We start from the raw sequence: 72,089 nt of genomic DNA on the forward strand, positions 1-72,089 counted from the left end.
TAGTATCTAGAAAAGTGTAAAGCTGTGTTATACATTAGTATTGCTTGTGTAGTTCCTATCTATTCCTTCCTATTTGTAGTTTATAGGAAGCGGGACATTTCCAGCTGGACATTTCCAGCTGCTCACACATAATTGTGTCTTTATACAATGGCCCATTTATCCAAAGCACGCCGGCCGCTTTCCACTTTGTTCGCATTTAACTATAATAGAGGCAAAAACACGAAACAGCCAGGTAGGGTCAGCTTACTTTCAAACGCAGTGACATGTTGTAGTTGTACAGCACTGACACGCCCACTGTTTTGATTTGAGAACGGACCAAACCAAAGCCGTAGTCTTTTGCTGTATTCTACATAGAAATTAATTTTAAAAAGTCAACCATTTAATACTTTTATATCCACTTTTTGTGTCACGGTATAATCGTACATACTGGTTCATATCATGTGTTACAACGACAGAAAAGTCTGTCACTCTTAAACTCCCACCTATATCCTGATGAGAATGGTTTAGCCCAGGTTCAAACTTGACCGTTGATGTTGGTGAGACTTTAAAACGGCGGATAGTAACAGTTAGGTACGGTTTGTGTACGTTAACGTTATTAATTCAATTGTTAACCTCTTGAAACTTTCAGTAACAATTCACCGAAATACCAATTACAGGTAAGTTAGTGTCTAAAAGCTGTATTGTTGTCTTTGCCATCTAATTGTACGCTGTTTTAAAGATATTTTGTTTTCATCATATTGTGACGTATTTTTAATAGATTAAGCTAATTGACTTAAACAAGTTGGGTTAACGTTAAGTTTCTGTTAGACCTTTGTTTGTTTATTCAGCGGTGGAAAATTATAGTTAATGAGTAACGTTATCAATAGCCTACAAATTTTTGTCCAGAATCTTTTTTTTTCTTTACTTTATTGAAAATGTACAACATAGATATGGATTAAAAATGGATTACAAAGGAGTACTTTTAGTAATACATTCTAAACATATTTATAATATCATTAGAAAAAAGGAAATATATATTTTACATACAGGGGGAAAAACAGTTTCATTTCAGTAAGTTGACAGTGGGGAAGTGTTTTACAATATACATTTTCTGTTATTTTCCTGCATTTACCAATTTTAAAAACTCAACATATATTTTAAATTCATTTTTTTTTAAATTGGGGGGGATTTCAGTATTATATTTTTGTGGATGAAAATTTGTGCCAGACATAGAATTACATTACACAAATTATAGTTATGAGGTACTTGAGTAAGAGTAAGATAGCTGATGTTACTTTAAAGGGTACTTCTAGCTACTGAGGCGAATGTAACTTACTCCACTAACAACATTTATTTGACAACTGTAAAATTTGTTACTTGTTACAGATTCCGATAAAACAATAAAATATGATCAGCAAATCAAGTCTGAAGTATAAATAGGTTAAGATGCGACTTTATCGCTGGGGGAAAATCATATGCTACCCAGCAGTGTTAAAGTAATTCAAATTAGCCCCATCTTTACACAAGAATGCATCGATAATTATAATCCAAAACCATAATGTACATTATTCTGACGTGGGCCTCTGCAGAATGAGCATTGATCAATTTTTCAGTGACTTAGACGTACTTCTTTCCCCACTGTTTTCTCTCAGCTAAATATCACATTAACTGCCATTATCATAATAGCACATTAGATTCGTTGTTTTTGCATGGTAACTTACAATTATTTTCAATGTCAATTACTTTAGTCCGAAGATAGGTTTCTCATTAATAGTTTTGTCTTTTATCACAAAAAAGTAAAAAATAATCAAATCAAATAAAAAAAATACTTTCCCACTGCCCAAGGAGATGTTATCAGATTTCCTGATTTATTTGACCAAAAGTCCAAACCCCAAACCCCATGTTAAAAAAAAAATTGGCTGAACTAGCCAATGTTTGGCATTTATGCGGGTAAAAAAAACAAAAACATAAATTAATTATTAAAATAGTTGCAGATAAATGTTCTGTTTGTTGAGTAATTGATCGAGCTATTAATAATTGCAGCTCTTTATATGTTTGTTGTACAAACCAATTTCACTGGGCTCTATTGAGGTTATTTACTGAGTCATTTGAATTTCTAGAGACTGTTGCCGAGATGCCAAATCAAAGAGATGAGGCCACGGGTGAACCCCCCGCTGACCTCCCCCATCTAGAAAAACTTGACTCTCCCACAGGTATGAAGCTTTATTATGGCAGTAATTGTTTTCAGGCACGTTTAGGGACCATTAGTAATTTAATTATTACTACAGTGACAGTTTCAATTTTCTGAGGGTGTGTGTGTGTCCTTTCTGTGGTGTCAGGGAGCCCACCCACCACCTCATTATCCAGTCTGATGGAGCTGGAAAATTGTGTTTCCAACCTGAACCTTGCTCATGAGATAGTGCTGAACAGAGACTTCTGCTTTAAACCCACGAGCCCTCCTACTGACAGGCAAGAAAAACACTCCATCACAGCTAAACTGACCTTGGGATGTTGTTATTTCTAAAAAATAAATTGAGAGTTTCGTCTCTTTTGAGCTGTTTTGTTAAACCGTTTCTCCCTCTGTAGCCTGGAGGGCAGAGTGACAGAGATCGTTCACCGGGCGTTTTGGGACAGTCTTCAAGAGCAGCTGAACAATGATCCTCCAAACTACAGCCATGCTGTCATTCTGCTCCAGGAAGTCAAGACTGTAAGTGTGTACGGCATCAAATCATTAGTAGCAGAGGATGAGGGTCTACTGAGACCTCAGACTCCATTCCCATGCTTTGAAGATCAAAACCAGAGTAGTCACAGTATGGACAGATGACACAACATCACAGGCATATTAGACTGACTGACTCTCGCCAGATGACTTTCGTTCCGCCTTGCTTCCGTCTTGACTCCGCCTAGCTCCACTCAACCATCTGGATTCGCTCCATAGGGAAGTGATCTCAGGGTCTGTAAAAAATGGTCAGGCCAATCAGGACCGCCAGGCGGAGTTTTATAGATGTGACGTAGCAGAGAAACGACTGCGGATGCTCGCATCGAGGAAGCGGGCGTAGACATGGATGCTGCTATTTCATCCGTGTCCAATCTAGAGAATATTTCTTCTTTAGAAGAACACCAGAGAACGCGTCTGAAGGCTTTTGTTGGTGTTTTTCCCTGCGTCGCTCTCATCAGCGTCACAGGTTGGTTTCCATGTGAGTGGTGGAAGTAGCACGTCAATAAAGATGACGGACAAGTGGTTTATCCAATCATATGCAAGGATTTTTGATAAGGCCCAGCCTCCTGAAATCACTTTGCTATGCAGCGATCCCAGATATATGAGTGAAGCAAGGAGGAATGAAATTCATCTGGCGAGAGTCAGGTTATATTAGAGCTACCTTGAAATCAAAATAAATACAACATATGAAACAACTAAATATTTACCAGCTGCGACAATGACGCTGCTATTTTCACCTTGATTGTTATTTGTGTGTGTGTGTCATCATGGCAACAAAACTCAAATGGTATCAATCTTTTCATCTAACGGTCGGGAAAGTGAGTATATAAGTTTACATAAAACACTAAAGGCCACCTCATATTTAATTTTTAGATGCTTCAGTCTCTGATGCTGCCCGGTCACGTCAGACTGAGATCTCAGCTGGACGAGGTGCTGGACATGGAGCTGATCCAGCAGGAGGTCGATCACGGAGCTCTGGATCTCCACAGACTGGCAGGATACATCATCAGCACCATGGCATCTTTATGTGCACCTGTGAGAGACCCAGCAGTGAGAGCTCTGGGGGAGCTCAGGGACCCTGTGGAGCTCCTGAGGTGAGGCTTGTATCTGGAAATATGGCAGCGAGGTTATAAGTAAATACAGTATAAAAGACAATATAGACAGCACATCAGTTTCTTTGCATTTGCAAATTTTTCAGTAAAACATCTCCAATGTGGTTTAACTCACTAATTCCCCTGCTCCCCCCTCAGGGAGATCTTCAGTGTCTTGGGCCTGATGAAGACGGACATGGTGAACTTCACCATCCAGAGCCTGAGGCCACACCTCCTGCAGAAGGCCGTGCAGTATGAGAGGGCCAAGTTCCAACAGATCCTGGACAAACAGCCGGGTGAGGAAGGGTGTTTACATCTCTCACTTGACTGCTGCAGTGTGTGAGTGATGGATGATAAAGGTGACTGTGATATTTATGGTCATTGGATATTTCACTTTTTAATTAAACTGATTCTGACCCTTGTCACTCAGAGGCATAAGCACCATCAGGCCATTTTTTTTTCATTGTAGCTTCTCAGAGATTAAGTGGAGCTAAGAGCTGTACAGCTAATCAGCGTCCTCTGGCTCAGATATTGTGTCTAAGTTCAGCTGGCTAATCAGTGTTGCTACAGAATGAGATGTATTGGATAGCCTTCTATACCTGCAATATTTTCGTTTTTATAGCAGGTGTCCCTTTTTTCCAAAGGAAATTCCCTCATCTTCGTACAGATGCTGTGAGAGTGAAGCAAATGTGCCGTAAACATAATTTATTCCTTGAATAGACACCTAATCCTACACTACTACTGTTGAGGAAACATAAATGCATCCCTGTCCATGTGAACCCTCTGGTAGTTCAGTGTCATTGCCCTAGATCTTAATAACTGTTGTCTTTGTCATAGCTTCTCTGGACGATACCACTGCTTGGCTTCAGGCGGCAGTGTCAGAAGAGGTGACGGCCGTCAGAGCTCGGTCTGAGTCTCCCAGTCCTGACAGCCGAAGTTCTGTCAGTGCCACCGCTGTCCTCAACAGAGCCTACATGTGTCTGCTACGCTGGGACCCGCAAGACCAGAAATATCCTGAGGTCAGCTGCAAACATTACATCACACTACACTTTGCCTTTCATTTAAATGATATTTTTCTTAATTATCAGTAATTATTGAGTGTCCCCTGCATGCTAAAGCATGTGACAACCCATTAGAGCTCAAGCAGGACATTTTCAGTCACACAGCCCTGTCAGATGAACTCAAGTACTCCATCAACAGCACCCATCGTGTTCCAAAACAGATTAAACTCAATGTAATATAAAGGTAGATATCATTGGCCTACAATAATGTCTTCAGATAATTAAACCGTCAGTGCATAAATGATTTGATCAAGTTTACATTTGGTCGTCCTACAAAAAGCCATCATCCCTTCAGCACTCTATTACCTTTAGTAAACTCGTACCTAGTTAAGTCGTAATTATAGTCATTATATTTCATATTATATATATTTTTTTATCAAATTGTAATTTTATTGTATTTTCCACAATTAGTACGGCTACTCTACAATCTTTCCACGCACCTCAGGCAAACGTTTTCCCTCTGGTCCAAGTACGCTATGATTGGGAATCACGATTGTAGAATAGAAAAGTGAAACCCAGAATGTTGTCATCTAGTTGTAGCTGTTGGTTGTTGTTTAAGCTACTCATCCCCTGTGAATAATCATCTGACACATGACCCTGACCTCCAGACTGTGCTGATGGACCGAGCCCGCCTGGGTGCCCTGGGCCAGCGGCTCCAGATGCTTGTCCTGGAGGCATCGGTGCTGCTCTTGACCAATGCTCAGTGTGGGGGCGCTGTTTTCTCCCTGCAGGGGTTTGTAGGTAAACTCAGGCAGTCCGTCACTGTCCTGCTGGAGGGCAGTCACACCAGGTAAGAGGAAGATTTGGTGATGCATGTACTGGCTGTCACGGAGAACAGGTATTGTATGAGGAGGAAACCAATGGAGGTGACAGGAGGCAACTAGGTTGTCAGAACGGATCCAGCTAACCTCATTCTTTCTGTTTAAGAGAAGCCCCGTCATGATTAGTGGATAAATGTGGAACAGCAGCTTGTGATATGCAAGGCCTTCTCACACTCCCAGGATGCAATAAAATGTAGATCATGCTACTTCTCTCTTAATCACCGTTATTAATATATCACTTTATTTCATCTAAACCTGAGAGACATAGATGTTATTAAAGACCCTTATTTATTGACTTCCATGAGTCCCAGGACTCTTTGCTAAACACTCCTTATAAATGGAGAAATTCGTAGGCCTGTGGCACATCTAATGAACCCTGCTGGTAATTTGTCTGATGCTGTTTTCTGATGCTACAGGGAAGCTGATTTGAAGGGGGCGCTACTTGGACTCGGGGAGACGGTGCTGCAGTTGGTGACCGAAGCTGTGACCGGCCAGGGAGGAAGATCGCTGCCTCAGGAGAAGAATCTGCTGAAAGGACAAATATCTGAGCTGTGGAAGCACAACAATCCTGTCCGCACACTCATAGGTCAGAGCTTCATCAACGATTAATTAAAGCACAAGTGGGGCAGGGGGGAATGTTATAAATCTGCATATTAGAGTATTTATTGCCGGATATTTGTGGTTGTTGTTTTTACTTCATTTAAGGTGCAGTTTAGACAATTTAGGCTGATAAAACAATCCCTTCAAAGCTATATGAAATATATTTTGACAATTTATTATAGTTTAGTTAGTAAAAAAGCCGACAGTTTGGGAAGGCACTATTTATACTCAACAGGAGAGATGTTCACCTCAGATTTATTTTTGTTATTTTCTTCATTGACCTTTATGGTGACATCCTTGCATCAGATTGTTTTCTCCAACCAACAATCCAAAATCCGAAGAAATATTTAGTTTGCTATCATATATGAGGAAAGCAGCAGATCTTCACATTTGAGGAACCAGATAATTAATTGAGTAAATTATTGATTATCAAAATAGTCACAAAATAATGCAGTATACGGTAATATATTTTAATCTGTAGGAGACAACATGCGTTATAATGTCATTTAGTTCGGGTTATCACATGTCCACATGGATGTTTTTAAACTTGAATGTGTGCTGCTGCAAAAAGCTGACTTCTGTCCTTCTCTCTCCTTCCTCTCCCTCATCCCTCTCTCGATCAAACACAGGAGAAAGGGTACAGGGCTTCCTCCAGGCCATGCTGCAGGGTGGTCCCGGTAAAAGGAGTCCAGAGCTGCCTGCTTCCCTCAGGCTGGTGAGCGCTGAGCTAGCCGAGCTGGGGACAGCCTTTGGGCGAATCGTCCATTTCAACAGAACGGTTTTTGGTCCCTTCTACGCACCCATCCTCAGGAAACTGCTGTTTCCAACAGGAGAGGCTGAGACCGGGGAGGACTCACGCTAGGGTGAGGATGACCAAGACAACCGCAATGAACGTGTCGCTATGGAGTGTAAATACTGTGAACAAGCATATTTAAGGGAAAGACTTTTAAAGTGTGGAGGGAAAAAAAGTGTAATGTTCTTAGTGTATATATTTTTTCAGGTGTTTTAACAAAAAAAAAAGTGCAACTAAAAGCATGATCACATGATCTAAACCACACATTGATTGCACAAAAAATTAGGAAAACAAAATGAGTAATAGTTTTCACTTCGACAAGAGTAACAGATAGTTTGTGTTGTGTTGATGAAGAGAGACATAACAAGAGACTGATTGTGATTCAGAAAAAATTGTTAAAAGATGAAGGGCCTGAAAAAACACATTTGTTGGTTTTCAGTTCTCAGTTTACTTCATCTCAAGTTAAACAACCTCAAGAAACATTGAAGCTGGGGTAGGCAGTTTTTGGCCATAATACATTTTCATCATATAACATTCAAGTTCATGTTTATGTAACTTGTTAGCGCCTCAAATCACAATCTGTCATCTCAAAGAGATTTACCGGCCCAAAGAAAACAGGATCTCAATATAGATCTGGTTGACTGAAATGAATGACTAGTACTTGTACAGATTAATGTACGAAGCGTGTGCATATGGCCGCACGTGTGTGGTGGGAGGGGCTTAGGACAAAGCAGAGGGCTGTATTTTCAAATTCTGGTGTTTTTGTTTGTTTGTTTTGTCTTTTCCAGAAAACCGCATGCCCCAGCTTTAAGTACCAAAAATTATACTAATACTTTGTAAATAATACCATATTAATTACACAAACTTTTTGTTGATGGTTTCTCTTTTTATCATGTTGACAGACGTTTATGTATAGCTTACCAAAGACATTGTGCACCTTTTTTTTCTGAATTCAGTTTTTTCCCCCACTTTTTATTATAAAGCAAACGTATACTCAATGTTTCCCCTACAGTTGACAGTATTAGTGGGAGGTGGTGTACCAAAAATAAATACAGGTAATAGTCTGAGGAATCACATGAATTTTAAACAATATTGTGGGAAAACAATTACTTGATACTCAAATAACGTGCTTTACACAAAAGCAAAAAACTAAAATCTTAATCTGAGTGCTACAGATTACTCTCTTGAAAACATGTAGTTTGTGGGGGTTTGTTTTTTTTATTACTCAAGCGAGTTTCAAGAGTCAGCTAGCATATTTTCATGTTGTACAAAAATAAATACACCAATGATACCATCGGTTATAGCCAAAGTACAAATATTTTCATGAGCTTTGGGATTTGTATAAAATGAGTTTAAACATGCAAAACCACTGGTTTGGTCCTTTAACAGCTCCGAACAGAACAGATGACAAAAGTCACAGAGGTAAACATTTTCTGAAAGATAAAATCTTGAAAATGCACAAGGTCTTTTAACAACACTCCCTGCTGTTTTAAAGGTATTTCCAGAATAATCAAACATTCCTTACGCATGTGAATTAAATAATATTTAGTCAGCTGTACCATAAAATAGATTTTTAACCAGTTTGAAAGTTGATTTACAAATCCAGATAGCCAGAAATATCTCCTTGCACATATGGTACGCACAAGAATACACCAACATGTTACTGTATATAAAATATAATATGTAAAGTGACACTATTATAAACAAATGTATTTTTTATATATATTCATAGTAGTACAAGTCAAGCAAGGACCTATGGACCATATTTCCTACTACTACTTCTTGTTTGATTTAGGAGATTCATAACTTGGGAAAAAAGTTGAACTTTTTGTTTTTATACCAAGTCTTTATTTTTTTTAATCTAACTGGTCAGAAATGTTTTTTGAGGATTCTGCATATACCTTTACCTTGCACTGTAGCCATTTTATCACATGATAATTGCGATATCACAAAAAACATTTGACGCGTCATGTTAGGTAAACGATAACTACTGTAGAGGTGACTTCCGCCAAGGCATTCCTATGTCTCCATGTTAATGTTGTGTGATTTTTCCCAGTCAGGAACTTCTTTTTACAATATTCCGACACCACATGAATGCAACACAAATGCCTCACCTCACGATGTTAACGAAAGTGAAAAAAAAAAAATTCTGTATCTGCACCGTGATTCAGATCTGCTACAAAATGTAGTTCTTCTTTGACCCAATGCTACACCAGTTCCATCGAGTGAGTAGTTTTTCCGTAATCCTTCTGACAGACAACCTGATCCCAAATCATTACCTCCTTGGTGGAGGTAATGATTTGTGTTCTTCAAACACCAAGCACTTATATATTAGATGCTTAGCTCTGTGACTTAAATGAAACATGTTAATGTGTAACACATGGTTCAACCCAAATGGGGCTTATCGTTTGTTGAGATTAGAGGTTGCACCACCCACTAATCTCTACAGCAGGGGAAACACTGATAGTATAATACAATAATAACCATGTTGTTATATTTGTCACTTTATTTTTTTAAACAGCTGGTGTAATTTTTTCATTGTTTTATACTTTTTAATCATAAAACAAAATCAATGCCAACAACAGACTCGAGAGGGATATTTTTGTCATTGTATTATTTAATCTTTCATTAATATAATATTGCTTTGAAATGTTAAACAGTATCACATTTTCATTGACAAACCATACTCTCTGCCACAAACATGGGCAAAGCATTGTATGCTGGTACAGTTTTTTTTCTACACTTTAACCTTCCTTTTTCTCTTAATAACCCCCACCGTTACTATCTTTAATAGACCTGAATCAATAGAAATGCTCATTAATGGTCTACAGTGTTCTAAACATTACAGTACCTACATGACATGATCAGAAAGTCACATGGGGGCCAGGAAATAGACTTGACCCTTTCTGACTGACGTCTCTCTTGAGACAGGAGTGATACACAGGTCCTGTCTAGTCATTGATGTGGGACAACAGGTTACCGTTGTCTGTGTGTTTGTATTCATATCAGGGCAGTGGAGGAGCAGGCGATATACAGAGTGAGATTCTTAATGTCAGAGTGGTGCTGGTGGGCCTTGCACATTGCATAAGGCTTTCCTCGTTTTCTCTCTCTACCTCTTTTCCACTGCTCTGCCCACTAACTCACACACTCACATAGGCTGCTCCCCATCAACTCACAGCTTGGTATCCGGAAACTTGAACGCTGGGGTGAGCTACACAAGGAAAACACCAATGTTAAAAAGACTGGTACATGCACAGCCAAATCATGCCACCAAAACTTGCTTTAAATAGCTGCTGCTCATTAAAGTGTAATGCTTTTATATTATGCATCCATACTAGAGCAGGTTGTCTTGGTGACACACAAAATGGAAGAACATACGTGACAAAGTGTTGCGAGGAAAATGACGACGATGGAAACATGGAGGGATGAGGATGAATCGCTGTATTGATGTGTGACGGAGAGAGGAGGGAACATAAAAAGCGAATGGCAGATGAGTGATAAGAGACGAGACACTGCTACAGTACATACAAAGACTGCTCAGGCCAAGTGCATCAAAAGGTACAAAAACACAAAACACTGCCAACATGCATCGTCAGTGGAACAGTCAGAACAGTGGCAATGACACAGCCACAGTACTGCACACAGACCAGCTACATCTTAACAGTCAGTCTCCAGACACACTGTCTTCTGGAGAGGAGCTCAATTCCTCCCATCTCCTGCAGCACATAGAAACAAGGACAGTGGACAGTGATGTAACAGCAATAGTCCAAACTCCCATGAGGACAGACAAAAACAAGGCATACAGCACGCAAAGTAGGTAGTGCACACAGAATACGTGCCGACTCCACGACAAGCATTTTTGAGTCACAGTGCGGGAAGGAAATTCTTCTTTTTAAAGAAAAAAAAAAAAACTATGTCATGTTCTCAGCATAACAAATCCATTCGCATTTACACGACACCAGAGCAACACTTTCTCTTTTAATGTAGTGGAATTAAATCTTTTCACTGTGTTTTTTTCCAAGTGACATACTTTGCATGTACTGTACCTAATTCTAAATCGGCGTGAAACAGCATGGATACCTACCCATGTAATCATGATAATAAGATGCTATGTTGGGAAATGTGCACCAATTTGCTCCAGGCTCATTAATATACAACTGAAATCATGATGTGGATGTTTATGTCTTTTTGTTTAGATTACCAAAATTGGGAAATGTGTATCCATTGTCACAACACGCAGTATGCTTGTGTATTTGTGTTTTATGTTGTTTCGCCTCTGATTGTATCAGTGTTGGGATCCTTCAGGATCCCTCTTTTAATCACTCTTTCCCAAAGTATTTCAAGCAGCCACCATCTATCAAAAAGTATCACAAAATGCACTAATGTTCTTTTCGCACCGTAAGAAAAGAAAAGAAGGTATTAAAAGGGATAGTGCTACGTTTTTTACACAGTGTTATTATTATTTTTTTTAATTGACAAGAAGCTGCTGTGATTTGCAGTCTCTCTGTGCCACCATGACTACTGAGAGACTGCAGATAGGGCAGGGGAGTACGAAGGCCAGAGCAAAGACTCATCTGGACAAAACTGTACCATCATAAGAACAATGTCCCAGCTAGTCATTCAGTTTTTCACACCACCAGGAAATCAGATGTGTTGGGGTGGTTTTTTTTTAGAAGGGGGGGGGGGGGGGGGGGGGGCAGTTGTTGAGTGTTGGTGTGGACTTTAATTGATTATAGATAACCAAAATTACGTAAGGCTGTTGTCCTCGGTAAAGTATAGGAAAGCTGTCCTCTGTGTGTGTGTGTGTGTGTATACAAGGATTCAGTTCTTGGTCCGTTAGAGTTCAGACATCAGTGACAGATTCACGACCAATCCATCGCGTTGTTATGAGTATTGTACAAATGCGTAGAAAAAAAACAGGTTGTTTTGCTGCATGTTGCTGTTTTGTCTTTCATTGATTTTAATTGTCCGTCTTGCATCCCATGCTAGCAAAGCAGCCTCCTCATAGTGCCTCACAGTGGTAGATGCCTGGTAAGACAGGACAGGCTAAAGATGGAGAAAGAAAAAAATATATATATAATTGTCTTGAGGCAAAACAACCAAACAATTCAGAAAATTTTAAATAAAAATGGATGTTTTCTGTCTGTGTCTTTTATTTTACACACTAAACCTTGAATTTGATATCGAAAAGGCCACGATAAAGGAAAAGTTAGAGTTAGACTATATTGACACCGCTCACACGTCAGTACAGTAAATATACAGCCGGCTAACTCAGCTTAGCACAAAGAGTGGAAACAGCTAGCTTGGTTGGGTCCAAAGCTTAAAACCTGACACAAGGGACATTTTGAGATGGTGGTAGCTGACTTTTTCTGTAATCTTTGGACAAAGCCAGGTCAGCTCTATTCGGATTTCAGTTTTTATGCTAATATAGATTAGCTGGCTGCCTGCAGTAACTTCATATTTGCTGTACAGGTGTGAGAATGGTATCGATATTGCCATCTAAATCTTAGCAAGAAAACTAATAACTGCCCCTTTTAAAATGTTGATCTTTTCCTTTTACAGTTTAACACACTGTACCTGACTATTTTGGTATTACACACACGTTTGTAGTTTACTCATAAATCTTTCTGGAAATTAATCTAAGCCAATGTGGAGTCTAGATACAGAAAAAAATGAAAATGATTGTTTTGCCAGCAGAGAATCAATTTAAAGAATGCCCTGAAATAAGAAGAAGAATATAGATGCAACCTCTGGGAGCTATCGGGGATTTGGAGGCAGATGCAAGTTGTCAGGAAAAGGAGGATGAGGAGGAAGAAGAGGCAGTTTGGTTGCGAGAGCAGGGCCACTGTGAAATGAGATCAGTCCAGGATCGTCCGTTCCAGGGTCCCACCATTGGCCGAAGCAGCAACAGGCGAGGGAGTCTGCCAGGGGGTGTTGGGGAGGCACGGGAGAGCCGCAGGAGTGTTTGTCATGGCGGGTAAAGAGTTTGGTGTGGGTCGCTGGGCAGGGCAAAGGAGGATGCAGGAGTAGGCAACCCTGAGGGATGCTATACCATCACAGTGAGAAGGCACAGGGCTCGCATGTATTTATGTGTGTGTGTGAGAGAGAGATAAATAAAGAACCGGATGTAGGGGGGAGAGGTAAGTACGAGGGGGTGCAGAGGGGCGGCTGTGGGGATCCGGCCTCAGAATATGGTGGTCTCGTACTTGGTGCTGACGGGGCGCCTGTGGGATTCCCGCTGGTCCAAGAGCCAGGTGGTGCTGCCCAGGGAGTGCATGTCTGCGTCCATCTCCAGGGGGTCGATCTGCCGGGGGGAGGGAGGGTGGAGGGACGAGAGGAGGGCGTGAGACGGGCGGCAGAGGAGGCCATTGCGCAACACTGACAGGTCCTCAGCTCACACACGTACATGTGGATTAGAGGTACAGTCCAGTGATCATGTTATAATCACAGAAACTCAGGACTCAATCCACAACATGGATGATCTGACAGGAAAAACACTCAGCCTCTGCAAGCAGCAGCAGCAGTAAACCAAAGCTACGAACCTCTGGGAGTTAAAAAATATACTGATTAGTAGTTCAAAAGCAACATGTGCTCTACACCATTGGTTCATACAAACAGGAGCTGTCATAAGCAGTCAAAACACACACACATATACTGATGATTAATACTGATTTACTTAGTGCTAAATATGAACTTGAAAAAAATCTCAAGAAAGGCATTAGAAATTTAAAAACTCCCTGGAGGACATCTTCATTTCAACGTGTTTTAAAAAGCTAGACATACAACAAAAACAGAGAAAGAGACCCTAAAACCATCCAAGACAACTTCAACCATCTTGTTTACGAACCCTCACTGACGCAATTAAGCCAGCAGTCCTCACAGATACTTATAAAGAGAAGGTAAATCACATCAAGAAGCTCTCTCTTCCCTGAATGTTTAACCACAGAACATGAGCTAATTGCATCTTAAACTCTAATATGTTAGATGAAGATGAGAGATGGGAAAATAAAGGGATGAGGAGAACGTTAATGGTTGAAATATTAAGAACCACAAAACGCGGAGGCAAAGTGCACTGCGGCACTCCAACAGCAACAACAAAAAGAAAGAAGGGAGGGATTGGTGTGTAAGCAGATGTGTGTGGTAATAACAGGTTGAATAGAGGAAAGGAAAGAGAAGGACCTGGACTCCAGGGCTAACAGAGTGCAACGGGAGGAAGGAAGGACGGTGGGTAGTACACGTGTGACAGTGACAGCAGCGGCATTCGAGCAGAGGGGCACCCTGGGAGGCAGGAGGACCAAGAAGACAAGAACAAAGACATGTTAAAAAAAAACGAGAGAATAGAGGGACAGCATTTTTATGCACCAAATCGACAAAGAAGAAATCTAGTAGGAGCAGTTCATCACATTTTTAGTGCTAAAGAACTCAAATTACAAAATACACGTTCTTGTGATAAAACGCTTTACTGCCTGTTCAACAAAGTTCTCGCCTGCACGGCACCTCTGTCAAGCTTTAGAGGATTCTCCCCCTGTGTGGAAGCCAGCCTACAGAGTGGAGGCGAACTTTAGCTCCCTCATTCTCTGTTTTGGAGTACGCTCCGGCAACTCCAGCCAAAGTTAGCTGAGATTTACGAGCATCACGTTCGTCAAACACTTTGGTGAGCTCTCCTCATCATAACACTTTTTCTCTTGTGACATTAAACTTGAAAACGTTGTTTGAAAATAGAAACAAATACATAATCTAAAGACGTCAAAAACAGTCTAGTCTTACAGTATTCCTCACCATCACTAGGGTTAACTAGTTTTACTCTGCAGTACAAAAACAATGGCGTTTCTTCTTTTGCATGTTTTCTACAAAGATTATCAACTGATGAGGATGCTACCTTGGACTTTCACTACTCAGGCTGTGTTTTAAATCATTCATTCATTCATTACTTACTATCTAGGGAGTTCTATGTAGAGGACTATAGTGACGTCCTCACACATCTGCCATTTTTCCTTCAGCGCAATGCATGATGGTTAAATTATCCACTAGTCCACTAGTGTCTAGTAGATTTGTTTCACTGACATGCCAAAAAAATCAATGGTAACCTATTGAGTTGTTATTGTAAAATCTTTTAAAAATTCAGTCGTCATTTGGCCAGTGGACTGAAAATAAGTTAATTTTGGACCTTGACTGTTTAAATATACATAAATATACATATATATCGTGAGTATTGAGTGATTTCAGACAGCCTCTCTTTTAGCACAATATCACGTACACTGACGCTAAAAAGTTTGGAATCACATTGTTGTATTTTTCTTCAGGAATAGTTTCCATTATTGAACCACAACAGTGCAGTTTTTCTTCTGGCCCTCTGCAGTTTACTCAGCAGTTAGATTGAAGAGGTTAATTCTGTGGTTTTCATAGTATGTTTATCTGATATTCCCTGGTTCAATTCAAACAGTGCTAACACTAGAATAACCAATTCCTGCTGAGAAGTTTTAAGAATAGCTTTTGCTAAAGCAACACACCTGGTATCTTTTGCCAATGAGGGCTGACTTCTTCTGTTCTTATGTGACAGAGGTATCTCTGTCTCTCTCTGCCTTTTCATATATTATAGAGTAGTCCCCTCAGTAATCTGGCTTTACCAAATCAAACTTTTGAATGGTAATCAGAGTTTGAAATGAACTTTTTTGTCCACCTGCCACAAGCAACTCAATAGGTTACCATTGTATTTTTGGCTGGTGAGCGAACAGTCACTTGCATATTTTACCAGTATACCGTATAGCTGGTGGCTGAAGCTCATTTCCAGCCCTGACGGTAATGTACAGTATGTAAACATATAAAGGTATTTTAGTTTCACAACAGAGGCTGCAATTTCAACAAACTCACTGAGCTAACATTAGCTTAATTAGCTAGCTACAGCTGTCTGTCGACAGCTAGAGATCTCTGCTTTTGTCTACCTCTCTCTGAGATCACAAACCCACGGTTCAAATGTAACAAACAATTCAGTAAATCTGTCGGTGTTATATCACCCTGTATGGCCCGTGCGAGAAGAGACAGCTTGTGTAGCAACAGTAACGAGGTGGGGGCTAATCAAACGGATCTCTCCTTAGAGATCATTTTAAATAACTGTACGGCTGCCACAGTGTGTATTTAAACCTACTAGACTTGGTAGCACTCACAGAGCCATAAAAAGCATTAAAACAAATTGCAGCAGATAGGAGTTCCCCCACCCCCTCTCATTTAAAACTTAAACAACCAGCCAGTCTCGTTATGCAGCTCTGTGATTACTTCATATATTATCCTTACAGGCAGGTAGTAAAACAAAGTGATTTGTGTCTCTGCATAAGCATGTGGTCCAGTAGTGTGCGTGCTGCCGGCGGAGGAGCTCTCTCAGGTGACAGTGATCACTGAGTGTTCATTATATGCAGCCTGAGAGGTCAATACATCAATGCATATCTAAGGGTATACGTGAACATTTACGAAACACACTTAATCAATAGCAAGGGAGCAGTGGATGGGTCCAACCAGCAGAGCTGAGCTCTCAGAAAAGTCCCAGAGGAAATCATATACCCGCCTGTAAGCAACAAATTAAAAAAAAACTATTCATTCATCATGTTTCGCATATGCACAAAAAAAAAAATCTCCCTGATCTGAGTGACTCAGAGGTGAGGGGTGGGCGAGATGAAATTGGTAGCAAAGTAATGACTCATCACTTTCTACCACAAACACAGCAAATCTTCCTTTATGGGTGGCCCATTGGGGATTCAGTGACAGGGAAAAGAAATTTGTCACAAGGTGACAGTCTGTGTACCTTTTCTGAATGATTGTACAACGGCGTGTTTTTACTCCCCCCTCTGCCCTTTTAACAAGTAGAGCAAACTCAACACTCACACACACCTGCAGATAACACAATTTCAACATGTTTTTTTGAGGAGTTGTAGGGTGGTACTCACTGCTGATCTCCGCATGCTGCTCCACGACTGAGAAACAGGACGGCTGGTTTTGGTCTCTATGACCTCTGAGGCCAGAGATGTAGGTGGGACGTAGTGTCTCGCCCTGGACTGCATTGCCATCTGATAGGCCACCTCAAACGCCTGTCCCAGTGTTAGAATTATCTCATAGGTCTGTGTCTGTGTGAATGAAATAAAATAAAATGTGTTGAAATCTGCAGGTATTGAACAGAAATTAAAGTCTTGGCAATAAAAAAACAAACAAAAAGTCAAACAGCCGCATTTTCAGTTGTTGTTAACTGACACAAAACATCTTTGTCACAGTGGTTGTCTTTTGGTTCTATAACAGATTGAAGCTGAATTTACATAAACCTTAGTTCGGTAGAATATTTTCACCACTTTAGCTTTCCAACAAACAGCCCTTTACAACAGGGAACTGAAGCCACTATATCGCTCTCTTCAAAACCACCAGACTCCAAAAACAGTAATTTTACCTTGCAGAACACAGCAGTTGCTGGTCTACCGCTGCCTTAATCGGTTAGTTTGTTTGTTAGTTCCTCACCCTTTAAAACACCAAAGCCACACAATAACACAAACGAACCAACTGATGGGGGGACTAGACCAGTAACCACGTATTACTGCAAGGTCAAATTACTGTTTTGGTCAAAGGAGCCTGGTGGCTTTGAAGGAAGCATTCATTGTTTAGATAACTAATTTGTATATTTGCCTCTTGTTTTAACATTTTAGAGAAAAGTAAAATATATTTTACATGGCATTCTGCAACATGGAGCAGTTGAGTTAAATACAAATAGGTGAGTAAGAAAACTTTGATCATTACAGTTCAGTAAAAACTGTTTCCATGCGGTTATCCGATGCACCACAGTGAGAAGACTTTCTTCAACCTTTGCAGAAGCTTAGACGTAAATTACTGCGAGTGTCTGTATGTCTAATGTGTGCCTGTGCGGGGAAATGTTTTGCAAAGCAGGAGTGGAACTACAATCAAGCCATTTGATGAGTCAATCAAGGAAATAATGTCCATGGGATGCTGCACGCAGTTTTCATTGTGGGATGCCGCACATCTCACTAAGGCCATTTAGTTTTTTCTAAATAATTCAATGATTCATTTTCAAAAAGGTCAAGAATTATGTGAAGATTTATGGGTTTCCTCAATGGATTATACAGAATAGTAACAGATACACTATATTCTTATATTAAGAGCTACCTTCGTATTTCTATCACATCAAGCACAAGACTGAACACAAAACTAGTTTGTTCAGATTTCTCTTACTTTAACCAGATTGCTTGTATTGGATTACTCACCACTTCTACAGTGCTGAAGACATGACAGAAGTGATGGCCACTCTTCAGATCCTTGGTAATGTAAGCAAAAGTGCAGAGGTCATCTGGGTCTTGAGCGGCGCACGAGATGTTCCTGATCTCATGCTCTGCAACTATTGTCTAATGGAGAAAGGAAGCAAGTGAGTACTTACTGGAAATCAACCACTAATGGAGGCTGAGAGGGTCAGCAGATATGTTTGGGTTGGACAGATCGATATTCACAGAGACACACGACATACAGTACTTTCCCATTACCTTTGTGGCTGCATCAATGAACTTGACCCCTCTGTAGGTGATGGACAGTATGACAACTGGACCCTTTCTTGAATCCTTTGATTTCTGAAACGGACACAATAAAAAGAATGAGAGGCACAAGGTAATACAGGGTTCCCCCTCTTGGTAAGAAATCATTTCCCTGGACATTTTTCTTGAAAATACAGGACAGCACTTAAAACATGAGATCGCTGCAATTCTTTTGCCCACAGATTGACTGACATGAGAGCAGAAATGAAAAGGGTTCCTGCTTCGCATCTGGTAAACCCGCTCTGAAGTGTCGTACCGTGCAGCTTGTCCTACCAACAACTCGCACCTTGGTTTAAGTAGGCGAGCTGCGTGAGTGGCTAAATACTATTCAAATTTTCCAGGACACAATCGATTGTTTCCAGGATATTTGATCATTTTAATCACATTTTTTTTCAATCAAGTGTTTCTATGACTTGTCTTTAAACATCCAGGTCTCGAGAACACGTGTAAACCATGATACAGTACAAGAAAACACATTAACAACGCTTACATGTGCATTTATATTTGACTGTTATTAAGAATATGACAATATGATACAGGTCATCCGTTTCGATGTTCTGAATTAAAGGCCTCATTCTGAATGTAGTCATTTCTGAATAAGTCGATATTATTCAGGTTTTAGAAGCATTCTTTGGAAATATGAAAATTTCTTTTGGGCTTTTAACCACTATTGCGACTTAGAAAAAATAGTTTTGCACATGAACAGGAAATTAGGAACTCTCAGGAGGAATATTGTAAGGAGGTCAAAAAAGGTGAATATTCTGTGCATGTCAACAAAGTCAAAGGTTCATGCACTATACATGTAATAACAGACACATTAATGTTCTGGGATGTGCTCAGAATGGAAAAAATCATTTAATTTCTGACATTTTTATGGTTTATTTCCTGAAATTTATTTACGCACTTCTGAGTTATTTTTCTAAATGTCAGAGCAAATTAAATAAGAAGAAAAAATATTGTTTAAGTTTTTCAGTAATACTTACCCTAATTTTAGCACAGGCATCTTGTGTGGACTCAATCCCTCGTAGATCCCTGATTATCATTGATCCTAGGTACTAGGAGAGAATCAAAAACACACACTACATGTCAACTACAGCCCAGCATGGAGACACTAGATACAGTAAATTAAATTAAATATCCCTGTCAATCTATTTCATGGAACAGTTGGAAAGTCTGTCATGTATACAAAAACAGTGTACGCCTGCTTCTATGCTGAAGACAGTAAAAAGTGACTTACAGTTGCCTCGTACCCGCAGGAGTCCAGAATGAGCTTCTCAGGCTGGTGATGCCAGGCGGACACCGTGGTGTAGGTAGCAGACTGGCTCGGCGGCCGGAGGTTTAAACGAGAGTCTTTGTGTCGCTCACTCTGTCTGTCCTGCAGAGATGCAAAATCATTGGTTGGTGATGAAACAAAAAGAGGAAAATACAACTAACATTTGTGACATGAAATATGTTCTTTGGTTCGCTTGAGTTTTTAGTAATGGGAAACTTTTCTTCACTTTGCACACATTGTGATGGAGTATTCGTGTGAACATACTTGAAGTCAGCTTGGTCAGCACTTTGATATAAGTCCTTTTTGATCTGCTGGAATGCTCATAAATATTCATGCACATGGTTGTGCCTTTAGGTCAATGTGGTTGTGCTCAGCTCCTTCATAAATCACCTATCAGAGTAAAATTTACTACTGACAATAACCCATTAAGCATTTATTAAAATGATAAGTATTGATTTAAATATAATGGAGCGCCAGGGGTGCAGCCGTTCAACATTTCTCTCATCTGTGGACGTTCCTCTGCATTTTCTCTTGACCCTCAGTGAGTCAGAAACAAAGTGTGCCAGCTGAGTGTTTGTGTGTCTGTCGTAGTTTGACCTTTAGCAAATGGTCAGATTTGATCAGTGAGTTATTCTCGGTTCATTTTCTCAAAGAGGAACCAAATATATTCAAGGAAGAACTTAAGAACTGTATTTATGTCAGCTTGGGATTTTTCAAATATTTCTAAAAACCAAAGCTACTCTAGAGACAAATGATCTGAATGAGGGAGATGGAATACACTGGAGGAGCTAAAGACCACAGTGCTTCGGGGAAAAAAGTCTGCTAACTGATAAACTTAAAGTTGTTTTTTATGGCCTTCAAGATGGATTTTATGTACTGCAGCAGCTAAAAAGACTGCATGAACAGTTATTTTATGTCTGAAAAATGGAAGGAGGGCAGCACAATAATTCAGCACTGTCATGTATTAATTTCAGTGAAATTATATTCATACAAATGAATGATTGTATGCAAATACTAACAAAACGAATACATTAGTCATTTAAGTTTTTGTTTTGCATAAATAATAATGCAAAACTTTAGGAAATTTCATTGCATTGAAGTAGTAATATTTATAGTAATATTTTTTATAATTCTATATTTATATTTACGGTGGGCCGTCAAGGTACTGCAGGTACAAATAAATATTAATGATTAAATGTTTAGATTTTTAAAAAGTAATCAGAACTAATAAAACAAAGCCAAGGGATTTAAGTTATGTGATCATTGATTTATTTTATCTCATCATTGGCGGGGAACCTCATCATTTGCAGGGGAATCGTTAAAACGGAGCGGTGGCTATGAGGTGGCAAAAGGAAAGCTGACAATGGAGAATCAACCTCAACAAGCGAATCATAAGAAAACAAAAATCTTTAAAACCCAAAAAGAAGGACTCGTAGAAAGAACTGCCCTAATACAGATTAATGATAATAATGATTGATTCATTAAATACATTTTTTTTAAATCAGCTAAAAGTCCATCCGGTTCACTGCTCTGTTATGAAATAAGAAGAAGAGGAAACATATATCAGGGAATTTTTTATCTTAGACTCATGTGTTGATCAAAGTTGTGAGCAAAGGTGTGAGTGGGCTACAGAAGATCTTCAGACTTATGGCCCTGGCATTCTTCTGTTTGGAAAACGGGTCTGAAATACTTGTAATAGATTGTAACAGATCCTGCCAGAAGCAGCAGTGCTGAGCCTCATAAAATGAGTTTCCCCCTGTGTTATATAATACTCACATTAGCTAAAATTAATGCATGTCTAATACTGCAATAAATCATACAATGTTCAGTTTTTGTTGAAAGTGTTTTACGGTGTGGAGGAGTGGATTCAACTGAGTTATTTGGAGGATATAGTTTTTGATGGTGCACCTAATCAACTGGCAACTGAAAGTATATTATAAAACATTTAATTCAGAAATGGAAGATAATTGAATAATTCAGCAAATTTAATCCCTGACAAATCAAATTACGTCAGCATGTTTATGCAAAAACAATATAAAAATCTAATATTAACATTTTGTTAGTGGTCTAATCCATCTAGAGATGTTAAAGTCACGTCGCTCAACCCTCATTACCCCTTTGCTGTTGTCTCTGGTTATAGTCTTACGTTGTTGTGATTCTTTGGCTCTGCCCACTAAGATTCAATTGAACCAGTGAAGTTGCAGAACGACTCTGTGTGTCTAGGAAATGTGACGACAGCTCCAGCAACAACATGTGACACCTTGACACATCTAACTAAGTACAGTATCCTCCTCTATTATTCAGCTAGTTGCTCACGTAAAAGGACATTTGGTGGTTTCCCAGAAGACGATATAGTGAAAGAAGGTGGAACTCACTACAGAGCGCGGCCTCTCACTATATGATCGCAGAGAAACACTACAGTCTTGGTCAACTCCTCTCCGCCTCCGGTCCGACTCAGTCAGAGGCAGCAGCATGTCCATGGAGCGACTGGTGTAGGGGTCCATCTGACTGAGGGGAGATGTGGTCTGGGACAGGAGGTCATGGAACTGCCACACACACACACACACACACACACACACACACACACACACACACACACACACACACACACACACACACACACACACACACACACACACACACACACACACACACACAGTGACAGTCACAGAAAAACAGTGCAAACACAACACAGATTAATGATTTGACAGCATTGTCTACATGAGCTGGTTTCCCTGATCTACATCCAAGCTTAATCCTCCACAAAAGAGCCTCTTCCATGGAGATTCTCAATTCTTTTTAGCCCGGATTAATCTGCCTGGGAAATCAGCCCTGAGTATTTAACTGTTGTGAACATAATGATATTGAAGAATCTCGTTCCAAAATTAGACATCCGGCTGCTGGGGGGTGGGGTGGGGGGGGATCAATTTTCTCACAAAATGATGTTGGCGTAGAAATAAAGCTTGTCATGCAACGTTGTTTAACTGCCATCCTTAGCTGTTTTTTTATCCTTGTTTAATAAGAACAGTAACTGGGTGTAATTATCGATCTCTGTTGAAATATTGAGCGCTATAATAAGGTTGGGCGATTGGACAATAATATCGTCTCTCTGCGATTGTACATTGTGGGTTGGTATTTCATTTTATTTGGCTAATTTAATGGTGCACCTTCGAAGAACCGAGAGAGCCGCAGCTCAGCCGGCAATGGCAGAGAGAAACAGCAGGAAAAAGACGTGTAGAGCCGGCACATTTTCACATCTAACTCTGTGAATTTAAGATTTATTTTAACCAAACCAGAGTTGGCGATTGATTCATGTTGCTTCTGTCGAGTGTGACTTAAGTGTTTTGATGTGTTAACAAGGCAACTCAGCTTAAACGCCTTAGTTTGGTGAAAGACAGACATTTGAATTGGTTGACTTTTTCTTTTTAGTAAAGGAAAATATTTCCTTTCTTTACATCTTGTGAGTTTATTTTGTTTATTTATTAGACTTCAAAAAGCTAAGAGAGAAAAAAAAAGCACAATGTTATCTGAGATGAAAATGGAATAATAAGAACCATAATTGAAGTTTAAAATTAAAAGAAATATTATATATCCATATATATCCATGTGAATGTTACAGAACATTAATGGTTTCATATTTTGGAAACTCATCATGTTCTTGGAGATAACATTGTTGGAAGAATTAGATTCTTACTTATTACTTATTAATTACAAGTAAATGTGTCGATTGGGAAATGTGGGGCAGTAAATGTAGTATGTCCTGAAATTGTAATAGTTGTGTTCTTATGGTTATTATTAAAATTGTCATGTATTTTAACATATTTTGGTAGTATGAAAGGAGATATTGTTCTAAGAGAAGACAGGTATCTGCTGAAAATGGTGTCAGCAGCTTGTAAGAACGTTATTACGAAGAAATGGTACAAGGCAGAACCCCCAATACAAGATGGGTGGCTGAAGAGTGTGAATGAAATACAGGACATGGAGGTGTTAACTCAAAAGATAAGAACTCCTGAGGAGCGATGTTGTGAGAAGTGGGACAGATGTATGATGTTTACATGAAAAACGATAAGACAAGAAGATGAACCTCTGAATATGTTCAGTGCAATCCGGATCTTTTCCTGTTTTTGTTTTTCCTTTTCTCTCTTTTATAACAATAAAAATAAAGTGTTAAGGACACATCTCCCGTATGAGATTACACACACCTGCACAAATATACGGGCAATTGTTATTGGGCTGATGGTGGCTGGTTGGATAATCTTTTCACATCAGCCAATCCTCACAACCAATCTAAACAAACCTGAACCCATTTTAAAGAAAATAAACATCCTGTATCTTTTCTTCCAATTCATCACTGACACTAAATATGAGTTATATAGAGGCCATAAACAGCAACAACCCTTTTAATTGGGTATATTGAGCACACCCAATCTATTAACCAAATGAGCAATGACAGTGCATTTCTGGTGGTTAAATAGCAGCACTAACAATGCTGCAGTCACAATCTCAGTGCTGTAATGGGCTTTAGACAAAAAAAATATTTTCTCAGGCTGTGTTGTATTTTTGTGGATTGTAGAGCAGAGTAGATATCAAGTCAGTGCCTCCTAAAGAAGAGCTAGCCACGAAGACTATATCATGCTTACTGCGAACTGTTTCAGTTTCTACATCACCAGTCTTACCATAATTGGGGACAGACGACGGGACTTTGACGGAGCTTCTTCATAGGGTCTCTCCGCTAGAGAGGCAATAATCCTCTTTCTGTGGCCCAGGGCACCAATCTTAATAACCTAAAAGGACAGCAGACAGCATTGGGGCACAATATAAGACAGACTTTTCAGTGCACTGTCACATCAATATCGCAAACACAAGAATTTATTTATACTAAGCTAAAAGAAATACATCCAAAATACACTGACACAGAGTTGGTGGCATGCACGGCGCACTGGCAGGCATCAGAGGCAAACAGAAATGACTCTTGTCAATAATTCAGCCTCAATCTGTTTTGCCGTAAGCTTTAAGTACAGCACTGTCTCCTTCCTGGGACACTCTATAATTCACGATCCATTTTTGGACACAGTGCTTAAATAACAGATAAGATTTTGGCGATTTATGGCACTTCATTTGTCTCAGTTTAAATATTTTTAACACTTCAAGTTCACCTGACACACGTCCATCCACCCACAGTATCTGTCTCTTTAAACCTTTGTTTTACAGATGCCATATCCGCTTGTGTACCTGAAACTCTCAGAGGACGAACCATAGGTTAATTTCATGTAGTAAAACTCATTATCTTAATATTGTATATTTGCATAATTGGCTATTAACATTCATACTCTTCCAGTAAAGGTGGATGTCGAGTGATAAATGTTACATTCGCAATTATGTTGCTGGTACAAAATATTCCATAACAGGCTTGTATGGCTCTTTGTCTGAAGGCTTCAATTATTTATTCAGTGCAAGCCAGAGGCGGATGAGGCAACTGGTCTGTAGTCTGGATTTCTGATGCTGTTTTGCTTATTCTCATCTTCAGAATCCCAGTGAGACCAGTCTGCGTGAGGTGTGTGAAATAAGAGAAAATTTAAATAGCAATAAAGAGCCTTGGGATTATCTGGGAACGTAAACCAGCTCGTAGATCATATTGATGGTTGATACTAAGATGCTGAAGAGGATGAGGAAATGTAATGGGCAAAGTGAGTCCTGCCAAGATGCTCACAGGCAGTTCTGCTACTCTGCACACTGAAAGTAAGGTGCCCTGCTCTTACACCCATCCTTCTGTACTGCATCGCAGTCTGCTGGACACCATCCCTCACATGCTGCATATACAGTATGTTTGGCTGCCGCTGCTGCAGCTGTTGCTGCTTTCTGACATTTTTCCACCATTGTCTTTGTGTTTATCACAACCAAACACACAAAGAAATGCAGCAAAAGTGGGGGAAAGGTGATCGTTGTAAACAATCTCATCCACTGTTCCTACACTGCCTTCTGTGAGTGCTTATAAACCATATCAAATCATCTTTTCTAGTTGCCTGTTTTTGGATCGTTTTTGTCCGTTTGTTTGTTTGTCAGCAGGATTACAAAAAATGGTGGTAGGGTGCAACATGGGCCAAGAAAGAACCCATTACATTTTGAAGTGGATCCGAATCAAGGGGCAGATACACAGATTATTTTTCACTTTTGTTAAAGTGGTGTCGGAAAAATCGGAAAAATATGCATTAACGTTAGATAGGCCATGCCTTGGTGGTTGTCTGCGCTTTCCGATTGTGCTCTTGTAGTTAGTACTGTATCAAACTTAAAATTTAACCTTGTAATGACGAAGAAAAACTGTTTGCATTAAGGATGGGAATTGAGAACCAGGAACAAATTTGAATCAGAACCACAATTGTATGCCTCTAAACTTGCAAAAACCATGACGTCAAACTCATGCATCCACTCTGCTTGAAACTTGCAACAAGAAAGAGTCATGGCAGAGAGTAAGAAACGGCCCAAAGCGTGGGGTGATAATAACATTAGCGTCCTGCAGGCCGGCTTAGCAGATTTTCTGTTTGAAAACTGAAATAAAGAAGAAAACTGTACAAATAGTCTCCCATTTCACCGACATCTTGATCAGATTCTACAGAAAACTGATCGGGAATCAATAAGCGAATTGATAAAGAATCAGGCCGATAAGCAGAAACAATACCCGCATTGGTATCAATAAATATCTCATCAATTCCCTTCCCTAGTTAGCATTGCTAACACATTAACAGCACTGCTGAGTTTATTGGTATTGTGGCAAATTCAGTTGTAACTATTCCACCAAAGTCTGATGAGATCTGCAGTCAGTCAACATCAACAAAAAGTTCAATGTACAAAGCAAAAATTAAGTGTAACCGAAATTTCAAAAGTAAGGATCGACCAATTCGGACAATCCCTAATCAAAAGGATGTCTGTAAAGGTCCTGTAACTAAGTGTTTACCAACCATTTTGGTGTGTGACTCCTGCAAACAAAACAATGGCATCAGTACTTGCAACCCCCTCATCGCAGGATGTGAAAGTTCAGCCAAAGGTTGATTTTCCCTTCTGAGGTTTGTTCACATGAATCATTTTCAACAGCCAGACAAAGTAAAACATTCCTGTATTTCACAATAAATTAAAGCGAAAGTCAGGAAAACAGTAAATTTGGTGGGGGGTTTTCTTGCCTATCACGTTAATCTTCTTCTAAACCCTTAGATTTATCTTGGGAGCCCGTGAGGAAACTGCCGCTGTAGTCTAAACACACACATGTTCGACAAATCGACACCTCCACACATGTTCGACTAAATAGTTACACGCATTTCTCTACAACCTCCACAGCTTTTAGCCTAATAGAAATTAGCCCTTCTATGTAATTATAAATTAACATACAATGTTAGAAGATTTGCATAAAGATTAAACCAAATGATATACTTCCCTGTCATCGGTAACCATATTGCTCCTTAATTTACATTTTATCTGCTAGTTATCTACTAATTACTCAGAGTTATTGAAAATGTTTCTGCTATATTTTTATGCAAATGCTTCAATCATGGAGCACTTCTCTGTTATTTCAGAACTGCATTTTAAAGTGCTTCTTAACCTCAAAAAATTATCTATAAATCGAGTATTGTGATTAAGGAGACCTGAGACCTGTGAGAACTGGTCCAGAATGTCTAATGACGGGATCCCATCAACATAATTCTTTGTCTTTTCCACTCATCACCTGAAAGAGGCCCATAACACAATAGTGCCGAGTAAATGTAAAAGATGGCTTCTTACATTGACAATCTCCAGCTCCCACAGGTTCTTAACACACTCCAGTGTGCGGTAGCCACTTGACAGAAAGTTGGGCAGATATTCATGCAGGCCGAGGCCGTCCAGCCAGGAGACAAGAGATGTGCTGCCATCACAGCCCAGTGCTTTTACCTGTAGTGAAGGGAGACACAGTGTAACTCTGCACTGAGAAAAGGACTTAAAATAGGAATGTACAGTATATAGGCTTGTTTGCCAGTCTTCGCTATTGAACCTCACTAAAGCTGGACACTGCCACTGCTGTTTTCAGCCATCCTAGCTGTGTGTCTCAAGGGACAGCAATGTAAGTCAGTCAAAGATCTAAGGAGAACCAATGCTTCTGACTTTGATGATCTTCTGACTTTTCATCTCCATTGTCAGCTAAAAATTTAAATTTTTAAATTTAATTTCCCCAATACTTTGGTTTATGACCAAATACCTGCAACCTACCTACCTGGCATTGTGTAGCAAATGTTAGCATGTTAACAGGCTAACCTAAGATGGTGAACATGCTAAACATTCTACGTGCTTACCATTAGCATGTTAGCATTGTGACTGTAAGTACATTAGCATTTAGCTCAAAGCACTGCTGTGCCTGAGTATGATGATGATTGATTTGGTGAATGATTTGGTCAAAGCAGCACACCACACACTAACCAATTACATTCATGGACGACAGGTGATGATCCGAACTGGGCCGAACTGTCAAAACCAGAAATGTCAGGCGATCAAATGCAATTTTAGATTTTAATGTATTTGCTTGTATTTGAATCCGCCCACTCCACAGAGTTGAATGAGAATGGAAACAGAGTGTAACTAGTTGACAATTTTGTCTGATAAAAGGAAGGGTTTTGCTCTACTTTTACAGAAAATTCACAAAGAAAAAGGACTAAAATATGGATGAAGTCATGAATACGGTGTGAACATGGACTAAACAGCACAAGCTGAAGGTGAGAAAAATCCTAACAAGCATTACAGTTTGTAAATTTCATTTGTGTGCGGTCGGCACTACCAGCCACATTCACAGGCTTGAACACCTCATTCTGTCTTTGGATAAATTATAAATGTTTTCATTATTTTGCCAGACTTTTTTCACCTACAACCCATGTGCAACCTGTATTATAGTATAATGTGTAGACCAATCCTTATTTTCCCCTTCCCCAGGTTAAATGGTAATGCTATCAATGTACAACTTAAAATAATAGTTAGTTATATATATATATATATATATAATGGAATACATACTAACAAGCTAATGTTATTATCTTCATACACTTTTGGCTCATCTGTCCCTACATCTATAGTGTTTGTGGTCAAAAATGTTTTTCCATTTAGAGCGTGCTCACACTGTCCTTTTGGCCGCGGCCAAAACCGTTTTTTCAGCTAAAGCCTAGTACCTTTAAGCCATGTGAGTGCACCCGCTCCGCGCTCAACTGCGACCAGCGGGCCGTCCACGGCCCGCTTGAAAGAGGTGGGCTTTAGCGGAGCCGTTTGCACATGTACGAGCACGAGCGTGCGCACGTGTGCGAGCACGAGCACGAGCCCTACGGCAGTAGCGTTATGTCCGCCTGTTCGGACATGTAAATAGAAGGACGGACCATGCCCGGACATTTAACAACAACAACAATGGCGGTGAAAGGTTCACGTTGGTGTGGTGCGGAGGTGGAGTGTTTACTGCAGATTTGGTCGGATGAAAATATTCAAAAACAGTCGACAAGACGCACAAAAACTCAGAGGTCTGTGGAAAGATTTGTAAACAAAGCCACACACACGCGATCAATGCGTGTGACGTGTTACGGCGTGATGGCGTATGGACAGCAAGAAGCATTGGCCGGCCCTGGCAGTGTGAGTACAAACGGGGCTGGGGCGCGGGGGGAGAGGGAGGGGGGACAAGTACCCTAAAGTCCGGGTCTCGGTCCGGGAGGACAGTGTGAGTACGCTCTTACTATTCTTTACTGGAAGATTTGTACTACTCAGCTCTGATGAACAGAAATATCCATCCACAAGTTTACAACCTTTTCCCTTCACTGTATAATCTATTTTTGTGCTTATCTGCTATTTGTATAAACAACAACAGGACCTTTTTTGTGAGACACTGTCAGTCACTGTCCTCCCTCAGTACCGAGGTTAAGGTATGATGTCAAGTACCTTGGGCAAGCTGCGTGCCGCATGGAGGATTTTCTTTCTGTGTCCTGGGTCAGTGATCCCAACATCTCTGAGATCCTGGTCCTCCATCACGTTACTTCCCTACATGTGCACAAACGCAAGAGACACACACAAATAAACACATTCACACGCACAGGCGCACACACAGCCATACTCATACACACACATGCAAACAAACACATACACACAAGCACATACATGTGCACAAAGACAATACACAATATGGACATACAATAATACAACCCATGAAAATAAATCAGTAATCCATTATACTGTATATCAGTGCAGTCATTTGAATATCTGCACAAACACACACACACACACACACACACACACACACACACACACACACACACACACACACACATACACTGGCATACAGTATTTACACATAAAAGACACTATACTGACACATGACAAATAGTTGTATAAGAACATAGGCTAATACAAGTATCATGACTCTGTGTACACTGTAACTACCAGGGCGACATTGTAGCTGTGCAAACACACACTTGCTCATAACAAACACACATGCATACACACAGAATATGCACATCTCTGACAAAAGCAGTAACAGCAGAGTGGGAGGACAATGAAGTCAAATAAATTGTGCATGCCAAGAGTAATCAATCTGATTTGGTGCGACTCAGAGGGAGTAAAGCCTACATAACTGCAGCAGCATCTTTGGGATCTCTGTGTTTCGTTGAGGGGAACTAAACAGTCCAAGAGCAAACAAGAATATTTCACTACAGTTTGTATCAATTCCTTAATTTAGGACACAGAAACAATGAACAATAATCGTTTTCTACCTCCTGAAATCTTAACTGACAAGCAGATTCTTGTCTATTTCATGTAGCTGTTCATATTTGCAGCTCCGGCTGTTTTGTCATCTTATTGCAGTTTATAGGCAGGAATAAGGATACAAGGAGAACCTTGAAAATGTGGAGCTAAGCGTTTTTCCCTGTGGACTGCTGCAGATTGATTCTTCCTGGCCAAGAATGTTAAAATGTTCTGTAGTCTTTACTCAATATGCTCTTACTGGATTGGTTTCAGAGCACATTGCAGCAGTATTCACGGGGCTGTATCAGGGTGCAGTTGGGAGATTACTCACTGATCACTAGAATAAAGGTCAAAATTAAGCAGGGGTCTGTGAGGGAGACCCAAAATAGATCCTCCACTTTTATTAACACAGTTTGAAGTTTGATGATGCCTTGGGAGACTCTGCAAAAACGTATTATTTCATGCTGCATTTGAAACATGTGACGGGAATGTATGGTTCAGTTCTTACATAGCTTATGAGCAATGGTAGTTTGAGTTAATCTGATATGACTTGCAGATGTAGCCATGGTAGAAGTCCTTCATCTCACTAAATGCACTCAGTTAATGCAACAGTGAATTAGAATTGCTCTATTGCTCTGCACCACAGGGGAATTGTTTTGAAAAATCAAATGTCAGTACTTTTTCGAGAGTCAGTTGGCGTAAAAATAATTTGGCAAATAAAAGAGGACTTAATTCATGTGTTACAAGATGTATGTTCCGTTCTACATTATACCATTTGAGACAGTGGGGGCTGCAGAATCTGATGCAATATTAATGCAGGGAAGATGCAATGTAAATGGGTAACTTCTAAGATGTTTCATATTAGACTATTTGCCTCAATGCCACATTAGTTTGTACATCAGAGCAACTGAATTTAAAGCTATCAAAAGAACAGAAATTATTTGAATTTCTGTTCAGAAACAGTGTATTCCACGAACAAATCCTGATGTTCAAGTTTAGTAAGATTGATCACATCTGAAGCAAGTCTGACAGAATCTAAAAGGGCAAAATATTAAACATTCAAAATGTCTGCCTGACTACGCTGACCTTTTCCCTTGTTTGCAACCTCCACATCCTTGTAAATATCCATGGGTAATTTGCCTTGTGAAATCAATGATTTATCTCCTTGATGCACCAAGTCCAGCAGACACATTAGTCGTGGCATGAAAATGAACATCAGAATGCTTAATGACCTATCGTCCTCATCACATTTTGTCCTGGAAATCTTGATCAACATGGAATCTTCCTTTCAGATATTCAATTTAGCATTTCCATTTTATCTATAAACTATTTCTCAATTGAAGTTCAACAAAATATACTATATCATGGTATGTTATTACATATAAAGTGATAAAAGACATCAGTACCATTTTGATCCTTGAGCATCCCACTGGTCTCGTGGTTAGGATGCATACCATTTATTATGAATGGTTCATCGGTTCAGTTCATTTGCTGCATGGCATCTCTGATCAGATCTATCCATCTCCCCTCCATTTCCTGTCACCTCTCTAATGTCGGCTTAAAACGAATTTGTTTTTTTTACACTGTGATCACGAAATGTACTGAACAGTAAGGATGTTAAGATCCCATAATTTAAAACTTCAGTACAATACTAGTTTAAAAAGATGGTAATCAATATATTGTTCGATAATGCAGCAAAGAGGGTAAAAAAGTCTTTGCCATTTTTTGGGGAGAAAAAGTCACAACAGTTGATTTTCTTCTGCAGCCTTGGGTTGAAAATTAATAGATTTCCTTCTTTTTATAGCTTTGATACTTTTGATACTATCAAATGTGGATATTGTATCGTTTTGAAACATTTGGTGTTGAAAAGTATTGAAGTATGGATACTTTTGACAACCTTACTGAGCAGGACATTTTTACAGTTGCAAAATAAACATGTCACTGTTCTCCAGTGGACGAACTATGTAATAAAAGCACTGCTTTTAAATTACCTCAAACACATCTCTGGAATTTCTGTATTGGAATATCTTATTATTGTTCAGTATGTACACAATGCCGATATATCTGCAAAAAAATAGCATTTGCTGATATATCAGCCTCTGGTATTATCAGCCTGGCTGTAATCCATATCGCACATCCCTAATGTATTCCTTTTATTATGACTATATACTGTATATAATGATTACACATGCTACTCTTTTAGGCTTGTTGACATCTCATGAACAAATCTGCCTGATCTCCACAGCACCTCATAGTAAGAGTGATCACATGCTCATTATGTAGTGATCTCATGCCTAACCAGTAAGAAAAACACATCAGAAAGCAGCATTGCTCAACTGGAACACTTTATGAATACAACTACTTTACCTTTGAGCGTACTGGCCCCACTTAAGTGAGCTCAGCTGTGACAAACTGATGTAACATATAGCCCATGGAGCTAATGTAGTTCTGTGGTCTGAGAAATGTCCACGTTTACCCTTCGGGTCTGGTTATTTACAGTGTACAGCCATGTTTTTCACAGAGTTAACATGACCGGGGGACTGAAAACGTAATGGTGTTTTCTACTATCATCAGCATATGTAGTATCAAGTTTCCTGGCAATGTTCTCTGCAGGAAACATGATAATGCTTTTAGTCACAACGTGGACGTCCACTGAGCTGTATGAATTTATCAATATGTAATATGATGGAGGCGTTTAAAAAAAGGCAAAACATTCATCCAAAATGTGAGAGTGTCAACCTGTCTGGTCATGTTTTTAAACCACCACAGTGGACGAATCACGTGGCTTTTCATAATTTACGTTCTAGTGAAATAATACCAAAATAAATGTCTGCATGCAAAAATGTGCAATTAAACTCTGAAAAGCAGGAGTATTCAGTGTATAAATACAAATTAACATGCTGCTGCAGTGTAATCATACATTGTGCAGTTATTGCAAGACTGTCTCATAAGCACCACAAGCAGAGCATAATGGGTAGAGAAATTAATGAGATTTGGCAAGCGACCCTGTAACTACAGTGTTTTTAGAGTGAGGATTGTTTGTCGTGGTTTTATGACTGCATCTACACAAAGGTCAAGTCCAGTGTCTGAAAATCAGAACATTCAATATAGACGGGAGGAGGATGTGACTCTAGAATTGTACCATAAATTAGATAGCATGGCTGGGAAGGCTGGGAAAAAGTTAATGGGTTTTGGTTGTCATTTGTCTTCCCATTGGTGACAGCTCATATTCTTTAAAGGGGTTTAGTGTGGGGCCATAAATCTTAGCAGGGTCATGCATTGCACAGGAGGTGAAGAGGAGTTATGCGGGGAGAGTGGAAAGGGGGAAGGAAGCGAAACGGTGCAGGGCTGAGCTGGAAAGAGAAAGGGGGAGAGGGGGGCTTACAAGCAGAGGGTGAGAGAGCAGAGTGGTGACATGAAAAGACAAATGCAGCTAGGTTGACACAGGCACAGACACAGTGATGTAAAGTGGAAGCGACCCCTGAGATGACATGCTGCAGGTGACTCACCATGAATCGTAGGTCGTCGAAGCCATTGAGCAGGAACTTGCTCTCGTACTGCGGCAGCCCCACATGCTCCAGCCACTCTCCGACCGGCTGGTCCAGGGCTTTACCACAGGCCCCATCTGCCGAGAGAGGGAAGCGCTTCAGCAGGGAGAAGCCGTTCAGCCGGTAGCAGCGGCACTCAGAGGACGACACATGGCATTGCCACATCATTCTCGGCCAGCAGAGGCAGAGCCGAGTGCAGCAGCACCAGGCGGGGTGGGGGGGAGACAGGGTCCAGGCCGGGGGTGAGGGGCTCCCAAGGTACGGGTGGGGGCCCAGCTAACTCAAACACAGGAGGAGGGTAGGAAGTGCTGCAGGCCCAGCTCAAGCCCTGCAGGGGACTGATTAGGCTAATATACACCCACTGGTGTTAGTGTGACTGACTGAAAATGTCAGGCGAGGGTGGAGGTAGTGCAGGGAAGGAAGCCCATCTGAAGCTTGGTGTTATTAGTTATGTTGGACTGAGCCACTACGGCATCTTCCAACAAACAGGGTTCACTAAACATTCCTTTAGTGAGCAGATGAGCAGGTGTAAGATCAAGTGCCTAGCTAGTCCAACAACATCACAATTCTTAACACTACAAGTAAAGACACTAAATCATTTTCAGGCTGGAACATCTATCACTAAATCAAACATTTTCACACATCACACAATATTTACTCTATTTTCTATAACTATCCCCATCATTTTTTTCTCTAAAATCAGAAATTACTCCATCAGTGTGTAACACAGAAATATTCAGTTCCCACCAAAATAAATTTGTCACGGTTTTCACCACATACTTGTAAAGCTCTGGCTGAGTCCCATGGCTTCATTGGTCAATCTCTTTGAGAGCTAGGACACGGCTCATACAATGAAGGTAGCAGCATTCTAAAGTACTGTGGGGGTACTCATGTTACTTTTGATCAAGGAATACACATTTGCTTAAATCATTTTTCGTTTTCACTCCAGAGCCACAAGGAGTACGGTCAGGTATACATATTGTAAATCAACATCAAAAAAATAAATGTTCGCTTAGGATTTCCACAGTGTGCTGATTCCAAACTCCTCAATTCATAATCAAATCCAAATATAGATTCCTTGATAAAGCTCCTGGTAAGCTGTCTGCCAGTGGAAAAAGGCTTGGTGTCCTTTGTGGTGCCAGTGCTGCCCAGCATCCACACTCTTCAGTAGGCTGCTGGCTGTGCGGCTCCACCAGAGAACGTGCTTCTCATCTCTCAGAGCAGTAAATCCAGGTTCAGATCCAACAGACGACAGGTGAGCCTCTACACTCTGACGCGAGGATCACTGCAGGACCACGGTGCAGGTTAAGCTAGCTCCTTGTTAAGGCAGGCGCCCCCCACTCCCGCCCCAGCCCACCTGGTTCTTCTCCTTGCTGGGTACAGCTAGCAGCCTCTGTACTCAGGGCAGAGGTTTGCTGCATCCCCTGCCTGTCTAAGACATGCAAGCAGTGCAGATGCAGTCACAGCAGCTGCTACTGGCTCACACACGCTACCCCTCACTGCTCACAGGGCATAACGTCCTGACGCCGGCTACTTCTACACAGGAGACCACAGATCTGCCTCAACCTCAGCCACTGCTGCCACGTCCTCCCCACATCCACGACAGGCTCAGATCATCCCCCCTTCCCATCCAAGCAAATCCCTCAAGCTCTTCTTTTAACTCCCTCCCTCCTCGCTCCTCGTCTCTCTCTGCTTTCTTTCTCTTGCTCTCGATCTCATAGCCCCATTCCCATACTGTGTGAGCGCACTGCAGGGCTGCCGTATGCTGCCTGATGAAGTGGGGTGCTGCTCCACGTAACCATCTCTTTCTCTCTCCCTCACTCTCCCACTATATCAATTCCCCTCCCTCTGCCTCTCTCTCTCTTTCTCTCCCTCACGCTCTCTCTCTTTCTCTCCCTCTCGCTCACTGCCTTACTCCCTGCCTCTCGTCCTCAAACACACAGACCGAGGCAAACGCACACACTCTTTCATTCGCTTCATCGTCTGTCTCTTCACCTTTCCCCTTCGATCTGGCTCCCCTTTCTCTCTCATACAAATGCACACATACTCACTCTTCTTCGTCTGTCTGTCTCTCTCTCTCTCTCTCTCTTACCCCACATCTCCCCCTCTCTCCTCCCTACTGCACTGATTAGAATTGCAGAGGCACTCTGATCTTGCCAGTGCAGAAAGGACATCACCATCAGAGGCAAGGAACAAGCACTGAGAGCCCAAAAACCACAGTCCTTTTCCGCCAAGAGTGACTAGAATGTAAAAGGGATGATGAAGAACCCCAATCCTCTTCTGCAGGAGCAACGGCAAATTTCTTAAGGCTAACATGGGTTATTGAAACAAAGAGCCTCATTAAGCCCCGGCTTATTAGAAGACAGCTTTAATTCATTTACATCTTACTTTGATGATAGGACAAGGGGGGGGGGGGGGGTGGCAGCATTGATTCAAGTCAGCAAAAGTCTCCAATGAACTTGTACAGAAGAGAAGAGAAGAGAAGAGAAGAGAAGAGAAGAGAAGAGAAGAGAAGAGAAGAGAAGAGAAGAGAAGAGAAGAGAAGAGAAGAGAAGAGAAGATGAGACACTTCAAGTCTTGTCTCATCTCCATCTCACCCAGTCATAGAGCATGACAGAAAAAAGGCAAATTCCATTATGTACTTCCAGATGCTCATGTCATATCAAGAATTTTTTAGAGCGCAACAGAGAGTCTACTACAAGAGATAGATAAAGATAGATTTTGGGTAAAAAAAAAAAAGTCTCACACATAGTGCCATTTGATTATGCCACAGTCTGCACAGGGGGTTTTAAATTGTAGAACCCACCTATTCAGGACTGCTCACTGCGTCCATCACTGGTGGTATCTGGGTACAGCTGCAGGCAGAGCCTCCTAATTATGCAGGCTTTCAAGCTGCTTGCAATCACCTCACACATTCCCAGATGGGTAGTCAGCCAGTCAGTAAGGCGGTCTGGGCAAAGAGAAGTGATGCCAACAGAGGGAAGCAAAGTAAAGGGCTATTGATTGAACCTCCTCCGTAATTGGTCGCCTCTACCCCTGTTGCTCTGGCGTTAATGATCAGGTAAAAGGCCAAGTCAGGTCTCCATGACCTGTAGGTCATCCACAAGGACCAGTGCTCATCATTCGTTATCAGGAAGAAAGGCTGCTGTCAGATTTGCCTTGACTGAGGAGGAAGATGATGGAAGGAGGGAGTGAGGGAGAGAGAACAAGACAGATAAGAGACAGAGACAGACTAATAAAGGAGGAGGCGATGAAACATATGGGTGAGATTAGATGGTAATAGGACGTAAGAAGGATTGAAGTGGACTAATTATGATTCACTATGAGATCCCACAACTCCTCCTCCTTTACTCGTTCCTCCTGAGCCTCTTACCAAAGTCAGCTCCTACACCAAAATACCCGCCACCCCATCCAATTACTTACATTCATTTGGGACAGCAACAACTCCCACAGTACTAGGACCTAATTACTGACTGACAGAGTATCCCATTCATCAGACTTGGGTCACTGTCTTATCCCCTGTTAAACAGGCCAAGTTGTCAAATTCACCCAAGTGGGTTTCTGTACTGTGTGAGCACTGTAAGGTCTAGACTTTGCTCCAAGCGCCAACAAAGACCTATTTGCAGAGCAAGAGGTAGAGGTTGTGCCGAGATAAAGCCATGCCTCTTTATCAGAATAGGGTAAAAGCACTAGCTACTTGTCAACACACCCAAGCACTGGAGAAAATGAGCCGCAAAGCTGAATTAATTCAGGGAAACTGAAGGCGGACTGTTTTCCTTTGAACGTCAGAGTGTGCCTGTACACAAATCGCGCCGATGCCTCCTGTGTGCCGTTAACTGAGCTCTTTCTCCACTCCCTCTCTCTTTTTAAGCTCATTTACTCAGTGCTCTCTTCGCACACCATCGAGGCTCTCGTGATGGGCACACAACACAAACAACCCCATCCTTGAGCATGCAAAATGGTGCAAAATTTTAGGGCTGTTTTTTTTTAAGATGAATGGCCGTCCTTGGCTCCTGATGTGAGAGGGGACATCACACAAGGAAACGGTGGATGGAATGAAAATACACCAAAACAGGGAGAAAGGATAAAGTTTTCTTTAAATCGGTCACAATAAAAAGATGTAGGTGAAATGAAGTGTGACAATTTAAGTTTCCATCTTTCTCTCTGATCTGCTTCTCTTTTCCCCTCCTCTCCACTTCTCTTCTCTACCCTCTCTCTCCTGGTGATGACTCTGAAAAGTACCTGTTTGTTCCTTTTCTTTTTATTGTGGAAAAGAAATATGACCTCTTTACTAAGTGACACGTACAAAAAACAGCATCAAACTCAGATTAAAATCGGAGCAGCAACTGCATGACTCAGCTGAATCTGGGACATTTTCTGCATGCTGTTCTTCACACAAGGCCTATAAATAGCACACACCTATATGTGTAGAACAAACAAACAAACAAACAAACAACATATTTGCTCTTATGTAATGTAGTATAGCCTCAGGTTTTAATTGTTAGGACAGCAGTAAAGTATGCTTGGCTGTGCTGGAAGTCAAGTTACAATTAAAATCATAAATAAACACTGCAGTAGAAACAAGATTTGCTTCAGGATTGCTTTGCTATTATGCATCTCCTTTTGACTTAAAATAATATTAATGAAAATAATATGGCGTGATGGTTAAAATCAGCCTGAAAGGAACTGATTAAAGAATATTAAGATGAAAATGGTGACGGTGGTTATGGTAATGGTAATGGTAACTGTTGCTCTTACTGTTATAGATTTTCTACTGCAATTGTTCTTATGAAGTTATATTTGTTTTATGTTTTATTTAATGTGGTTTTATTGTTTATTTTTTGGCCTCTTCTCTATTTAAATATTGTAATTGTCTGCAATTTCCTTTTTCATTATGTAAGTGTTTACTTTTGTTTTATTATATAAACGAATTGGAGAATACTCATTTACTTTTACAATTAACAAAACTTAGTTATCTGAAGGCAAAAAGAAATCAACCCTCGTCACATCTACAGTTCCCTTTCATGTAAAAATTCAATTAAATGAGTAGATGTGCATATATATATTGTATGCTCAGCATTTAACGTAATTGGTTTTATAGGTCAAACTATTACTTATCTTTTAATTAATAGTATAGTAACTGGGTAGACATACAATATACACTTAAGGAAGAAGTCATGTAATATACAGTATGTAATATAACTACTTGACGACACACTGACACATGTAGGGTTAAATGGCGGTGCAGCAGTAAAAGTCTTAATTTTCCTAATTACAATGCAATTTCTTTTCTCCTTCCCTGTGTCTTTCCTTTATTTCCTTTTATCGCAACCACATATTTCACTGTTTCTGTCTTGCTGCTCAGTTGGTGTTCCACCTTGCTGTAATCAGCAGATTGTCCATTTATTAAACACACTGCACATAACTAATTAAAATGTTATCTTAATAAATCTGATGAGACTTTGAAAAGGCAGTCCCGTGCATAGCCGGAGGAGCTGTTACACAATACTGTATGATGAAACCACCTTATGGCAGTCTCTAATGGAGGTAGGTTTACACTAGAGTGTTATCTAAACAAACTGAGCTGATGCCAGCTGGCTTCTTCCTATGCACTGCCTGAAGGACACTTGATGACGTGTACTATCAATTCAAGCCCTATTGAGATCTACAGTAACTCCAGAAAACAAATATATGACAGTGAGGGGAATTTAGATTTCCCAGAACGTGGAAACTGCAAGTAACAACTAACAACATGGGCCAAACAAATGTCAGCTTGAATCTTTGTGACTTATAAGGACAACAAAACTCCCCTCCATCTTCTCTGAACAGCAGCTCCTCGAAAGCTGCTCACAGATGTAATCAGTCACAGGGTGTAAAAGGTTTGGTTGCTCTAACAGGGCTGGGCGATAAATCAACATGATAATTTATCGTGAATGTATCGAGATGAAATCATATATATATATCGAGCAATCGTGATACATAATAATATTGTCTAAATTGAATCATAGTAAGCACATTAACTAAAATCCAAAGTGTAATATTTTAGAAAATATCATTTGAAGACTGCAGATTTGTTTTAACATCACACTATTTGTGTGCATGCATGTAAACGCTTTCACTTGAAACTGTTATGTTCATTTTGTGCTAAAGTTCATAATTAACTGAGAAAATACTCAAAAATAGGGGGAGGCTGGTGGTTTGACTCCAACCTGCGGCCCTTTGCTGCATGCCACCCCCCCCCCCTCTCTCTCTCTCACCCCATTTCCTGTCTGTCCTATAAAATAAAGGCTTGGAAAACTGCCAAAAAAAATTTTTTTTTAAAAAAGGGTAGACACAAATAGGCATGTGCTGTTTTATAAAGACAATTATTTCGTTGAACTACCAGAAAACATGCTATATTGTGATACGTATCGTTGAAATATGAAATTACCTAGAAGATTCTGGCCATATCATCCGTTTCTACTCTACAGGGTTATCATGAATGCAGCACCGAGAGCAATTAAGAGCTTTATAAATGGTTAATGAGTAAGACTCACTTAATCCCCCAAACCCAGATGTCATTTTGCATTAACCAACCAATAAATTACACACCACATAGTCATATCTCTGGAAGAAAAAAACTAACTCCATTCAGCTTAAGTTAAAAGTTCTATCATCATGGAAACATAATAGGCAGTGAGGCATTACCTGAGCTTGGTGTAGGCTGTTTCTTTTGGGACGTTTCGATGCCTGCTCCAATCAAGTTCATGATCTTCTCAATCTGTCAAAGAGGGCAAGCGTGAAACACGAGAGCATGTCAATAACTACTAATGAATAATAAATCGATACAGCACAGTGGGGATCCTAGGTTGACATTCTTCAGAACAAGCATCAAACTCCTGTCTAAGCCTATTCCATCCCACCACAGCCAAACCAATTACAAAACAGGAACACTGGAGGAGTGGCACTGGGTGAGGAGTTAGGACAGAGAGCTGATGGTGCTGCTGGGAGTATTGGGGAGGAGGTGACTGCTTTGCAATGATGGATTACAAGCAACAGTCAAACGTGAACAGCAATTCAATGACTAACCCACTATTCTGTGAAAACACAGCAGGTTGATAACGTGCATTACAATCTAGAAGCTTTTGCAACTCCAAATTATTGAAGCCTATATTCAGTCCTGTAGCCATACTGCACTAACCTGTCAGAGATTCAGATCTGTTGCTGACTGTTTCTTTGAGAGTATTTGATTGCCCTCTCAGACCTGTATTTCCTAAGCTTCACAGAAGAAGGCAACAGCTCACTGCAAGGTTAAGTGAGCACAATGCTGCATGCAGGAGATTACGGAGAAACTCAGAGAAGAGTTGTTTAGGGGCTTAGAGACAGAAATGTTTATTTAAGTAGTCTTTCCAGGAGAACCAAAATATGTTTGCAAGTTGTTTGCCCTTGTTTATTTGCTGGAAAACTGAACAGTAGCTCAAGTTCCAACAAAGGGCTTTTGTTTCTAGATGCAGTATGTTATCAGGTGCTGGTAAAAATATAAGTAGGAAATGTAATTAACTTTGTTAGTTTTTTCTTTGTCCAGAGCCAGTCTAACTACCTGCACATTGAATTAATACTTTAAGTACGTACAACCCATGCTTAATCCAGATAGAAACCAAACCATTTGTGCTTTTATGAGGGGTTGGGCTGGTTGCCTGTCAAACTCACGGTGATGACAGGAAGTTGCTGTGTCCTGCCAAGACAGAGTCCTGCATACAACTCCCATGTCAAACCACAAACTGTCATTTTTACTCTTTGATTTTTTTCTAATTTAAACAAAGTAGCTTGTAGGAAAATTGCATTACTGTCATACAGAGCCAGGTTGACTATGCTAAGCGTGCCAGCTGCCTCATATTGACTGAAGAGATGCTGTATGTTAAGGTTGTTTAAGGTATTGCTACTTCAATACCACATGCTTCAAAAAGCTTCAATATCCATATTTGATATAAAAGCTACAAAAAAAAGTAGACATACAATCAGATTTCTAAACCAAGGCTGCAAAGATGAAACAAAAGGGAATAAAGTAAACTGTGTTGTAATTTGTTCAGTGACTTTTTCTTTCTGCAGGTCATTAATGAAAAAAATGAAGAAGAAAAAAAATCCCATTTAGAGTGCTACAGCCTTTTTTTTTCTTTTTGCCTAGGTATCAAATTGTATCAAAGTTTAAAAGTCTGGTATTGGGACAACCTTACTGTGTGTGAGTGGTAGCAGTCTTCTCATCTAACTCTCAATAAGCAAAGTTCCCAAAATGTTGAACTATTGCTTTAAGTGCAACAGCATGAACACTGAAGAAGAAGGGAGCACTTACAGCAGGTGTGAGATGAGTGGTTATCCTAATGCCCCATCTCTGTTCCCTCTTATTAAATATTCAAATACAAGGGTTGTATTTCACTGATTTCATTACGCTCTAAAAGAATAGACATTTTAAAGGTTCTCTGCTTGAAATATTTAAAAAAAAATGGGCATGGATTGCCTCTGCACGACTTTCACCCCAATACATGATACATATTTTCACGGCAACATGAACTACCAGAGAAGCACACACACACACACACACACACACACACACACACACACACACACACACACACACACACACACACACACACACACACACACGACAACACACACACACACACACACACACACACACACACACACACACACACACACACACACACACACACACACACACACACACACACACAGGGAAAGTCGTTCGCTGCTAAGGATGACATTATTCCACTTTACTTAGAAAATAGTTGTTTGCTGCTATAATAATGCTCTGAATGTGGAGTTCAGTCCCTATAAACTACCCAATTTCACGTTTCTTCCATAAAAATACACACAGAAGTATATTCAAGGGTCATCATATTCCAACTAAAACAAACAGTCTGAGATTCATCATATGCATATTTGAATAATAACCACTCATCGCTGTTTGAGTTCAAGTAATTTGTCTACAGAGCACCACACTACTTGCTGACACTTCGAGCTTCAAAGACAACAGGACCTCAAGCACAGAGCAAACGAACCATTCACACCACCACAAAAGAGAACAGACTATAAATATAAGTGCAATATTCTTTGACTATTGTAGGAAAGAAGATATTTACAAGAACCTTTTTTGGTGATTTAAAATAAGGTTCACCGAAACGTATTCGTGCAAACTATTGCAGATTAGGCTGGGAACTAAATTTAGAATCACTAGAGTTAGTCTATTCACAATCAGCAATGGAGATTTTTTCAAGCCTAAAAAGCTGATTCCGCTTTCACTGGTGACACCAGAGACACAGCCAGGCTTATTTGATGTAATATTTAGTGTTTGAAAAAGCCCTATGCACTTCGCTAGTGGCATCAACACTGTGGAAAAGCCTTGATTCATTTCGAAGTCAGGCACGTGGGACGCGTGGCATATGCCTCCAGCAATACAGACCTCACATTACTCTTTGAATTAACCCAGTTACATTCTATATCACACACACACACACACACACACACACACACACACACACACACACACACACACACACACACACACACACACACACACACACACACACACACACACACACACACACACACACACACACACACACACACACACCAGAACTGCATTACATGAGCTTAAGTGCACCTTTATTAAAAACCCGTCACCTGCCTCTTGGGAAACCAACGTCATCATAGTTTAAGTGCTGAAATATTTCATGACATCATGCACATGCAGCCTCATCCTCTGCAAATAAAGATAAATGTCTGGCACTAGGTTACGGTAGAAATATATTGAATATATTTGTGTTATTTAAAAGAGGAAGTTGTTATCAATATAATAATCATAATATATCAACCATATTTTACACACATTTATTAAATAGATTTGCAGTGTGAACCCAGGTCAATTGGTCCATTTGTATTCCATCCATTAGCTATGCTTGCTTATCGTTGAGGGTCACAGGGGCAGAAGAGCCAATCCCAGCTGACATTGGGCGAGAGGCGGGGTACGCCCTGGACATTGTCGGCAGTCAATCACAAGTACAGAGAATCATTAGCCCTCACATTCACACCACATGCAAACGCTACACAAACCAACCAGTCAGCAGGTTCAAGCCCAACAGCGCTGCCGCCCCTTTAACTATTGAATCCACTTCAGCATTAAACAGCAGGTACAGATGACAAGCGAGAAAGTTTTTTTTTTTTTAACCATTATCATTTTTAAGAAATGGTTTGACATTGTGGGAAACATTTGCTTTCTTGCCAAGAGTTAGATGAAAGGATTGAGCTCTTATTGGTCCTGTAAATATGAAGCTACAGCCAGGAGACAGTTAGCTTAGCTTAGCATTAGACTGGAGGAGTCCAGCTCTGTCGAAGTTAAAAGGGGCACATTCTATTTTTTTGTTAATTATTACAAAAGTCTAAAAACAATTTGTGGTTTCACAGTGATTATGTACTAAACTATTTCTTGGCCAGGTGTCGCTCTGCTGGTTGCCTGGCAACTGCATGGCGAGGACTTGAGGCAGTGGTAGGTGGATTTTGGTACATTCAAATAGAGCCAAGCTAGCCCTTTCTCTGTTTCGGCTGAGCTTGGCTAACGGCGTGCTGGCTGTAGCTTCATATTTACCATATCACCACTATCAATCTTCTGATCTAACTCTCTGGAAGAAAGCTGAGGAACACACTGACAGGGGTTTCTATTATTTTGTCTACCCCATATATTAATAAGGCTAGGTTAAGCAACAGAAACAGCTCTAATGCAATACAGTTCAAAAGCCCCACAGACTACATCCTCAAATGAGTGAGTGAATTTACATGGAGTTGAGTTTGTTATTGAGTTATCTTTATTGGACATGTATTAAAGCAGGAAAGCTGCAGTTACCCTGACCTGCAAGCTGGCTCTCAATGGGAATTCATTTGACACAAAGAGCACTTTCCAGTGACTGTCTGGGAGCAGGATAGAAATAATCAACTAAGAAGATCTATTCACACAGAAATGTAATTGATAGTGCAGTTATGAAGCGCAAGGGGATCCGAGTGGACTGTCATTAAATCATTGGTGCTCAACTCTGAGTGAAAGCTCTACATCCTGAAGAGATTTACATGTTAATACAGGTTGATCTGCTCTTCAATTCCTGCACACACTGCAAAAATTATTCATTGTTTGTCTTCGTTTCATGCTCAAGTTTTAAAGGTTAAAAAGATCTGACAGTAAGGTGAAATCGTTTTTGCTTACATAAGTCAAGTGGCTGATAGAATCGATGTGATCAATCCATGTCCTTGGCACTTTCTTTATTCTGAATACCAGTGGTGAATATAGAAAATTCTACATGGTGTGGCAAAGCGGTGGCAAGAGGTCTTGGCAGGGGTTACGGGAGGACGGTACGCAAGAATCCCCAAATGTAAATGGGTGACATGAGTGACGTGATATGTAGATGCTACTGTACTGCAGTTTATATGGAAGGAGAATAAAAACATAACATGTGGTTCAGGGGGAGTTGCAGCAGGCCTAGGACCCTCTTCCTCCCTGTCATCTTCTTCTGCCTGGTGGTCACTCCCTGCCTCTGACCCTCTTTCTGAATCTGCAGCAGCCTCCTCTTCATCCCTCACGTCCTCTTCTCCTTCACTTGTTTCTTCACCTCCTTCTGTGGCCTTCTCCTGCTCTGACCCTCCTGGTCTCTCCAGTTGATGACCTTCTTCATTTCCCTCCTTCTCTTCCTGCTTTGCACTTTTTTTTACTAAAAAACTGTCAATATCCCCACGTTTTGCTTTCCTTTTCATTGCTCTGCTCTCTCCAGCTACTCTTGCCTGCAATAGTCAGGATGTGAAAAGGTTATCTTTATATTATGTTACACTGTAGGGCCATGTAGCTAATAACCAATATAAAATCAGAAAAGATTCATCACGCGCACACAACAGTTATGTGTAGACTAATTAATGCTGTTGTATTGGTTATTTTCCCAGTTTGACAGTAAAGGGTGTCACCTGGTTTCATTTGTGCAGCGTCATTGCTGTGATTTGTGACAGTAAGTGGTTTTATAGTAGGCTACTGATTAGCTCATCAAATCAAAATGATTGATCTCCCAGCTAGAACTTTGCAGTGTGTTGTAACGTGGCGCCCGTAAAACGGTGACCGTAAACATTATGGATTCAAACAGACAGGTTTTAATATTTTGTAAGAAGCTGCTTTTGTCTTTACTCAAACCAAAACTGATCAAAGGGCAACGTGCTCTTACAAATCACGAGCGAGCGATTTCATGTCTGGCTAAATAACGCAAACACCTTTAGCAAACATGGCATTCATTACAAATGTAACTCGTAGTGAAACTGGTGTGTTTAAACTTGAGCAGGGGAAACTAACTTCACCTTCAGATGCTCAGGGGCAGCTCAGTCGGTCCACTCTTTCCACCGCAGCAGACTCGCTGTGTGAGTCGGACTGTGAACGCCGCTCTGCACCTTTGATACAGGGCCGTAGCTGAGTGGGACAGGGGCCGAATTATATTTGCACTTTATTGTTTGTTTCAATGCTTTGAAGAGCTTTTAGACATAGTGAGGGGTGGGTGGGGGGATGGGGGCCAAGGCTTTTCTCTTTGTTGTTGTTAAATATGTTGTTTGTATAGCTGAAGTTTGAAAGAAAAACAATTTCCCCCTGGGATTATTAAAGTATTTCTGATTCTGATGATACAGTAAGGGGGAAGCTGCCCCCGTCCCCCTGTAGATCCGCCCCTGCTGCATACCCCTTATATATTATGACTTGTTCTTCTCAAACTCAAAACCAGTGAAAATACATAGGAGAAATGTACAATTCTCTGATGAATTTGAAGAATTACACAATTTTCTTTTATGCTCTCTGTTTCATCCAGGATCTGGGACCAGCTTTTGATTTAATTTAACCTGATTGAATTTAGGAGATTAAGAATAGACCATAAGCCCTTGGTGGTCAGATCATTCATCATCATCAACTGTAGAATAGCCGACAAACCTCTTGTAAGATTTACAAAAAAACTGAGGTGCCCAGGAGCTCACCTGGTAGAGCGGGTGTTGCCATATACTAAGGCTAAGTGCTAGCCGCAGCAGCCTGGGTTTGACTCCAACCTGCAGCCCTTTCCTGCATGTTTTGCCCTCTTTCGCTCCCCCATTTCCTGTCAACCTTCAGCTGTATTAACAAATTAAGGCATAAAAAGCTGAAAACAATCTTAAAAAAAAAAAAGATTACCGGAAAAACTGTGGAAACTAAGTGGAACTGGAAAACACAAAAATAGACCAGACCAAAAAAATATCCTAGGTTCACACTTTTCTATTCGATGGACTACAAGTCAGGCCCAACTTACATTTCTATTGATCTTGGGTTATGATCTTGAAAAAAGATTAAATGAGCATCGTAGATCGCATCGTTTTTCAGGCAGTCAAAGCACTATAGATTGCTGACTTGAATCAGCTCGGCTTCAAAATGTTAGAGACTGTGCTTGTTACTTTTAAGAGAGCTCCATTTTGGCCCAGGGTTAGGCAGTTTTATCCTGAGTCAGCCTCAGTGAGTTCCTCTACAGGCCTTATTATACCTACATTCATTACGTGCTTCACCGCACCTAAAAATATACAGTATACAAATGCGACACTTTCCCATGGTAGAAAAATTTGGTCCTGAAATACTAAATTATACAAGGAAATTTAATATTATAATGTACCTAGAATTAATTGGACATTTTCCCAAATATCTGTAACATGCTCCCTGAATGCTCCAGCCAGTCATTTTGGGCCCAATGTTAGTAGTAATACTGCACTACGTCACAGCACAGATAACAGGAAAAATGATGAAAATGGTGCGCATAATCAAACTTGCAATAATTGCATCATGAAAGTTATAAAGACAATCAATTCCAGCAGCCAGTATCAACAAAAGTGACTTACAGTGCATTAGCCTGAATACAATCTCTATCATGATTAATTTTTCTGTAATTAGTTATGGGCTGCTGTAAAACAAATAAATAAATAAATCAGTAAACACAATAGAAGCCTATAGAAACCATAACATAATGATTCTATACAATACATTAATCTTCATATTGTAGTCTACTTTATGCAGAGGAAACTGCTTCTAAATTAAAAACATTTTTATGGGTGTTCATCAACAGATCCATGAAAAAGTAAGCAAACTTGAGTAGAACAAGAACAGAGAGGCTCTTGAAGATGTGACATACTCAAAATCTGTGCAGCATGCTTTTAATTCAGCCTGTGATCTTTTTTTGCATGTCTGTCTTCCTCCGGTCTCTTTTCTCTGGTGGATAACATGCCAGCTAATAAGATCGAGATGATGTAAAATAATTTTGAACAATGTGCATTAGCGATAGGCTACGGTTTACAATATTGTCCACTGAGCCAATGTCTCCTGCACATAAATGATGGCATTGAGCCCAAAGCATAAAAGATAATGGAAATGATGACTGGATATAATAAACTAACCAGAAAGGCTGCCTGCCTCACTGGCGCTGGCCTGGAAATAGGATTACTGCCTCAGTATCATTGTCAATAAAGACAGATGGGCCAGTAGCTCCAAACTATACAAGACCCAGATCACATAATTCTATTTAGCAGTCCTCGTGATTTGGATTTATTTTTATTCATTTGACAGCTTTGAAACTACACAGCATATATAGAGCGACTAAGAATAATACTAAACATGAATGATGGTCTTCATGGTGCACTGTAAATGTGGCAAGGTATGGTGCCGTGCGTGCATAGCTTTGTCTCACTCTTTGTCTGTGAGTGGGTAAAAAATATATTTTTTACTATATTTTACTTTGTAGTGTGGATTGTTTTTTGTCAGTTGCTCCTGGTAATCACCAGCTTGTGTCCCCATATGTTTCCCACTGCTTAATTAACCACTACATGAAAATAAATGCAAGATTTCTGCAGTGCCACCCTTGCTGTATGATATAGGGTTACTACATTTGTGTAGATTTTAAAATGTAGTTCTCCTGCATCCAGCTTGTCAGGTAGTGCTGGAATCGGGACTTGATTTCAGGTAATGTCAGATTATCATACATGAAATTGCTTAGTGTGCATTTTTTCCACCTGTACAAAATAAGATTTATCAACATTACTGGACTGATGGATGAAAGGTAGGGCTGCAACTAATAATTATTTTCAACATTTATCCATCCAGCCATCCATCATCTGCAACCACTTGTCCCAGTCAGGGTCACTGGAGCCGTTCCCAACTGACATTAGGCATGAGGCGGGGTACAGGGGGGTACACGAGGGTACACCCTGCACAGGACTCAAGTCTCAAACACAGCGAATTCCTGATTGATCCAATACGGAAGTGAGAAAATCTGCAGTTTGCCGGCAGGTTTCATCATAGAGCAGTTTCTCATTGACCCCCATGTTAAACAGGCCGTTTGTTGTATGTTTAAGTCATATCTCCATGACAACACTCAGCCGTTGAATTTTTTTGTACCAGGCTAGTTTTTTTAATTTTATTTTATTGGAGGTTAAAGTTCCCCCTCACTTCTCCTCGGCCGTATCTCCCTTCCCCCAACGTCAGATCAATGCCCTTTTTTGGGCCCTCTTTTCACTCCCATAGGTGAGTATGATTGGATCAAGTGGAGAGAAGGGGCCCGACAGAGAGGCTACGTCCATTTTTTATACAGTCTATGGACAGGACTCAAGTCTATAGCAGGGCTGACAAATAGTGATGGACAAGCCCTTGTCTTAATACTTAGGATGAAGAACAATAATGGCAAAAACTAAGACAAAAGATGTCTTTTCTTTGACAGACGACATATGTGAGAACGGGATAAACCCAATGGGAAAGCCAGATTCAGTTTCACGCTGGGGATCTCAAAAAAAGTTTCTAAATTCATGGTAAAATGTAAAAACCTGTTCCTTTACTAAATAACATAAACAATTATTTAAAAGTAGGGAAACTAGAAAGTCGCCATGACTGTCACTTTAAATTTAAATCCTCACATTGCTATTTTCAAACTGCAGGTTTTTTTAAAAGCACACAATAGCGTTTAAACAATTCTATCCCTTGTATGTATAGAAGAACAGCATGTTGGATGAGATGTCTCCTGTGTTACACCTGGTGTGACATTTTATGGGCAAAGTGGTAGGTGAAAAAGGACTGTGTGTCACCCACCCAGCCCCCACCAACACCACCACCACCACTACTCTCATATTCATGTACCACATCGGTCTAACCAGATCTTGAGATGTGTTCACTCTGCCGTGGCTCTCTATATGAATTATAAACCATCTTACATGTACTTTGAAAATATTTCCTCTATATCAACTGGATTTACCAACATGAGGATTTTTTTTTATGAGTTCATTTCATTTCTTTTTTACTGTGGCAGTAGCTATACCTCTGCTGTCCTAGCATGTTTTTTTAAATAACCAAGGCACTTCAACAAAAACCTTTATTTTGTGAAAAATAGCTAAATTAGAGGACAGTAACCGTTGTGTCAGAAGAGACATCACTAGTGTCTTACACTGCTCTGGTTTGATCTTGGTCCGTTCTCCTTCAGTCTCTTCCACAGTTCAGTAACTGTAGTGGGTTTCTTAGACATTACTTTGCTGCCAAGGGTTTTCCAGAGATTCTCTATGGGGTTTAGATCTGGACTTCTTAACCCATTTTGCAGTGTGACAGGGGGCATTGTTGTGGATGAAAATTGCAGCTGATTGGGAGACAATTACAGTGAATGTATTGCATGTTGCTGAAGGAGGCTCACATACACATTTGCATTCACCATGTAGCTGTACAAGAGGCCCAACTCCTGCTGCAGAAAACATTCCCCAAACCATGACACTTCCTCCTCCAGATTTAACTGAGTTCTTTACACACTTTGGGTCCAGTCTTGCCCCGGTCCTACGCCCAACATAATGTTTCCCATCAGAGACAAATAAATTAACGTCCTCTCATCACTGAAGTCACTCTGGCCCAGTTCTCCTCTGTCCACACAACATGCTCCTCAGCAAAGGCAAGTCTAGTCTTTTGATTCTTTCTGCTGATGAGAGGTTTGGCCACTGCAGAATGGGCTTGTAGTCCAAAAAGTCTTAAACGGCGAGACACTGTGTGCAGAGACAGATCCTTGCTCTGTTCAGCACTGAACAGGCGAGAAACTCCAGGTGCAGTGTTGAACCGATTCCCCATTGAGAGTCTTCTCATAATCCTGTCCTGTGCACTTGTTTTACGTGGACGACCAGCCTTTTTAAAGGAACTTTAATGAATCTGTGTCCTTGTAAAGTTTCAATATTTCTTGAAATCACTGACTGTGAAAGCCCAACCTCTCTCTGATGGCTGAGAGGGTCATCCCTTTGGCCTTCATCTGGACAACCTGCTGTCTCAGGGTTTCTGTCTCCTTAGAGCAGCTCACCATCTTTAAAAGTAACCAGGAGAGCTCCAGATAAACAGGATGTGTCCAACTATTAAGTAAATTATCACCAGATTCCAGATTAACACCAATTACTGGGAGGGATCTGAAAGTGCTCACTGTTTTTTTTCACAAAATAAAGGTTTTGTTGAAGTGCCTTGGTTATTTAAAAAGAACATTCTAGTACAGCAGTGGGATAGCCACAAATTATATTTTATCAACAGTATTTCAGAATGAATCAAGTATTTATGAGTTGTACTCTAATTTTGGATCTCCACTGTAAAGTATATCTGTTTTCACACTATCAATTCCAAAATATTTGATTACAAAGGGTACATAATTTACATACATTAAAAAATATTATAATAAACCAAAGTTAACATAATAAAACATATCTATTTTCATTAGGAGTCCCAATCTACTCGTGTTATGTAAGACCACAGCCATTAGTAGGTGTACCAGCAGCTGCAGCATATAAAGAAGTATGCACTTTAAAAGCTTGCATGTGTAATGACCTGGGGAATACCGCTGGGAAATTTAGAGTACACACACGAATGAAGCCACTCAAGCATCTGTAACATGTGGTTATGTTAACCTTTGCCTTTTGAGTATTGAACAGCTGTGGTGAAGACGTCAATCACCTTAATCATATATGCTATTTCTGTTATTAGCACATTGTGAAATGGTCACTAAAATGCAAGATCATTATATGTATATAATATTTACATAGGTGTATTTATGTTATTTGTGGTATTAATCTAAAATAAAAGGTTGGAATTTACCTAAAAATACATGAACACTGCCGAGTATTTTAATCTGTGTGTCTGTGGAGACATCCTCTCAACTTTCAGCTTCTGAGCCAGGCTTGTAGTAAGTATAATAGGAACATGTGTGTGTGTGTGTGTGTGGATTTAAAAGGGAAACACATAGGGGACAGACCGAAAGTAGAAAGGTGATTGTGTGTAAATAAATTTTACAAGAGAGCAAAAAAAGGTGACTGTGAACAATGGAGGGCTCTGAAAGAACAGGCTCACCTGCAGTTACGGCTTTCTGCCAAAGGGGCCACTAGAAACAAGGTATCTCAATTCTTATGGATTATGACTGTAAAGCAGCGTGGATGTATCTTACATTTATGGATCCATTTTGTTGGTTAGTAGTGCATGGTTCCTATGTCTGTAGATAACTTGCCAAATGTCAACAGGAGGGTGTTATATTGTTCCATGGCAGCTACAATGCAGTTTAACAGAATAAACTAGACAATTAATTTCCTGTGTAAAACACATGAAAATACCATGATGCTGAAATGTTAAAGCTTAATGTTTGCAAAAATAGAAAAAAATAATATTTGAAAAGAATATTAAAAAAGCTGAATGTGTGCAAAAGTACAAAAGGCTTCAGATTTGAAGAGAATATTAAAAAACTAAATATGTGTAAAAGTATGTAAGTAAGGCTGAATATTTGAAGAGAGTATCTAAAAAGCGGAATATGTGCAAATGTATGAAAAAGCTGAATGCTCAACGGCAGCTTGGCAATGCCCAGGAGGAGAACTGGCATCTCTCCAGCCACCAGTCCACATACAGGTACTCGAACTGGCAACCCTACAGTTCCCAGCCGAGTTGTGTGAAGACTGCCCTGATGATGTGATCACACGAGAAACAGCATAAAAAAAGCTTAAATTTGAAAAGGACATTTAAAAAGCTGAATATGTGTAAAAGTATAAAAAATCTGAAAGCTCAAAGGCACCTCAGCAGATCTCAGGAGGTGAACTGGCACCTCTTCACTCTTGGTCCATACAGGGACTCGATACAGTGACCCTACAGTTCCCAGCCAAGTTCTGTTAGGACTGCTCTTTTGACCTCATCAGCCAGCTGCGAGGTTGTCATACCTGCCCAATTAACGATATGCCATGGAAATGGCCAGCAGCACTCTAATATGTAGGTCAAACTGCAGCATTGGTCTCTGCACCGAAATGCGTAGAAACATGCTTCGAAACAATTCCTTCTCATGGAAAAACTGTGACTTGTATTGTTAAAATGTCTTCACTTTGAGCATTATGAGGGTTTGGTCAACATGTAGAACATGTTTTTTGGGTGGGAAAAGTTAAAAATGACTGATAAATCACCGTTTTAAAATCCTGAAGTTTTCTCTCTCCAATGCTGTGGGCCGTCTAAAGGGACTTCTTGTGGGTTTGAGCTACAGAATTAAAAAACTATAAGTCCTAGTGCTACAATGAGCACATTTTATGAAAGAATGCCTACATTTTGAGATAGAAATTATACCTGAGAAGTAAACGTAGTGGAAGCAAGAGGAGAAAGTTTCGTCTACAGAACTCACACTTAACGACAGAGTGGGGCATAGATCAAAGGGATTCTGTACACTCTCCCCCGCAATACACACTCATTATAAACTGAGGTCTAAAACAACATAAACGGTGATTATAGGAAAACTGTTAAAGATTTGACAGTAAAAAGAGATAGCCGTATAGGTCAAAGTCTCAACGTTGCAAACTGTTTAAAGTTGGAATGAAGTTTGTATGTGGAAGTCTGTGAAACTAGAGGCATTTCAAAGAGAGGCATGTTTCAGAGGATTTAAAGATGATCTCCACTGGTTTGCATCGTAAAATAATATGGAAAAGTCTGAATATATGAAAAATATGAAAGGCAGAAAAAGTTTAAGATAGAAGAAGAAGAGCATACATGAGCCGAAGGAGCTGAACATTTTGATAGTTGAATGGTTTTTGTAGCTGAGATAATGCAGCAGCTAGAGACAACTGAAAGCGTACGAAAGAAGTAGGAATAATAATAAAGATTAGGATAACAATAGTTCATTTGCTCAATGACTCAATGACCTGTTTGTCCATTGGCAATAAATAAAAAAAGATTAATATATGTAAATATAAAATAAAATCCAACTATGATAATACGCCAGCCCTGAACAATTTTGTTAAATGAATTGATCATTTCAAGTAACTGTCACCTATTTTAAGATTTTTTTTATTTTTTGGTTTACCAATAGGCAATCAAAAAATAAAAAAGAGAGATCACTCATACAGATGTCAGTCAGATGTCAGAAGAACAAATCCGACAAAAAGGACAGTTAGAGGACATCATAAAATGCCCTCATAAATCTGAGGCATTGATGAAGATACAGCCACCTATTACAAGTTAACATGGTGTATGTCTTTTTTAATATTTATTCTGTATTTAATTAGATTAATGCCACCACCAGAAGGCTAACATGAGTCCAAGGGTCCAACACTGAAATATCAACTCTTGCACAAATAGGACACCTGACAAAATGGGAAAAGGGTCAGCAGCTGCAAAGGCTACCAGACAACATAAAATTCAAAATATGTTTATACCACTGAAAATGTCAATTGGCTTTCAAAGGTTATATTTTGCCATTACTTCCTTTATAACAACATCCGACTACCAGCATTCGTGTTCGGTACTGATTTTTGTGTGCACATGTACTGTTGTGTGTGTTTCTGTGTGTGTGTGTGTGTGTGTGTGTGTGTGTGTGTGTGTGTGTGTGTGTGTGTGTGTGTGTGTGTGTGTGTGTGTGTGTGTGTGTGTGTGTGTGTGTGTTTGTGTGTGTGAGTCTTTGTGTGTGTTTATGTATCGACCTAAAGCTCAGCCTCCCTCTGAGCTTCATGTGTCCCTTCAATCTTTGATGGTGTTTGATCGCTTCATAAGTTATTCTCAAAAGAGTCAATTTTTGCCCTTAACATAAACACACACACACACACACACACACACACACACACACACACACACACACACACACACACACACACACACACATACACATACACATACACATACACACACACACACACACACACACACACACACACACACACACACACACACACACACACACACACACACAGCCACAACCTAAACAAATCCCTTGAAAATTTGGAAGAGAAAGACACTCAGGAGCAGCTGCAAAACAGGATGCCCATGTGGACAGGACACCCCACCCAACATGGCCTGAATAAACAGTTTTGACAGAGAACAGAGGGGTGGAGCAGAGAGCAGGCATGGGACAGGGGGGATGACAAAGAGAAAGGGGGTATACACACCCAAATAAAAGTTTAAGATGTCAAAGTACTCTGCAATGACACCCAGGTGTCCTTGTTGTAACGATGAACATGCTCACAGCATAGTGACACAACGTCAGACCCTGGTTATGTGACCATAACCTCATCGGCAGGGCTGCCATTAAGTCCAAGACACACCCCAGTCCAGTTTCAAGGTCAATTCAAGTCCAAATGGGGACAGGACTAAATCCATTATTTTTTGTCTTTATCATGCATGTATCCATGCATCAGCAGCACCTGCTTTATGTTAGTTACATTTCTGTTCGATCAGAGTCCTTCCTCACTTGCTTTGTTATGTCAGTAAACAACATAAATTTGCATTATTTGTTAAACCCATGATGTCAATAGAAAACCCCTGGAAATATATATTTAAAAAATATGACTTATAGCCTTTATATGGCCTAAAACTGAAAAACTATGACTATGAAAGCGGCGTAAAGAGGCATCCTTCATCGGACCACATTATCTTCAAATTAGGCCCTCAAATTTTACCTGTAAAGTTCCATGTTGAACTTGCACGGCTACAATGCTATTGCAGTGACAAAATCAGCCCACAGACAAACAGGAAGACATTTAAGCTGGCAAACTAGCCTGCATAAACTGCCTCTGGAGTACCTGCTATAGTAGTGTCTCCAGGTTCACATTTTCACCACACACACACACACACACACACACACACACACACACACCCACACACACACACACACACACACACACACACACACACACACACACACACACACACACACACAATGTTGATCTGCAATTCTCATTCTTAACCTTTTTGCCAAATCTGCAGAAAAAAGTCAAAGCAGTTAGATGAGAGCTGCTCCTGCACAGGATCTTAACTGTCATTTGAACAAGTTGAAAGCCAAGATAACAAGATATTGCACTTTGCTAAAACGCAATATTCTAATAAGATCTAATATTTTGTTATTGCTGTGATAGGGATTAATTACTCAACAGAAAGGGTTGGAAAAGTTTTTTAGTTTTCCTTTAAATCACATAATTTTACCTCTAAGCTTTGCACTTTAGTAATTATTATCAGCTTGTCCCCACAGGTTTCGATTATTTAAGTGCGTTTGGAGGTTCTGGTAAGAACTGATTAATTTCAGTGTCTTTGCGGTGCTTTGGGGTGTACTGCATTGACACGACAAAGTGCTACAAAAAAATCACAAGTAAAGGCTTTTGGGGGATAAGTTGTGAGTTGGGTGGGTGGGTGATTGCAGAAAGTAGATGGCGTTAGATGGAGCAAAGGAGCCAGAGGAGAGCAGGAGGAGACAGTGGAAGCGTGGGTCGGCCCCTGAGACATGTACTGAGTGGATGTAGAATGACAGCACAAGCCCAATTAGTCTTAGATGCCAGGGCTGCTACAGGGAGGTCGGTGCAAGTGATCAAGCCATTCATGCATTCAAGCACTCACCCACAGGCACTCTACGCCAACAGCTGGGGTAAAGTTACTACAGTCTATCACTGCTTCTGCTGGACTACTGATGGCTCTCATACTGCTGCCTCTGCTCTCCTTCATTCCTTCCTTTCTCCTGAAATACGCTAATCCTCAACTGCATCTGTTATTGGCCTCTCTTTTTTCACATATATCTGCACGCGCTAACACACCCTCAAACTCTCCCGTAAGGACATTAATACACACCACTTGAACTCCCGTCCATGCCTTAACACAGACAGTGCCACTCCCTCTGTCATCTAGACCCTCCCACTTGTTTCCCATCCCCAGAGCTCGAGTATTACCTCATCCCATTCTGAGGCAAAAGAAGGCATGCGCTTCATGGATGGCTGCCCAGAGCTGCAGTTAGACACGGACCCAGTGCGGCCAGACAGACCTCCGTCCTCCTCTCCGAGTGGTGACGCCAACAAGTCAGAGTCCGACTTGGACAAGTTTCGAATCAGCCCCAGGTCTGCAGGTCTGACTCTGACCATCGATGCAGATTCAGTTGAAACTTCTCTTGAGTCCTTCATTTCAGCTTTTGGATTCTGGGTCACGCCAGTGGGGTTGGCATCCTGCATGCACTCTGCCATTGTGTTGGAGCTGCCAAGTGCAGCTCAGGGTCCTCAGTCTCTTCAGCTCTTTTCTGATTTCTTTAGTCAGTCCAGATACTGATCCAGGATCTTTGTGGAGCTTTAAAACTTCCAGAAAGCCAGTCAATGGTCCTAGTGAAAGACAAAGATTAATGAATTATAACCTCTGACTTGAGGAATTTTCCTCCAACTCATACAAAGTACTCCTGTTTGGAGGGGAAGGAAGCATGGAAGTGAGAGACTTCTGTGCACAGAAACAATTATCAAGGTCCACCCACTAGTTGTATCCTGTTGCCCTCCCTTTAGCTGCCTCAAAGAGCCCCCCTCCTTCATCCTCTCAACTTGGACTTTTTTCATACACTTTCCCCTCTCCACATCAGTCTGTTTTTCTTATCAGGCTATTATTCAAAGACTAGTATTATGGTCATACACTTGATATGAGAATATTCCCAGAAGAATCTGAAAACCTGCATCATAAAGCCTGATGTCTGATGGTTTAAACTTATCATTATCAGCTGAAATAAAAAAAAAAAAAAAAGTCCTCTTACCTGCTGACTTTAGTAGTGTTTTCCCTGCTATTTTTTGTGTCTGTCCTGTTCTGAGGTTGTTTCCAGACTCTCCAGGAGGACGGGCTCTGTCCCGTACTGAAGATCAGAGGACGGGAGGATCCCAAAGCCTGGCCTTATTCAGACTGACAGCTGGGGTAATCAGGTTACTGACGCACTGGGTGGCTGCTCCATTTTCAGAGAAGGAGAGCTGGGATTCCTCTTTTTCTGTGTGTGTTTTTAAGTGTGTGTGTGTGTGTGTGTGTGTGTGTGTGTGTGTGTGTGTGTGTGTGTGTCTGCTAGAGACTGAGGTTATCTATCTATCTATTAGTAAAAGAAGCAATACCGCAGTGTATAAATACTCTGTTAAGTAAAAGTCATGCATTTAAAGTTTTACCACCTGGTAATATAGAAAAACTGTTCTCGGGGGGTAATGATTCAAGAGGAAAATTTTATTTAGAAACTACACAACAGTGTGTTCGTATACCACTATGAAGAGTTTGTGTGGTGAATTTGTAAAATGGTTTGAACTAAGTCCAAATATAAATCAATTTAAGAGATTACAAAAATAACATAACGCTTAAGCTATAGATGGATGGGGAAGGGTTGGTGGGATTAATGTGAGGCAACTATTTAAATTATATATGATTGATTGATATATGAATAAATATGTTGTTCCTGAGACTGTGTATATTGGGTTTGCTATATGTGTACTGTTTATATCATCTGTTATTGTTGTTTTTTATTTTACATGTTCAAAATGAATTAAATTAAACTACTTAAGTAAAAGTACAAAACTACTAGCAAAATATACTTAAACTGTCGAAAGTGATTGTATTTATTATGCAGTCTGGCTCATTTCAGAAGTATATATTATATTATTGGCTTATAGTTATTGATAATTTACTGATTCTGTCTGTCTGTCTGTCCGTCCATCCATCCATCTATCCTTCTTTGACCAACTCTGTAAAAGTGTCCTGCAGTGAAGCAGAACATTTAGGGCGCTTCTCTGGAAGCTTCTCCAACTTGTATTTAGATTCAGCTCTAATGCACATATATTTTACAGTCGCAAATCTAGTGTAGGCCAAATTGGAGACACATCATAACGGCTAAACAGAGATTTTGATGCCAAAATCATTTGCTTACGTAGATTTTCAATACTTTATGTGATATATCTGAAGGGGAAAAACATACTGATATAATTTAACAAACCATAAATGTCATAAAGTGGTTTTATTGCGAATTGGTGGTATAATGGGGAAAATTAACTCTTGCGGTCTGCAGAGTAAAAAAAAATAAAGATGTTGATGAAATGGGAGGAATGTAAAAATGATCTCACATGCTTTTCTATTCATGACCCTTGTCAAAGGGAGATGATGCTGACAAAAGGGTCTCTTGTGAGGCATCCTTAGCATTCACAGGCAACCATAGCCGTGCACAGCTCGCCTCTGTGCCCTGTGCCCTCAATCAGCCAAGTTCCTTGCATGCTCACCTCTTCCCTATGGGCAGCGCTGGTATGTGCATGACAAAAAAGATAACATCCTTTACTCGTCAAGGACAGTTCACACATCCACTCACTACTTAGCTGGCAATAACAAAAGCCACATCTAATGAAGCAAGTTGAATTGCACAGTTAATGATCTCCAAGACTGTGATTAGGATTAAACAGTTTAAGTTATCCACATCTTCTGTGAAATGTTTACACAATAGAGGCTATGGAATACAACATGTTTCAAGATAATGATGTCTACACAGCATATTTGAGTGACTAAAATAAAACATGCATCCCCTCCTTCAGCTGGCTGGCTGCTGAGCCTCCGGCTAAAGACAGTGGTGACTCATGAACACTATCTCTGACAAAGACATGCACACTGTGCAAGTCACCGAGAGACAGCGCGTACAGTAAACACACACACTGAAGTGCAATGCTCTCATGTGTACGGTATTTGTATCTGTGTGTATGGGTTGTGTGCTCCTAAACTGTTTGTGCTCCCTGACACACAGATGCCTTTTCAGGATTCTTGTGCGTGTTTGTGACATTCTTTCCACCTGCTGTACGTATCCTCAGGTCCACAGTTGACATTTTTAATAACACTGCGCAAGTTCTAAAACCACTTTTCCCGACACTCTAGCCTATAAATTATTATCCTTCTCTGCAATTTGGTGTCCTGCAGTTTCCTCCTGATCAGCCGGCATTACGGAGCAGGAGAATGAGAATGAGGCCACTGGGTAAAGATCTAATAAAGTTAATCAACCTTGGAAGCTATTACCTTCAGATAGGCTGTTTGGCTTCAAAACAAATCTGCAAGTGGCAACAAAACTCCAAATCAGCCTTTATTAAAAACCCTAAAATGTGCTGTTCAATTCCCTGTATGCCTGAGAAGCTAAAGCGCGAGAGAGTGAAAGTGTGAGCGGACGTTAACAAGAACAAGAATGCTCTAATGCTAACCTTTAAGGTCATCTGTACTCCAAGCTTTCATTTTCAGAGCCCCAAATTATGGGAATTCAAACTGTACATCACTAAGCAAGCAGAGAAATTCAGGAAATAATAATGTATTAGATCAAGTTATGCTTAAAAGACTATAAACAAACTTACAACAACATGAACAGTATATGCATTTGAATATAACCCCAAAGCAAAGTCAATCCAAGCAGTAAAAGTGATGCATTATTTTGGAGATATCAAGCACAGGTGTCACACTTTGAAACAACGCTCTTCGGATACGACTTCATTGTAAAAGTAACTTCAAAGATGAGGGATGAAATAAATCACTTCAACAGAGGCAACTGCAAAACTACCTGCTGTTAGCTCAGAATGGCTAAAGATTCAGCTCCTGTGAAAGCTTTCCAACAGACACGAACAGAGCTGACCTCTCAGCGGGGAAATGGGAGGGCAAGTGTGCATGGCTGAGTGAAGACGTAGAGCTGGATATCCATCAGTGATAGAGAGTGGGAGAGAGACAGAGAGACTGGAGGATAGAGATGCAATCTTTTCTCTGCATCTAACTGGGTTTAGTTGGTAATCTCACTGAGTTAGTCTGTGAATTTCCTCAAAGTACCACTTATCTGTAGCATCTGCAACATCTGTAGGTGATGGGGAAATTGTCATGAGGTTCCCTACAGTGAAGAGATCTGACAATTCTCTACTGTGTTAATTGATTTACTGGCATTTTAGCCACGCTAATGGCACGGCTGGATGGCAATACTGGTCAGTTGGTTTTAGTGTGATGTCTACACAATTATTGGATGTACTGCCATTAAATTTGGTACAGACAGTCATGGTTTCCAGATGATGAATCCCAGTGACTTTGGTCACTTATTCAGTGAATTATCTCAACATCTTCCAGATGGATTGGCACAAAAAATGCAATGATGAATCCTAATGACTGTGACTTAGCGCCACCATGAAGTTTACATTTGTGGTTTTGAGTGAAATATTCTTGATAATTGAATACATTCCCATGAAATTTCGTACAGACAACTTTGGTCAATCGGTTCTCATCAAAGTTTGTCACATACTGCCATTTTGTCATAATCCTTTGCCGTCACTTGTCAATGACCTGGGTAGACCTGCACCTGGTCGCTGTTTTCAACATAGGCAACACATTGTTTATGTTGTGAACTCACATAAAACTACATGGTTATGTTATGCATGGTACATAAATGGGATAGGGTCCAAAGTCTCCAGGGTTAAAGTCAGGTGTAACCCACCCACCACTCAAACCTGCCTCCTTATGCTGAGTTTGATGCTCTTAATCCTGGAGCACTTTCTCTGAACATCTAATATCACCACAGACAGGCTTACAGTTGAAAGCCTGTCTGCGTTTTGCACCGACTCACAGGCACCCCTTGTCAGTCGGTGCCAAACGCAGATGGCCAGGTCAAAATTTAAACAAGCCCAGTACTTATGATGGAACATTTTCAAAACCAAAGTTATCAGCTTCAGCAAATGTTAACATGCTAAGCTAAGATGGTAAATATGTAAGGGATAATGTAGGGTGATGAGTGATTTAATTAGCCTGTTCTATCTACATTATCTTGCTTATTACATGGCTACTAAGAACAATCAATAACTTTCAAAATATTGATCTAAAAGTGGTCCTCATCAGAACTGATCTTTCTAGAATGCTGTAACTTACCAATCAGGATTGAGTATTCAACAAAGCCTTGTAATACATCATTGGCGTTATGAACATGTACATGTTAGCATGTTGATGTTAGCATTTAACTCAAAGCACTGCTGCTGTGTGTCGACTGTATTGTCGACTGGTTTACCGGTTCTTGTTGCATGCATGGAGGGAAAGAAATATGAACCTGAGGGATCAGAGAAGTGTTGATGGCCTGCAGAGGCTTTTAAACAAGAGACATTGTTGTGACAATACAAAAGAGTGAGCAATCAATCCTGGTTGGGACATTCCAGCATTGTTGCCATGAATTCTCACCTTCAAAAACTGCCTCAGTGATGTTATTACAGTCTTTTTTTACTGCATTCTTTACAAAAGGAGAACATGTTTTTGGTCTTCTGTGATAAAGGACTGTTCATTCTTTTCTATCACGCTGCGTGGCATCATGTGCCACAACAACCGCTGCTGGCCACATAGGGATAAAGATAAATTTAACAGATAAATTCAGCATGCCGGAAAGATCAGAATCAAAGCACACCCTGGAATCCAGCTGCACTTCCTTTATTTGTATGTAAGATGAGAAAAGATGGCATGTTAGAGGAATGTGTGTGCTCACCTGCAGTGTGTTCATGTATGCATGCATGCATGTGCGGAGTGTGTGCGCATGTATGTTTATGTATGCACGAGGGGTAAAAGTTTGTGCGGAAGCCAGAGGCACGCAAAGCTTCTTGTGTTAGGTTAATCATCTCTGTGCTGCTCTCTGTGAAAACAATGAGCACAGCTCCATGTTTCTGAATTTCCCTTCAGGGGGGTGATGATGACAATGGCCACTGACAGATTAAACACATTCCCTGTTTTATTGCAGTATGATGGTAAAAAAACCCCACACTAAATATTTTCAATTGAATCTAATAGCTAATATCCACTGTCGAAGGTACATGGGGAGAAAACGAAGTAGGGGCATATTTAAATTCAGAGTGAAGAAAGGGAAAAAGGCAATAAGGGAGCAAAAGATGCCACAGAGCAAGCAGGTAGAGCTTCTGATGGATTACACCGGCCCCCTAATTAATCCATAGATAATGCTGACGGTTCACAGCCAGGTCACTTTCAATGAAACACCACCATAATAGCTGCCCTTGACAAGCTCCATATCCAGAGAGTACTGGAGATGTATGTCCTAATGATATTAATGATATTGGCAGTCATGAATCAATCAGACATGCTTGATATATTCAGATGTGAGTTCAGAAATCTATTCTCAGGGTAGTGCTACTGTAAGACAATCCACTTCCATTATCAGACAGCTCACGAGGTGTGTTAAGGCAGATTAAGAACACACATTGAGAATGAAGACATTCATCACTGCTCATAGTTGCGAGAAAGTCAATTTATAAAAGAAGAGTTTGCACGTTGTTAAAATGCAAAATACTATAGGAATGTCCTTCTATCATCCCGTTGCACTCCTAACTCTCCACAAACCCTGCCTACTGTCTCAAATCTCTCTTTTTTTTTTATGTGCAAAAGTTTATTGCTACGGTTAAATCTGCCTTCATCTTAAGATACACTGCGCTTAGCCAAAGGCTTTTAGCCTTTAAAACATCAAAGTATTTTACAGAGTAAGAATCCTTTCCTTCCTTAAAAATAGACTCTGCCCACGACTCTATATTGAGCACATTTTTAGAAGCAATTTCACTTGCTGCTACAGTAAAAGGCAAGATAGCACTCTAGTATTTATGACTAACTAAGTTTAAAAAGGTGACATCAAAGATTTTAGTTTCAACCTCTGAGTCGCCATTTTGTTCTTATTTTTAGAAATAGAAAATGTCCTTATTGTTTTGGGCACAATAAATATGTTTATTTATCTTGTAAATCTCTCATGACCAGAAATGTGAAAATGAACGATTCCTCAGAGGAGTATGACTTGACAGCATGACAACTCTAATGGCAGTAATAATAATAATAATTAAAAAGCCCTAAACTTTAAACTAGAAAAAAAGAATTTGCTGCTAAACATAAGCCTGTGCTACACATTTTCTTTAATTGATTTTTCATTTTATTGATTGATTGATTATATCCCTTTTCTTAATACTCATTTTTCTTTTTATTTAAAAAAACATCTTTGAAAAAAACATCTTTGCAATTAGTATTCCTCTTTCATGTCATGCTTTATATATGTACTAAAACACTGTGAGTGCGCTCAATGATGTATCCTGAGACGTGATTCTGTATTTATTTGAAAAACAATAAACAAATGCATAAAAATAAATAAATAAAAGTCAGTGAATTGTCAGAAGGTGATTAAAAATTTACATGGGAAGGGCTTGAATATGTTCATTCAGCAGAGAGCTGGCTAACTCAAATCTATGGCAAAAGAGAGACGTAAGCAAAGAAAAAACAATAAGAGTGGAAAGCAGTCTCTCGCATACTTTGATAAAGACAAGTTTTGGTAATTTCTAACAAGAGCTGAGTCCTTCTATTTAAAACCATTACATGCATGAATGAGATGTTAACCGACGATGGGTTTTTCAATGCCACCTTGGGTGCATATTGACTGGCAGGAGAAAAGAACGAAGAACAGAAATGTCTGTAGGGGAGATAAGCAGAGGCACACTTGATTGCAAAGACAGCTTCCCGATAGAAACAATTTGGGATACATGAGGCACTTTTGTGTATGCCCCTGGGGCTGGAAAAGATTTGTGAAACTTCTCTCCTCTCTGCTTGCTGGTAATCTTCCACAATCATTATGGATAAAACTGCTCGTACATTCTCGATTAATCATGTGGTGTGTTGGTGCACAAGTGCTGAACTGAAGGGTTTTAGGATTTTTCATGCTGCTCCTAATGACAAGATAGAGAGTGTGTTAGCAGGTGTAAGAAGCTACATCCACATCTCTGTTATGCACAGAAGCACACATGCACGACTGTTGAAATCCATATGATGACTCCTTCTTCTGGAGCTACATATTGTCATTTACAGCAAAGTTGACAAAAGGTTTTCAAGCCGGCTGCATAACTGATACAGAGATTATATACCTTAATTTGATCTTTTTAGGCTGATTATTAGTATTGGCTGCTGAAAAAAAAATGTACTGAACTCCTCCTTTGAGCAATCTTTACAAAATGTAGCTTATCCACCTACAAAATGCCCGAAAAACGTTTGCAGGAAAATAAAGATAATTTTGATTGTTAATATAACAATATTTTTAGACAGATATAAACATCTATTACCTTATAAAAACACTTAAATATCTGATTTAAAGGTAGCTGAATCACACCAAATTGCATGAATTCCACCAGTCAAAAACTGAGCTTGCAGTTACTGCACAGCTAAGCTAGTTACGTTAGCTTAAGCAATAACCTTTTTCTCCCCACATCATGGTTGTATTTAGTTACTGCTTCCCATAGTTATGTGTAATGAAACACTAAATTAGTTACATGTCCGTCCATCAAAATGTACAACAGTTCATCACGATAAATAACAGAGAAAATGTAATTTTAGCATTAGCTTAGGCTGGCCGCAAAAGGTAGCTTTGATTTAGCTGAAGTGAAGTTACTGAGGTTTAGCGAAGCATTAGCTTTTAAGTTATGCAATTACTATTGATTGTACATGCTGTTTTCGCAGAAAATATACATTTTCATACATAGCCTAACAGCCGAGCAGTACGTCAGTTGGACGGCAGGACATTGGACAGTAGTTACGTTTTGTTTGGACATAAAAATTGTGTTGACGTCAAAACCTGACGTTGATATGACGTTATGGGTTTTGGTCATCATACCTCACATCAAAATGTTGCTTTTCTACTTCTAAATGGTGTTGCCATGAGATATTTAAGATGTTGGATTTTGACATGGACCAACACAAAATGTTCTGTCAGTATTCTACATCAAATAATGTTGGCATTAGACACTGTCCTGACTTTGGATTTTGATCACCTGACATCATGACCTACATTCAACCAAGTATCATAGTCTAACAATGTTGGTGGTCAGCTAGGGGGTGTCACAAAGTCAGATTCCCGTCCTCATTCACTTTTGAACGAGTACTTGCGGCTCTTTGGCTTTATAAGGCTCACAATATAAAACAGTAGATTTAATAAAAGGCATAGATCTGAGAGTAGTGGCTTAATAGCGTTTAAGAGTAGTCCTGAATTTACTGAAATAATGACTGCATGTTAACCTTCAGACAGTGCCACTTTCCAACTTAAAAGGACAAACTGTGTGTACATGTTGTTTTAGGATAGAAATCAAACAGAACTGGGTCAGGAAGGGCAACAAATCAAGTGCTCTACTATGGTTCGGAGTAATCTGGAACAACATTACATGTACACAGTAGTAGAATAAGCTTTAGACAAAAGAGCCAAGAAAACAAGATTTTCTTGAAACAACGTGATAAGAAAGGCAAAAAATGTTTTTCTCATTAAAGGCGGACATTTGCAACCATTTTCATATGCATGTATGGATGAGAACCATATGTTGAGGTGATGAGGACCATAATAAAAAATTCAGGTCCTTTAGTTGGAGGTGAGGTTATATGAAATATTTATTTAATCAAGTTATTCCAAATTTAGACTCTCAGAATTGGGGGAAACACTAAGGACTATATGAATCTTATCGACTTGTGTCTACTCGATTCTTTTAAATTCACTTCAGCTTCTAAAAGTTTGATTTGTGACCACATACAGCTCTCTTTTTAAACAAAAAAAGTTGAGCAGCATAGTACCACAGAAACTAATTGATGGTCTTGTGATAGGATTGAAAGCTCAAAAACAGCAGATACTGTCGTTTCCGAAGTAAAGAAATAACTGTGTACAGGTATAAAACACTCAAAAACACAAAACACAGAATCCCGTTGGAGTAAAACCTCAATGACATATGTGGCACAAGAGTGGCATAAGTAAATAAGTGTAATACAAACCTGTATTATAGGTGTGGACAGGAGAGAGGGATCTTTTTCATTCTGTTTGGGAAAGCTACAGTGAAAGAGTTCTGGAGGTATTAAATGAGATCTGGAGAATATACTGAATTTACATTTAGTAACACTTGACCCAAACTTTTCACCCTACGTCTGCATCCAATAAACATCATACAAGATATTTTTGCGAAAGTAACGAATTGTAAAAAGAATTACAATATCTAGAGAATTTCAATCTAGGTAATGTTATGTATAATGTGGAGGGTGATGTGTAAATCTAAGTGGTCCTCTGCAGTTGAACTCCTATTTAAAGCTGCAGTCAGCAAGTCTGGTAGATCGAGTTGACAGTCAAATTTCAAATGTTTACGACTCTCGCGCCCCTCCCGCACTACCACAGAGCTCCTTTGCTCCCTCCAATCAAGTGCTCGTCAGTGCGCGTGCACTAGATTCCTCTGAACGCGCCGGTGTCTTCTCTCATCAATAAACAGTATGGAGTACATGCTACATGGAGGTAGGCTGGCTAACTTACTCATACTCATCGGAGCACAGTGTCAGCTTCAGTGAATATGATCAAACAAATGTTATCAACTGCAACTTTAATATGAGTTTGACGTAATGTACAGATAATATATGACATGAATATAACAACATAGGAATCCTTATTTTAGAAGAAAGAATTTTTTCCCCTTATTGGTTTATAACTTATTGTGATGTTTGCTGTTTAAATTTTATTATGTTTTTGTTGGAAATAACGTAGTTTGAAAATGATAAAAAAAATATTGATGTGGTCTGAAAAACCTCACGCAGATAATTTGAATACTGTAAGACAGCCATGAAACTTTACAGAATACAGTTGTGTTCAGTATTATTCAATTTATAAATACTCATGCAGGTTTGATAATAATTCTGTTGCTGAATAAATGTGCCCTACATATGACACTGACAAACTTAAAACATGAGTAAATAAAATAGAGGTGTTATAGGTGGTTTTGGGGAAAATTAGGGTAAATACATTAAAAACAATTTAACATTCTGACAGAACTCTAAGCAATTTTTGTCTTACTTCACAACAGTATTTACAACCATGTCAGTAAACAGTTCTGTAAATAGTTTGCCTGTCCTTTTGACTTTATAAAACTCAGCTGTGAAGAACAAAATACTTTGGATGCAAATGAATATTTAAAACTGTTATTTATAAAACATGCACAATACAGTGGAGTAGGTGAAGGAGAGTCACTGTCAGTGTCCACAAAGCGTACAGCTGGCCGGTGGCAGGCCGCCCACGGTGCAGCCCAAAGACAGTTTATACTGATGTAGGGCAGCTAACAATGTTATGTACGCTCAAAGTGTTCATCCAATGCTAGCGAGTGACTAATTCTTAAAGTCACATTTAAACTTATAGCTGACGGCTTGTTGTTATTTTGCTCGGGGACACTTTAATAAGCCTTTTGTGGTAATTTAACCTTTTCATTGTACTTTAAAGTAAAGATTCATCTGCCATCTCAGTATGTTACATTATACAGACAGTAAATCAAATCCTGGAGGGTGAAGAAATGATAATTCCATCTTTCTTTCTGGTCACTTACAAGGCCAACTAATCAAATTAGCCTTAATTGAATCTATTTTGATGTCATTCAATTGCTTACCGGCTGGGCGTTGCATTTCAACATGTCAGTGAGAGAATTATAAATCTGTGATCAAGAAGGGTCTTTTTATATTTTAAATGATGCAAAGTACAATAAAAATGTTTATTAAAAAATATGAAACTAGATATAAAAGCGTCTACAGCTCTACATCTACAGCTGTGTCTTGTTTCAGCAGGTTAGTGAGAGATTAGATGTAAGCTTTGCTTTGTTTTCTCACATACTGTGGCATACTACATCTGTCTCAGCCCGCAGGCCCATGGGAGCCCCTGCTGGCCAACACAACCACTGTTTGAAACAAGCAAATTCAAGAGACTCTCCCTAAGGCCAAGGAAAATGGATATTGATCTGGAGCCATGACTAAATGGATTAAATTACAGGGTAGTGTTGGTAGCAGGACAGCAGAGAGAACGAGACGAGAGGGAAGAGGAGGAGGCAGAATAGAGTTGGAGGGAGAGACAAAAGGGAAGAGGAAAAGGAGAAGCAGGGGGTATTGAAAGAATCTACCCAAGTCTTTGCCTTGCAGACTGCTTTCTTTCTCTCCGATTCTTTTCATCAATAGCCCACCCAGCAGCCCTGCGCAATCATGCCGTACTCCGTAGCATCATCCTGGTCTTTATGCAGTTTTGAGCCAATTGGCTTTGGAGGAATTGACAGTTGGGGGGGATTATCATTTTCCATTCAACCAAGGCTGTTGAGTGGTAAGAATGCCAACTGCATGCTGGGAGCAAAAGATGCATCATCATGAATACAGAACTCAAATGATTCTTCAGAGTGTAAATCCGGGCGGATGCGGCAGGCCGGCGGTCACAGTCAAACCTGTTTGGTATAACAGTTAATCAATCAGCTGTCCTTCTTAAGCCCCTCTCCTTCATGGCCTTGCTGATGGGTCTGCGGGCTGCAGAGAATAGCTTTCTAAGTGACTCTCCTGTGAGCCCTGGACAGTGGATATTCAGGAAGTTAATGCGTTCACTTGTATGACAGGAATATCAAAGAGGTGAGTGTGAACTTCACTGTAAAAAAAAGATATAGTCAAGTTGACTTCCAGTCAATTAAATACAACCAAAAGGGTACTCGAAGAGCACAGACCTCCGCTAATGAGGTGTTAACCTCCGACTTCATCATCATCATCATCATCATCTTCATCATGTAAATTTTGATTATTCCGACATCACATGAATGCAGCATTCAGACCCTCTCTCATAATGTTGTTGAAAGTCAAAAATATCAGTGTATCAGTGCCGTGATTCTGATCCGCTTCTAAATTTAATGGGTTCGTCCTTGGACCAGGCAACACCCTTCTACAAAGTTTCAGGCCAGTAGTTTTTCTGTAATCCTACTGACAGAAAACGCTGAGAACACAACCTCCTTGGCGGAGGTTATCACATTTTCTTGGGTTCCGTCTCATATGTTCCGCCTTTCCTTTGAATTTGAATTTCTGCTAACTTGTGTTGTCAAATCTTAAACTCTGGATCTTTAAATTGAACATGCTATTTGAATTCATCGTTGTCACTAAGTCAGTAGTTTTTAGAAGTGGAGCTCCTCTCACTGGTAACTGAACGCAAGTGAGAACTTTTATGGTTAAAAACTTTCACTGAAAGACTGCGAAAGCCACATAAACAATTGATGTGAAACTCTGTTGCAAATAGGAGGCTGCTGAGCTCTTAAAAAGGACAGGTTTACGGATAAAAACCATGGCTGAAATGGGCACCAATCTTCATCCACCCTGTTTTCATTTAGTCAGATAGAAGACCATAACGAGCCTCCATCATTTAACTTTTTTCAAATAGAAAAACTGACCATTTTAACACCAATACAAAGCTTTAGCTTTAGCTTAGTTTCAGAACATGATCATTTAATTAGACCTAATTTGAAACCAACCAACAGACCATGGCTCCACCCATTTTCATTCTGCTATAACCAAAGCATGATTGCCCCCCCCCCCCCTTCTCCCACAGCGCAGGCCCGCTAGCACTCACATTACTTGAAATGATGCAAGCATCTGCTCGATTGCTCCTTGCTTATATAAGTCATCACCCCTCTGAGGTTTTTTGTTGTTAAAACTGCTTTTGAATATTTTCATCTGACCAAATCTGCAGTAATCACTCCGCCTCCACATCAGACCACCGCAAACCCTGCAACGGCATCTTTTTAAATGTCCGTCACGGGTCTCAGGACCGCCACAAATGCTCATGCTCGTACATGTGCATCTGTGCGTTACTAAAGCCCTACTCTCTTAACCGGGCCGCGGCAGGGAAGCGTGCCAAGTCAAGGCACGGAAAAATTGTACTCACACTGGTCAAACGAACTAGACTCTAGTCCCGATTCATGCTTGGGCACGGTACGAATGGCAAGTGTGGGTGCGCCCTTAGGTTTAGGCAACAAAGTTGCTTGGTTAAGTTTAGGAAAAGACGGGTTTGGTTTAAAATAAACCCTTTCTTGCATAAAGCTCTAAAGGCTAACATCTTACGTGTGCCTTATGCCCACCGCCTACATCCTGGCAGTCTGACTTGGTATAAATTAAACGTGGATGAAACACATTTCCGGAGATAAAAGACTATGTTATAAGGACATTTTAAACTTGTGAGTCATAACAGCTCCTTATTTATAACCCCCTAAAAAAGTAAGTCTGTGTTTTTACAGTGCAGTACGAGCAAGGGAATGCGGTTTTCTTCCAAAGGTCACTTCTCCTGCGATTGTTGAAAATATGCGAATAATCCAACCACATTTTTCTCATCTAACAATCAAGATATCTGATCAAGCCCTACAGTGTCCGTTCACGAGTGGTCTCCCTGCTGTTCAATTTATTATGATGCATATTGCTCATGATGAAGGCTTATTTCCTCAACTCCTGAGCTCTATTCATAAACACTTTTTCCCACTCCACTTCATTCCCTTCCGGGCAACACTCCACTTCATGACTAGAATGAATATTCATAAAGACCCTTCAGATTTAAGATGACACACGGGCATCCGCCTATGCTCGACATATGCATAAAATGTGCATTAACATGGTGTTATTCCTGTCTTGCTGAGGTGGATGTTTATAGGACTTTTAATGGAATCCATCCTTTAAAGTGGCCATGAGATTACATGTAATCCACCAGAGTCTCTTTGAAGATCCCAATTTACAACATGCATGACTGAC

General features: G+C 40.1%; 3 protein-coding genes across 3 annotated transcripts; 1 reads left to right on the plus strand and 2 right to left on the minus strand.

The window, feature by feature from the left end:
* The first annotated feature begins 536 nt into the window (after positions 1–536).
* LOC310964997 (T-complex protein 11-like protein 1) lies at positions 537–11,718 on the plus strand. The gene is made up of 10 exons (XM_083938356.1): positions 537–656; positions 2,100–2,192; positions 2,319–2,448; positions 2,566–2,686; positions 3,572–3,792; positions 3,949–4,085; positions 4,627–4,808; positions 5,459–5,640; positions 6,088–6,257; positions 6,901–11,718. The coding sequence occupies exons 2-10, from the start codon at positions 2,114–2,116 to the stop codon at positions 7,131–7,133; spliced, it is 1,455 nt and encodes a 484-aa protein (XP_083794482.1). The 5' UTR covers positions 537–656; positions 2,100–2,113; the 3' UTR covers positions 7,134–11,718.
* An 89-nt stretch (positions 11,719–11,807) lies between these two features.
* LOC310965692 (ankyrin repeat and SAM domain-containing protein 1A-like) lies at positions 11,808–30,014 on the minus strand. The gene is made up of 10 exons (XM_083939421.1): positions 29,844–30,014; positions 27,684–27,830; positions 24,590–24,697; positions 22,289–22,459; positions 19,878–20,015; positions 19,624–19,695; positions 18,593–18,676; positions 18,320–18,457; positions 17,003–17,179; positions 11,808–13,368 (listed from the first exon to the last, which is right to left on the minus strand). Exons 1-10 carry the CDS (start codon positions 29,928–29,930, stop codon positions 13,249–13,251), a joined length of 1,242 nt encoding a protein of 413 aa, XP_083795547.1. The 5' UTR covers positions 29,931–30,014; the 3' UTR covers positions 11,808–13,248.
* A 3,364-nt stretch (positions 30,015–33,378) lies between these two features.
* LOC310965693 (ankyrin repeat and sterile alpha motif domain-containing protein 1B-like) lies at positions 33,379–57,734 on the minus strand. The gene is made up of 3 exons (XM_083939422.1): positions 57,431–57,734; positions 40,877–40,949; positions 33,379–34,266 (listed from the first exon to the last, which is right to left on the minus strand). Exons 1-3 carry the CDS (start codon positions 57,716–57,718, stop codon positions 33,914–33,916), a joined length of 714 nt encoding a protein of 237 aa, XP_083795548.1. The 5' UTR covers positions 57,719–57,734; the 3' UTR covers positions 33,379–33,913.
* Positions 57,735–72,089: the final 14,355 nt, after the last annotated feature.

Source organism: Echiichthys vipera (assembly GCF_963691815.1).
Source record: "Echiichthys vipera genome assembly, chromosome: X".
NCBI lineage: Eukaryota > Metazoa > Chordata > Actinopteri > Perciformes > Trachinidae > Echiichthys > Echiichthys vipera.

What these genes read in the sequence shown, in the direction of transcription:
- LOC310964997 (XM_083938356.1), top strand. Translation starts at nt 2,114, where the DNA reads ATGCCAAATCAAAGAGATGAGGCCACGGGTGAACCCCCCGCTGACCTC. An exon ending in TGCTCCAGGAAGTCAAGACT is followed by an intron (nt 2,687 to 3,571) that starts GTAAGTGTGTAC and finishes TTTAATTTTTAG; the next exon opens with ATGCTTCAGTCTCTGATGCT. An exon ending in GATCCTGGACAAACAGCCGG is followed by an intron (nt 4,086 to 4,626) that starts GTGAGGAAGGGT and finishes TCTTTGTCATAG; the next exon opens with CTTCTCTGGACGATACCACT.
- LOC310965692 (XM_083939421.1), bottom strand. Translation starts at nt 29,930, where the DNA reads ATGGAGGACCAGGATCTCAGAGATGTTGGGATCACTGACCCAGGACAC. An exon ending in GTCGTCTGTCCCCAATTATG is followed by an intron (nt 22,460 to 24,589) that starts GTAAGACTGGTG and finishes TGTGTGTGGCAG; the next exon opens with TTCCATGACCTCCTGTCCCA. An exon ending in ATGCCTGTGCTAAAATTAGG is followed by an intron (nt 18,677 to 19,623) that starts GTAAGTATTACT and finishes TGTCCGTTTCAG; the next exon opens with AAATCAAAGGATTCAAGAAA.
- LOC310965693 (XM_083939422.1), bottom strand. Translation starts at nt 57,718, where the DNA reads ATGGCAGAGTGCATGCAGGATGCCAACCCCACTGGCGTGACCCAGAAT. An exon ending in TTGCCTCAGAATGGGATGAG is followed by an intron (nt 40,950 to 57,430) that starts GTAATACTCGAG and finishes CCTCTTTGACAG; the next exon opens with ATTGAGAAGATCATGAACTT. An exon ending in ACAGCCTACACCAAGCTCAG is followed by an intron (nt 34,267 to 40,876) that starts GTAATGCCTCAC and finishes CTCTCTCGGCAG; the next exon opens with ATGGGGCCTGTGGTAAAGCC.